The sequence below is a fragment of the Emys orbicularis genome, chromosome 16, assembly GCF_028017835.1.
Source record: "Emys orbicularis isolate rEmyOrb1 chromosome 16, rEmyOrb1.hap1, whole genome shotgun sequence".
NCBI lineage: Eukaryota > Metazoa > Chordata > Testudines > Emydidae > Emys > Emys orbicularis.
The window spans coordinates 33,939,067-34,009,919 of NC_088698.1; the positions used below are offsets into that span (position 1 = coordinate 33,939,067).

Sequence of the window (70,853 nt, forward strand, 5' to 3'; positions counted from 1 at the left end):
CAGGGATGAGGGCAAGAGCTCTGTGTAATGACGGCTCCTGCTTGGCTTTTGCAGCTGCTCTTACAGAGGAATTGTTGTTCAGGAGCCCTAGCCAGAGGAGAAGCTGGCAGAAGTGGATCTGAGCAGCTTGGACATCCTTCTAAGCAGATATGAACAGTCCTCAGCTTTCTGCCTCCCTCATAACTACACTTCACGACTTTTAGCGGCACGGCTGAAGCCTAAGATAAATGCATGGTAGAGGCTGAGTACAGACGGCTGCTTCCCTTTAGGTGAGGCTTGGTTTCTCATAAAAGTTTTCCTCCTTGTTCTGGGTGTGGGAGGAGAATTTACCTATTTTGGGATTAGCTGTGGGATTACGACCAGGGGAAGAGACAATAGTCTCCTCTGCACAGTGACTCTCTTGGGTGCAGGTGCAACGGGCTGCTTAACATTAGAACGTAAGAATGGCAATACTGGGTCAGACCAAAGGTCCATCTAGCCCAGTATCCTGTCTTCCGACTGGCTAATACCAGGTGCTTCAGAGGGAATGAATAGAACAGGTAATCGTGAAGTGATCCATCCTGCGTCGCCCATTCCCAGCTTCTGGCAAACAGAGGATAAGGACACCATCCCTGCCCATCCTGACTAATAGCCATTGATGGACCTATTCTCCATGAATTGACCTAATCCTTTTTTGAACCCTATTATAGTCTTGGCTTTCACAGCATTCTCTGGCCAGCAATTCCAGAGGTTGAGTGTGTGTTGTGTGCTTTTTAATTGTATCTATAAAGGTGTAATGGGACAGGGAGAAGAAGAACATACACCGATGATAACTTTTGTTTTTCCCTCTTGTGTTCTGCTTAGTAGGATGGAGAAAGAAGTCAAGGGTAAGAGCCCCCCCCGTTGTGAGATGGAAGGCGCGCAAGAGCCATGAGACAGTGAGCATTGTTGATGCCAGGCTATGGCGATGCCATCTAGCTGGAAGCGGAGCAGCCGTCACTGTCAGTGAGCTAAGTGTCTGGTTTGGTGAGGAGTCTGGTCACGGCCCACATGGCTCCAGGCAGGGATGCGCCGTTAGCTTGGTCTGTGTTTGTAAGAAAAGGTTCCCGTCTAGCTGTGGCTACGAGGGAGACAAGGTCCCCGTTATCAGGGGCTGCTCATTTTGTCTGGCCAGGAGCGGTGTGTCCACCGCAGCGAAAGATTGCATCTAGGAGGATGACTCTAGCTGGTGAGTTTCTTGCCTTCCTTCCATGTTTCTCTCTCTCTTCTCTAGTGTGTTGTCTGACCCACTTTCTCGGTCTGTCCTTGTCTCTACTTGTTCGGTCTCCTTTCGTTGAACACGGGCAGGCGTGCTAGGTGTGCAGCCCCACTGGCTAGGTCTCGGAAGCCATGTAGAAGTGGGAGGGGACAAAAATCACGCGGGGCAGTGCGCGCGAGAGTGGAGCATCACTGTCAGTGTTGACGCAGTCTCTGTTCATCGAGTGGGGTCGATGTAGACGGGATGGGAGAGGGAGGCAGGGATGAGGGCAAGATTTTGCCCATCAATTGAGTTTTGTGGAGTGATGGCTCCTGCTTGGTTTATTTGTGGCGCTTGCAGAGGAACAGTCGAGCAGCAGCCGAAGGAAAAGCTGGCAGAGGTGGACCTGAGCAGCCTGGACATCCTTGTAAGCGGAGATTAACAGTCCTCCGCTTTCTGCCTTCCGCATAACTGACTGTGAGTAAGCTGTCAGTGCTTGGAATTCCTCATCTGTGCTCGCTCTAGTTTTCTTCACAGGCCGTGAGCTTCCTCACTGGGCACGGGGCTCTGTGGGATTGAGGCTGGGGAGGGGCCAGAGTCTGCTCTGCAGAGTGACTATGTCGGGTGCCGTTGCAAGGGGTGCTTTTTGGTTGTAATGCTAAAGGTGTAACGGGAAGAGGGTTGAGGGCGGATATGCTCAGTCCTCAAGTCTCTTCCTTCTCTATCACTGGGTGAGCTTCCCTGGTCATGCCACTCTAGGTATCCTCTCTGAAGCAGGCAATATTCAGTAGCGGACGTGAGCAGGGGTCTGAGAGTAGCCCTTGGCCTGTGTCTCCAGTCACCAAGTTGCACCACACACGTTATGTGGAGGGTCCAGGGCTCTGCACAGCACTCCGGGCTGACCTGCTCCAGCCTGGGCTCCTGGGTCCTAACCCTCGTGGTTACTGCTCCCCGAGGGCTCTGCTGGCCCTGGAGCCCGACCCCAACCCGAGCGGCTCTTAAGGTCTGTGAGCGGTCGAAGGGCGGCCGGGAACTGAGGAGCAGCCACAGCCCCGGGACCCCACCCAGCACAAGGACAAGAGTGGGGAGCGCTGTGGCTGCCTGCATCATTGCGCCACCTAGCGCAGCAGTCGCCCTACCCTGCCTGGCTCTGGCTTCTGGCCTCTGGGCTGGTGAAGGGCCGGAGCCTTTGAGGGGAGGAGGCGGAACTTGCACTTCAGTGAGGGGTGAGGCCTCGTGGTGGTGGTGGGGATGCAACTGCCACAATTTTCTGTCTACCCCACCTCAGCTCCCCCAATGAGGAAGGGGCTGGTGCTGCCCCTGCTGCCCACAGGCTGTCACTGCTCCTCCAGGGCAGATGCACGCTGCGCTTTCCCCCAACTGGCCACCGGGTGTCACCGCTGCTCCAGGAGAAACACAGTCTGTATGTTACCCTGCCTGGCCACCGGATGGCATTGATGGTCCAAGGCAGACAGCACAGGCATTACCCCGGCTGGCCACCGAGTATCACTGCAGCGCTGTGGGGGGGAAATGGTTTCTGCCATACCCTGAGTGGCCACGTAGTGTCTGTGTTGCTCGACGAGGGAAATTCTTTGTGCTTTGCCGCGAGTGGCCACCAAGTGTCACTGCTGCTGCCTGGGGGACATGCTCTGTGCATTGCCGTGATTGGCCACTGGGTGTCACTGTTGGTCCAGGGCAACTACATTCTGAGAAATACCCCAGGTGGCCTCTAAGATACATGTGTGGTAAAGGCTGAGTACAAACATCTGCTTCCCTTTAGGTGGGGCTCGGTTTGTAATAAAAGTTTTCCTCCTTGTTCTGGGTGCAGAGGGAGAATTTCCCTATCTTGGGAGCAGCTGATCTTCTTGGACAGGGAGGAGCATGTTCACCTGAGCAGAGGCCTGGAACCGGAAAGGTGAGTACAGGTGGTGAGTTTGTCCTTCTTCCTATGTGTCTCTCTTTGAGCTCTCATATGTTGGCCAACATACTCTCTCTCTCTCCCCTTGTCCTGTCTCCTTGCATAGAACATGGGCAATGGTGCATGCTCACAGGCTTGGTCTGGGGCGTCTGCAACCCAATGGGGCATTGGGAGGGGGAAGAGAAGCATGATGGTACTAGATCCTCCATTGGTAGTGGTGGGGGTGACTGTGGGAGTTGACTGTCACTGTTCATCAAGTGGGGCTGATGTACAGTGGATGGGAGAGGGAGGGCAGTATCTCGTACACCAGTAGAACTTTGGGCAGTGATGGCTCCTGCTTGGGTTATATGCTGTGTTTGCAGAGGAATCGCCCAGGAGCCCCAGCCGGAGGAGAAACTGGAAGAAGTGAACCTGAGCAGCCTGGACATCCTTGTAAGCAGAGATGAACAGTCCTCCGCTTTGTCTTCTCCATGACTGGCTGTGAGTGAACAATTATGGCACTCTATTGCTCATCCGTACCACTCTAGTTTTCTTCTACCATTCTCCTGCTGCTCTCTGGCCCTGCTGTATCACGGCACAGTGTCACTGTTGCTCCTTAAGGAAATGCTCTGTGCATTACCCCAGGTGTCCACCCAGTGCCACTGTTGCTCCATGGGGGAAATGCTTTGTGCATTACCTGGATTAGCCACCCAGTGTCACTGTTGCTTTATTTGGGAAATGCTCTGTGCAACTATACAGAGTGTCCACCCGGTGTCAATATTGCTCCATGAAGGAAATGCTCTGTGATTACCCGGGGTAGCCACGCAGTCTCCTTTTTGCTTCATGAGAGACATGTTCTGTGCAATTACACCGAGTGGCCACCTGGTGGCACTGTTACTGCCTAAGGGAAATGCTTTGTGCATTCCCCTGGCAGGCCACCTGGTGTCACTGTTGCTCCACCAGAGAAATGATCACTCAGTTTCTGTTCATCCAGTGGGGCTGATGTAGATGGGATGGGAGAGGGAGGCAGGGATGAGGGCAAGATTTCACACACCAATAGAGATTTGTGTAGTGATGGCTCATGCTTGGCTTTTGAAGCTGCGCTTGCAGAGGAATTGGCCAGGAGCCCCAGCCACAGAAGAAGCTGGCACAAGTGGACCTGAGCAACCTGGACATCCTTCTAAGCAGATATCTGGGAGGCGGAAACCTGAGGACTGTTCATAATTGGCTATGAGTAAGAGGTCAGTGCTTTGAATTCCTCATGTGTGCTCCCTCTAGTTTTCTTCACAGACCGTGTGCTTCCACGTTGGGTAGGGGCTCTGTGGTATCAAGGCTGCGGAGGGGCAAGAGTCTACTCTGCAGAGTGACTATGTCGGGTGCCGTTAAGGGGGCCAATACAGGGAGGAGAAAAGGGAAAGAGACCTGAACCCTGATTACAGGGCAGTCACCCTTTCTTTAGTAAAATACTCCTCCTTTACACAATGGCGGGGGGAGGGGGAGTCCCCAATGTGAAAAGATCTGGAAATGAACAGGTAAGGGAGGGATCCTGCTGAGTGTCCCCTTTCCAATCAATCCTCCATCCCTCAGCGACACCCTTCCCGACTTACCTCCTACCCCACCAAGAAAATGACAACTTTATGCCCCCTACCTTTACCAGAAAAGACCCCTCTTACTTGTGACGCGGTCCTGTTAGTAGGGTTAGGTGCACCCACGTGCCGGCTCTGAATACCACCGCATCTACCTACAACATCTCAACATCCACACATTTCAGAAAGGACCGCCACATGAATCTCTTCGAACGTAGCCCGAGGAATCTCCTCTCTTTATCACCAAAGAGACACAAGGCCTGGAATTCGGACACAACTAACGGAGCTGTCCGAATCCCTACAGTTGACACTCATCAGTCCGACAGTGTTCTTTCTTGTGCACAAGAAAACAAAGGGTGAAAGTTGTGGTTGGTTGAGCGGTGTAAATTGGGCAGGGCAAAAGGACTTGAGGAAGGATTAGACGGAAGTGAGGGTCTGAAAGGAGCCCCCCACCTCACCTGTTCATTTCCAGACTTTGTGACATTTGCTTGGTTGGGCCATTTCTTGGCTTTTTTGAGAAAAGGGGCGAATTATCCACGGCCTCCGCCATCCCCTTACAGCCGCCCCTTCGCCACACCATATTCCATCTGACCGGGATAGGTCCCAAGTAAGCTTTCACTTCAAATCTCAAAAAAGCCAAGTAGAAATCATTCTGTGGGAATTTACTGTGACTAAGAGAAACAGAAGTTCAACCCTTCTCAAGGGGTGTGTGGTCAGGGGGAGTCGCTCAGCCGCAGGCACAGAAAGGCTCCCCTAGCTTAAGCGTGAGAGGTATAAGACCTTACACCCTGGTTACAGGGCGGTCATTTTGCCGGGCTTGTCAAAGTGACCTGTGGCTTAATTTGCATGGCAAAGGAGACCGAAACCCTCCTTACAGGGTGGTCCTTAAGCCAGGGGCGTTCCAATGGGCCAGAGCGAAAAGCGCTGTAAAGGAGAGACCTCCCTTCCCTCAGAAGTGGGTGGTCTCGTTGCCCAGCGAGTGCCAACGGCCCAAGAGGAATTAGAAAGGGGAGACCTGCACCCTTCTGACAGGGAGAGGTCAACGGCACGGGGCATTTTAAAGGCTAGGTCCTAAGGAGCTCAAACCCAGAGAGACCTCAACCCTTTTTAAAGGGGGGTCGCTCAGCCTCAGCTATGGAAGGGACCCATAAAGCATTTTGGTTGGCAAGGAATGGACCTTGATCCTTGTTTACAGGGAGATCCTTTTACCGGGCACCTGAAGGGGGATTAAGCCTGTGCGGAGAAGTGTCGAACCCGAGCCCACGGTACAGGGGTGCGGTGTGTGCGGTGTGTGCAGCCTTTGTCCGTGGCTTTTTCTTCCCTTTTCCTGCAGTTTCTTTGGTGCTTGTGTCGTCTTGTCCATTTTGTCCTTTGAGTTGCTAGAAAGAGAGAGGTGAAGCGGGTTAGGTGTGGCTCAGTAGAGAGCACGTGTACAGTGTACATTCAGATTACATTGGCAAGGTACACGGCCCTGCCGGAAATGACCCCAATACCTACTTTTCGGCACCGATCTCTTTCAGAGCGCAGGAGAGCTTGCGGCAGAACGCGGGTCCAGGTGGATGCAGAGGACGCGGGCTTTGACTTGGCTGAGTGCGTGAGTGAGTGAGGAGGGCACGGGACAGCTAGTAGGACAAACCCTGAACCCTCTCAAGAGGCTGGTTTCTAGAACTACCTTCCAAATGGCAGTGTTACCTTGTGAAAGGCAGGGAAAGACCCACCCCCTAGTTAGAGGGAGCTCACTTTGGACCTTGGCGTGAAGAGGGCCAATGCAGAGAGGAGAAAAGGGAAAGCGACCTGAACCCTGATTACAGGGCAGTCACCCTTTCTTTAGTAAAATACTCCTCCTGTACACAATGGGGCAGGGGGGGAGTCCCCAATGTGAAAAGATCTGGAAATGAACAGGTAAGGGAGGGATCCTGCTGAGTGTCCCCTTTCCAATCAATCCTCCATCCCTCAGCGACACCCTTCCCGATTTACCTCCTACCCCACCAAGAAAATGACAACTTTGTGCCCCCTACCTTTACCAGAAAAGACCTCTCTTACTTGTGACGCGGTCCTGTTAGTAGGGTTAGGTGCACCCACGTGCCGGCTCTGAATACCACCGCATCTACCTACAACATCTCAACATCAACACATTTCAGAAAGGACCGCCACATGAATCTCTTCGAACGTAGCCCGAGGAATCTCCTCTCTTTATCACCAAAGAGACACAAGGCCTGGAATTCGGACACAACTAACGGAGCTGTCCGAATCCCTACAGTAGACACTCATCAGTCCGAGAGTTTTCTTTATTGTGCACAAGAAAACAAAGGGTGAAAGTTGTGGTTGGTAGAGCGGTGTAAATTGGGCAGGGCAAAAGGACTTGAGGAAGGATTACACGGAAGTGAGGGTCTGAAAGGAGCCCCCCACCTCACCTGTTCATTTCCAGACTTTGTGACATTTGCTTGGTTGGGCCATTTCTTGGCTTTTTTGAGAAAAGGGGCGAATTTTCCACGGCCTCCGCCATCCCCTTACAGCCGCCCCTTCGCCACACCATGTTCCATCTGACCGGGATAGGTCCCAAGTAAGATTTCACTTCAAATCTCAAAAAAGCCAAGTAGAAATCATTCTGTGGGAATTTACTGTGACTAAGAGAAACAGAAGTTCAACCCTTCTCAAGGGGTGTGTGGTCAGGGGGAGTCGCTCAGCCACAGGCACAGAAAGGCTCCCCTAGCTTAAGCGTGAGAGGTATAAGACCTTACACCCTGGTTACAGGGCGGTCATTTTGCCGGGCGTGTCAAAGTGACCTGTGGCTTAATTTGCATGGCAAAGGAGACCGAAACCCTCCTTACAGGGTGGTCCTTAAGCCAGGGGCGTTCCAATGGGCCAGAGCGAAAAGCGCTGTAAAGGAGAGACCTCCCTTCCCTCAGAAGTGGGTGGTCTCGTTGCCCAGCGAGTGCCAACGGCCCAAGAGGAATTAGAAAGGGGAGACCTGCACCCTTCTGACAGGGAGAGGTCAACGGCACGGGGCATTTTAAAGGCTAGGTCCTAAGGAGCTCAAACCCAGAGAGACCTCAACCCTTTTTAAAGGGGGGTCGCTCAGCCTCAGCTATGGAAGGGACCCATAAAGCATTTTGGTTGGCAAGGAATGGACCTTGATCCTTATTTACAGGGAGGTCCTTTTACCGGGCACCTGAAGGGGGATTAAGCCTGTGCGGAGAAGTGTCGAACCCGAGCCCACGGTACAGGGGTGCGGTGTGTGCGGTGTGTGCAGCCTTTGTCCGTGGCTTTTTCTTCCCTTTTCCTGCAGTTTCTTTGGTGCTTGTGTCGTCTTGTCCATTTTGTCCTTTGAGTTGCTAGAAAGAGAGAGGTGAAGCGGGTTAGGTGTGGCTCAGTAGAGAGCACGTGTACAGTGTACATTCAGATTACATTGGCAAGGTACACGGCCCTGCCGGAAATGACCCCAATACCTACTTTTCGGCACCGATCTCTTTCAGAGCGCAGGAGAGCTTGCGGCAGAACGCGGGTCCAGGTAGATGCACAGGACGCGGGCTTTGACTTGGCTGAGTGCGTGAGTGAGTGAGGAGGGCACGGGACAGCTAGTAGGACAAACCCTGAACCCTCTCAAGAGGCTGGTTTCTAGAACTACCTTCCAAATGGCAGTGTTACCTTGTGAAAGGCAGGGAAAGACCCACCCCCTAGTTAGAGGGAGCTCACTTTGGACCTTGGCGTGAAGAGGGCCAATGCAGAGAGGAGAAAAGGGAAAGCGACCTGAACCCTGATTACAGGGCAGTCACCCTTTCTTTAGTAAAATACTCCTCCTGTACACAATGGGGCAGGGGGGGAGTCCCCAATGTGAAAAGATCTGGAAATGAACAGGTAAGGGAGGGATCCTGCTGAGTGTCCCCTTTCCAATCAATCCTCCATCCCTCAGCGACACCCTTCCCGACTTACCTCCTACCCCACCAAGAAAATGACAACTTTGTGCCCCCTACCTTTACCAGAAAAGACCTCTCTTACTTGTAACGCGGTCCTGTTAGTAGGGTTAGGTGCACCCACGTGCCGGCTCTGAATACCACCGCATCTACCTACAACATCTCAACATCCACACATTTCAGAAAGGACCGCCACATGAATCTCTTCGAACGTAGCCCGAGGAATCTCCTCTCTTTATCACCAAAGAGACACAAGGCCTGGAATTCGGACACAACTAATGGAGCTGTCCGAATCCCTACAGTTGACACTCATCAGTCCGACAGTGTTCTTTATTGTGCACAGGAAAACAAAGGGTGAAAGTTGTGGTTGGTTGAGCGGTGTAAATTGGGCAGGGCAAAAGGACTAGAGGAAGGATTAGACGGAAGTGAGGGTCTGAAAGGAGCCCCCCACCTCAGCTGTTCATTTCCAGACTTTGTGACATTTGCTTGGTTGGGCCATTTCTTGTCTTTTTTGAGAAAAGGGGCGAATTTTCCACGGCCTCCGCCATCCCCTTACAGCCGCCCCTTCGCCACACCATATTCCATCTGACCGGGATAGGTCCCAAGTAAGCTTTCACTTCAAATCTCAAAAAAGCCAAGTAGAAATCATTCTGTGGGAATTTACTGTGACTAAGAGAAACAGAAGTTCAACCCTTCTCAAGGGGTGTGTGGTCAGGGGGATTCGCTCAGCCACAGGCACAGAAAGGCTCCCCTAGCTTAAGCGTGAGAGGTATAAGACCTTACACCCTGGTTACAGGGCGGTCATTTTGCCGGGCTTGTCAAAGTGACCTGTGGCTTAATTTGCATGGCAAAGGAGACCGAAACCCTCCTTACAGGGTGGTCCTTAAGCCAGGGGCGTTCCAATGGGCCAGAGCGAAAAGCGCTGTAAAGGAGAGACCTCCCTTCCCTCAGAAGTGGGTGGTCTCGTTGCCCAGCGAGTGCCAACGGCCCAAGAGGAATTAGAAAGGGGAGACCTGCACCCTTCTGACAGGGAGAGGTCAACGGCACGGGGCATTTTAAAGGCTAGGTCCTAAGGAGCTCAAACCCAGAGAGACCTCAACCCTTTTTAAAGGGGGGTCGCTCAGCCTCAGCTATGGAAGGGACCCATAAAGCATTTTGGTTGGCAAGGAATGGACCTTGATCCTTATTTACAGGGAGGTCCTTTTACCGGGCACCTGAAGGGGGATTAAGCCTGTGCGGAGAAGTGTCGAACCCGAGCCCACGGTACAGGGGTGCGGTGTGTGCAGCCTTTGGCCGTGGCTTTTTCTTCCCTTTTCCTGCAGTTTCTTTGGTGCTTGTGTCGTCTTGTCCATTTTGTCCTTTGAGTTGCTAGAAAGAGAGAGGTGAAGCGGGTTAGGTGTGGCTCAGTAGAGAGCACGAGTACAAGGTACATTCAGATTACATTGGCAAGGTACACGGCCCTGCCGGAAATGACCCCAATACCTACTTTTCGGCACCGATCTCTTTCAGAGCGCAGGAGAGCTTGCGGCAGAACGCGGGTCCAGGTAGATGCAGAGGACGCGGGCTTTGACTTGGCTGAGTGCGTGAGTGAGTGAGGAGGGCACGGGACAGCTAGTAGGACAAACCCTGAACCCTCTCAAGAGGCTGGTTTCTAGAACTACCTTCCAAATGGCAGTGTTACCTTGTGAAAGGCAGGGAAAGACCCACCCCCTAGTTAGAGGGAGCTCACTTTGGACCTTGGCGTGAAGAGGGCCAATGCAGAGAGGAGAAAAGGGAAAGCGACCTGAACCCTGATTACAGGGCGGTCACCCTTTCTTTAGTAAAATACTCCTCCTGTACACAATGGGGCAGGGGGGGAGTCCCCAATGTGAAAAGATCTGGAAATGAACAGGTAAGGGAGGGATCCTGCTGAGTGTCCCCTTTCCAATCAATCCTCCGTCCCTCAGCGACACCCTTCCCGACTTACCTTCCTACCCCACCAAGAAAATGACAACTTTGTGCCCCCTAACCTTTACCAGAAAAGACCCCTCTTACTTGTGACGCGGTCCTGTTAGTAGGGTTAGGTGCACCCACGTGCCGGCTCTGAAAACCACCGCATCTACCTACAACATCTCAACATCAACACATTTCAGAAAGGACCGCCACATCAATCTCTTCGAACGTAGCCCGAGGAATCTCCTCTCTTTATCACCAAAGAGACACAAGGCCTGGAATTCGGACACAACTAACGGAGCTGTCCGAATCCCTACAGTAGACACTCATCAGTCCGACAGTGTTCTTTCTTGTGCACAAGAAAACAAAGGGTGAAAGTTGTGGTTGGTTGAGCGGTGTAAATTGGGTAGGGCAAAAGGACTTGAGGAAGGATTACACGGAAGTGAGGGTCTGCAAGGAGCCCCCCACCTCACCTGTTCATTTCCAGACTTTGTGACATTTGCTTGGTTGGGCCATTTCTTGGCTTTTTTGAGAAAAGGGGCGAATTTTCCACGGCCTCCGCCATCCCCTTACAGCCGCCCCTTCGCCACACCATGTTCCATCTGACCGGGATAGGTCCCAAGTAAGATTTCACTTCAAATCTCAAAAAAGCCAAGTAGAAATCATTCTGTGGGAATTTACTGTGACTAAGAGAAACAGAAGTTCAACCCTTCTCAAGGGGTGTGTGGTCAGGGGGAGTCGCTCAGCCGCAGGCACAGAAAGGCTCCCCTAGCTTAAGCGTGAGAGGTATAAGACCTTACACCCTGGTTACAGGGCGGTCATTTTGCCGGGCTTGTCAAAGTGACCTGTGGCATAATTTGCATGGCAAAGGAGACCGAAACCCTCCTTACAGGGTGGTCCTTAAGCCAGGGGCGTTCCAATGGGCCAGAGCGAAAAGCACTGTAAAGGAGAGACCTCCCTTCCCTCAGAAGTGGGTGGTCTCGTTGCCCAGCGAGTGCCAACGGCCCAAGAGGAATTAGAAAGGGGAGACCTGCACCCTTCTGACAGGGAGAGGTCAACGGCACGGGGCATTTTAAAGGCTAGGTCCTAAGGAGCTCAAACCCAGAGAGACCTCAACCCTTTTTAAAGGGGGGTCGCTCAGCCTCAGCTATGGAAGGGACCCATAAAGCATTTTGGTTGGCAAGGAATGGACCTTGATCCTTGTTTACAGGGAGGTCCTTATACCGGGCACCTGAAGGGGGATTAAGCCTGTGCGGAGAAGTGTCGAACCCGAGCCCTCGGTGCAGGGGTGCAGTGTGTGCAGCCTTTGGCCGTGGCTTTTTCTTCCCTTTTCCTGCAGTTTCTTTGGTGCTTGTGTCGTCTTGTCCATTTTGTCCTTTGAGTTGCTAGAAAGAGAGAGGTGAAGCGGGTTAGGTGTGGCTCAGTAGAGAGCACGAGTACAAGGTACATTCAGATTACATTGGCAAGGTACTTGCCCGTGCCGGAAATTACCCCAATACCTACTTTTCGGCACCGATCTCTTTCAGAGCGCAGGAGAGCTTGCGGCAGAACGCGGGTCCAGGTGGATGCAGAGGACGCGGGCTTTGACTTGGCTGAGTGCGTGAGTGAGGAGGGCGCGGGACAGCTAGTAGGACAAACCCTGAACCCTCTCAAGAGGCTGGTTTCTAGAACTACCTTCCAAATGGCAGTGTTACCTTGTGAAAGGCAGGGAAAGACCCACCCCCTAGTTAGAGGGAGCTCACTTTGGACCTTGGCGTGAAGAGGGCCAATGCAGAGAGGAGAAAAGGGAAAGCGACCTGAACCCTGATTACAGGGCAGTCACCCTTTCTTTAGTAAAATACTCCTCCTGTACACAATGGGGCGGGGGGGGAAGTCCCCAATGTGAAAAGATCTGGAAATGAACAGGTAAGGGAGGGATCCTGCTGAGTGTCCCCTTTCCAATCAATCCTCCATCCCTCAGCGACACCCTTCCCGACTTACCTCCTACCCCACCAAGAAAATGACAACTTTGTGCCCCCTACCTTTCCCAGAAAAGACCCCTCTTACTTGTGACGCGGTCCTGTTAGTAGGGTTAGGTGCACCCACGTGCCGGCTCTGAATACCACCGCATCTACCTACAACTTCTCAACATCCACACATTTCAGAAAGGACCGCCACATGAATCTCTTCGAACGTAGCCCGAGGAATCTCCTCTCTTTATCACCAAAGAGACACAAGGCCTGGAATTCGGACACAACTAACGGAGCTGTCCGAATCCCTACAGTTGACACTCATCAGTCCGACAGTGTTCTTTATTGTGCACAAGAAAACAAAGGGTGAAAGTTGTGGTTGGTTGAGCGGTGTAAATTGGGCAAGGCAAAAGGACTAGAGGAAGGATTAGACGGAAGTGAGGGTCTGAAAGGAGCCCCCCACCTCAGCTGTTCATTTCCAGACTTTGTGACATTTGCTTGGTTGGGCCATTTCTTGGCTTTTTTGAGAAAAGGGGCGAATTTTCCACGGCCTCCGCCATCCCCTTACAGCCGCCCCTTCGCCACACCATATTCCATCTGACCGGGATAGGTCCCAAGTAAGCTTTCACTTCAAATCTCAAAAAAGCCAAGTAGAAATCATTCTGTGGGAATTTACTGTGACTAAGAGAAACAGAAGTTCAACCCTTCTCAAGGGGTGTGTGGTCAGGGGGATTCGCTCAGCCACAGGCACAGAAAGGCTCCCCTAGCTTAAGCGTGAGAGGTATAAGACCTTACACCCTGGTTACAGGGCGGTCATTTTGCCGGGCTTGTCAAAGTGACCTGTGGCATAATTTGCATGGCAAAGGAGACCGAAACCCTCCTTACAGGGTGGTCCTTAAGCCAGGGGCGTTCCAATGGGCCAGAGCGAAAAGCACTGTAAAGGAGAGACCTCCCTTCCCTCAGAAGTGGGTGGTCTCGTTGCCCAGCGAGTGCCAACGGCCCAAGAGGAATTAGAAAGGGGAGACCTGCACCCTTCTGACAGGGAGAGGTCAACGGCACGGGGCATTTTAAAGGCTAGGTCCTAAGGAGCTCAAACCCAGAGAGACCTCAACCCTTTTTAAAGGGGGGTCGCTCAGCCTCAGCTATGGAAGGGACCCATAAAGCATTTTGGTTGGCAAGGAATGGACCTTGATCCTTGTTTACAGGGAGGTCCTTATACCGGGCACCTGAAGGGGGATTAAGCCTGTGCGGAGAAGTGTCGAACCCGAGCCCTCGGTGCAGGGGTGCAGTGTGTGCAGCCTTTGGCCGTGGCTTTTTCTTCCCTTTTCCTGCAGTTTCTTTGGTGCTTGTGTCGTCTTGTCCATTTTGTCCTTTGAGTTGCTAGAAAGAGAGAGGTGAAGCGGGTTAGGTGTGGCTCAGTAGAGAGCACGAGTACAAGGTACATTCAGATTACATTGGCAAGGTACTTGCCCGTGCCGGAAATTACCCCAATACCTACTTTTCGGCACCGATCTCTTTCAGAGCGCAGGAGAGCTTGCGGCAGAACGCGGGTCCAGGTGGATGCAGAGGACGCGGGCTTTGACTTGGCTGAGTGCGTGAGTGAGTGAGGAGGGCACGGGACAGCTAGTAGGACAAACCCTGAACCCTCTCAAGAGGCTGGTTTCTAGAACTACCTTCCAAATGGCAGTGTTACCTTGTGAAAGGCAGGGAAAGACCCACCCCCTAGTTAGAGGGAGCTCACTTTGGACCTTGGCGTGAAGAGGGCCAATGCAGAGAGGAGAAAAGGGAAAGTGACCTGAACCCTGATTACAGGGCAGTCACCCTTTCTTTAGTAAAATACTCCTCCTTTACACAAGGCGGGGCGGGCGGAGTCCCCAATGTGAAAAGATCTGGAAATGAACAGGTAAGGGAGGGATCCTGCTGAGTGTCCCCTTTCCAATCAATCCTCCGTCCCTCAGCAACACCCTTCCCGACTTACCTTCCTACCCCACCAAGAAAATGACAACTTTGTGCCCCCTAACCTTTACCAGAAAAGAGCCCTCTTACTTGTGACGCGGTCCTGTTAGTAGGGTTAGGTGCACCCACGTGCCGGCTCTGAAAACCACCGCATCTACCTACAACATCTCAACATCAACACATTTCAGAAAGGACCGCCACATCAATCTCTTCGAACATAGCCCGAGGAATCTCCTCTCTTTATCACCAAAGAGACACAAGGCCTGGAATTCGGACACAACTAACGGAGCTGTCCGAATCCCTACAGTAGACACTCATCAGTCCGACAGTGTTCTTTCTTGTGCACAAGAAAACAAAGGGTGAAAGTTGTGGTTGGTTGAGCGGTGTAAATTGGGCAGGGCAAAAGGACTTGAGGAAGGATTACACGGAAGTGAGGGTCTGCAAGGAGCCCCGCACCTCACCTGTTCATTTCCAGACTTTGTGACATTTGCTTGGTTGGGCCATTTCTTGGCTTTTTTGAGAAAAGGGGCGAATTTTCCACGGCCTCCGCCATCCCCTTACAGCCGCCCCTTCGCCACACCATGTTCCATCTGACCGGGATAGGTCCCAAGTAAGATTTCACTTCAAATCTCAAAAACGCCAAGAAGAAATCATTCTGTGGGAATTTACTGTGACTAAGAGAAACAGAAGTTCAACCCTTCTCAAGGGGTGGGGGGTCGGGGGGAGTCGCTCAGCCGCAGGCACAGAAAGGCTCCCCTAGCTTAAGCGTGAGAGGTATAAGACCTTACACCCTGGTTACAGGGCGGTCATTTTGCCGGGCGTGTCAAAGTGACCTGTGGCTTAATTTGCATGGCAAAGGAGACCGAAACCCTCCTTACAGGATGGTCCTTAAGCCAGGGGCGTTCCAATGGGCCAGAGCGAAAAGCGCTGTAAAGGAGAGACCTCCCTTCCCTCAGAAGTGGGTGGTCTCGTTGCCCAGCGAGTGCCAACGGCCCAAGAGGAGTTAGAAAGGGGAGACCTGCACCCTTCTGACAGGGAGAGGTCAACGGCACGGGGCATTTTAAAGGCTAGGTCCTAAGGAGCTCAAATCCACAGAGACCTCAAGCCTTTTTAAAGGGGGGTCGCTCAGCCTCAGCTATGGAAGGGACCCATAAAGCATTTTGGTTGGCAAGGAATGGACCTTGATCCTTGTTTACAGGGAGGTCCTTTTACCGGGCACCTGAAGGGGGATTAAGCCTGTGCGGAGAAGTGTCGAACCCGAGCCCTCGGTGCAGGGGTGCAGTGTGTGCGGTGTGTGCAGCCTTTGGCCGTGTCTTTTTCTTCCCTTTTCCTGCAGTTTCTTTGGTGCTTGTGTCGTCTTGTCCATTTTGTCCTTTGAGTTGCTAGAAAGAGAGAGGTGAAGCGGGTTAGGTGTGGCTCAGTAGAGAGCACGAGTACAAGGTACATTCAGATTACATTGGCAAGGTACTTGCCCGTGCCGGAAATGACCCCAATACCTACTTTTCGGCACCGATCTCTTTCAGAGCGCAGGAGAGCTTGCGGCAGAACGCGGGTCCAGGTGGATGCAGAGGACGCGGGCTTTGACTTGGCTGAGTGCGTGAGTGAGGAGGGCGCGGGACAGCTAGTAGGACAAACCCTGAACCCTCTCAAGAGGCTGGTTTCTAGAACTACCTTCCAAATGGCAGTGTTACCTTGTGAAAGGCAGGGAAAGACCCACCCCCTAGTTAGAGGGAGCTCACTTTGGACCTTGGCGTGAAGAGGGCCAATGCAGAGAGGAGAAAAGGGAAAGCGACCTGAACCCTGATTACAGGGCAGTCACCCTTTCTTTAGTAAAATACTCCTCCTGTACACAATGGGGCAGGGGGGGAGTCCCCAATGTGAAAAGATCTGGAAATGAACAGGTAAGGGAGGGATCCTGCTGAGTGTCCCCTTTCCAATCAATCCTCCATCCCTCAGCGACACCCTTCCCGATTTACCTCCTACCCCACCAAGAAAATGACAACTTTGTGCCCCCTACCTTTACCAGAAAAGACCTCTCTTACTTGTGACGCGGTCCTGTTAGTAGGGTTAGGTGCACCCACGTGCCGGCTCTGAATACCACCGCATCTACCTACAACATCTCAACATCCACACATTTCAGAAAGGACCGCCACATGAATCTCTTCGAACGTAGCCCGAGGAATCTCCTCTCTTTATCACCAAAGAGACACAAGGCCTGGAATTCGGACACAACTAACGGAGCTGTCCGAATCCCTACAGTTGACACTCATCAGTCCGAGAGTTTTCTTTCTTGTGCACAAGAAAACAAAGGGTGAAAGTTGTGGTTGGTAGAGCGGTGTAAATTGGGCAGGGCAAAAGGACTTGAGGAAGGATTAGACGGAAGTGAGGGTCTGAAAGGAGCCCCCCACCTCACCTGTTCATTTCCAGACTTTGTGACATTTGCTTGGTTGGGCCATTTCTTGGCTTTTTTGAGAAAAGGGGCGAATTTTCCACGGCCTCCGCCATCCCCTTACAGCCGCCCCTTCGCCACACCATGTTCCATCTGACCGGGATAGGTCCCAAGTAAGATTTCACTTCAAATCTCAAAAAAGCCAAGTAGAAATCATTCTGTGGGAATTTACTGTGACTAAGAGAAACAGAAGTTCAACCCTTCTTATGGGGGAGGGGAATGGGGAATCTCTCAGCCACAGGCCCAGAAAGGCTCCCCTAGTTTAGGTGTGGCTCATTAGACAGCAGGATTACAAGGTAATCTTCCCGTATGGAAATTAGGGTAATTCCTAGTTTTCAGCACTTGTGTGTTGCAGAAGTTAGGAGTGCTTTCTCGAGAACTCAGCACCTTCTGCCTAGTCAGCACAAACTGCTTTAGGTTTCCTGCTTAGCATCTTTTTTCGGGTAAGCTCAAGCCTGCACACACATTTGCCCCCTAGGGCCATTTGTCTAGTGAGTTCAAGCTGCTTTAGGAGTTTCCTACCCAGTACTTTTTGTAATATCAGTAGTAGAGTCTGTTCCCCTTTCCTTTCCATGTCTCTTCTCCAGTAAGGGTATCATCTACAGGGTTACCTGCCCAGTACCTCCTGCCCACTCCTTGAGGTTGGCTTCCATGGTTTTTGACCCATCACCTTCTGCCCACTGAGATGCCTCAGTGATTTTTCTGCCCAGCACCTCCTGCCCAATCAGCAAAACACACCTCTGGGCTTCCCTCCCAACACCGCCTACCCAGTCAGCGCCAACCCCCTCAGTGACTTTTCCCGCCCAACACCTCCTGCCCTGTCAGCAAAACCCACCTCAGGGCTTTCCCGCTCAGCACCTCCTACCTAGTCAGCATCAGCCCTCTCAGTGATTTTCCAGCCCAACACCTCCCACCCAGTCAGCAAAACCCACCTCTGGGCTTTCCCTCCCAACACCTCTACCCACTCAGCACGAGCCACCTCAGTGATTTTCCCAGTCAGAGACTCCTGCCCAGTCAGTGCCAGCCCCTCAGTGACTTTTCCTGCCCAGCACCACCTACCGAATCAGCACCAGCCGTCTCAGTGACCTTTCCTGCCCAGCGCCTACTACCCAGTCAGCGCGAGCAGCCTTAGTGATCTTCCCACCCAACACCTCTTACCCAGTCTGCGCAACCCACCTCTGGGCTTTCCCTCCCAACTCCTCCTACCCAGTCAGCGCCAACCCCCTCAGTGACTTTTCCCGCCCTGCGCCTCCTACCCTGTCAGCGCGAGCTGCCTCAGTGATTTTCCTGCCCAGCACCTCCTGCCCAATCAGCAAAACCCACCTCAGGGCTTTCCCGCCCAGCGCTTCCTACCTAGTCAGCACCAGTCCCCTCAGTGATTTTCTAGCCCAGCACCTCCCACCCAGTCAGCGAAACCCACCTCTGGGCTTTCCCTCCCAACACCTCCTACCCAGTCAGCGCCAATCCCCTCAGTGACTTTTCCCGCCCTGCGCCTCCTACCCTGTCAGTGCGAGCTGCCTCAGTGATTTTCCTGCCCAGCACCTCCTGCCCAACCAGCAAAACCCACCTCAGGGCTTTCCCGCCCAGCGCTTCCTACCTAGTCAGCACCAGCCCCCTCAGTGATTTTCTAGCCCAGCACCTCCCACCCAGTCAGCGAAACCCACCTCTGGACTTTCCCTCCCAACATCTTCTGCCCAGTCAGCGCCAGCCACCTCAGTGACTTTTCCCGCCCAGCGCCTCCTACCCAATCAGTGCAAGGTGCCTCAGTGATTTCCCCGCCCACCACCTCCTGCCCAATCAGCAAAACCTACCTCTGGGATTTCCCTCCCAACACATCCTGCCCTGTCAGCGCCAGCCCCCTTAGTGATTTTTCCTCCCAACACCTCTTTTATCTGTTTATATTACTTTTGATTACAAATATTTGCATTGTAAAGTGAGCACTGTACACTTTGCATTCTGTGTTGTAACTGAAATCAATATATTTGGAAATGTAGCTCAGCTCTGAATGTTAGGGCCTAGATGACTGAGGGGCAGGAAGCCAGGCAGTGCAGTTTCCTACATTAGTGTGCATTAAAGTGCTGTTGTAGGAGACATTTCTAGTCTAAAAACATGGGCAGGAGCGGATTTTGGCTAAGGAATGTCAGCGGAGAAAGGCTGTACCTGGAGGGTTCGGGGGTGGGTGGGGGTGGGGGTGAATCCACCGGGTCTGATCCTGCTGCCATTGAAACCAATTGGAGCTTTGCTGCTGAGTCCAGCTGGAGCAGGAATGGGCCCAAAGTTCAGGGCTGCCCAGAGGGGGGGGGGGGGGGCAAGTGGGGCAATTTGCCCCGGGCCCCACAGGGGCCCCCACGAGAGTTTTTCGGGGCCCCTGGAGCGGGGTTCTTCACTCGCTCCGGGGGCCCCGGAAAACTCTTGCGGGGCCCGGGCCCCCGAAGCTTCTTCCACTCCGGGACCCGCCGCCGAAGTGCCCTGAAGACCCGCAGCGGGGGGTCCTTCCGCCCCGGGACCCGACGCCGAAGTGCCGGGTCTTCGGCGGCAATTCGGCGGCAGGGACCCCCCGCCGCCGAAGACCCCAGGCCCCCTGAATCCTCTGGGCGGCCCTGCCAAAGTTAGCTGCTTTGCCCAGGCCTGGCTCTTTTGTATGCATATGATCCTCACTGCCATGCTGAGAGCCATGGAATGCAGGAGGGGATGGCTTTGGGGACTGGACCACCTGGTGTGAACTCTCCCGGACTCTTTGGTAAATGACAGCATGGGCCCAGCCCTTCACTTTATTATGGCCTCTAAGCTCCCTGTTGTAGCTATTTCCAGTGAGCCTGCTATTGGCGGCAGATAGCTGGAGAAGCTGAGCTCCATACACCGTACAGTATTCTGTGGGGGGCTTCCAGGTAAGTCCTTAGAGCAGCAGGACCTGCCAGAGATGTTTTTTTCTGCAAGAGGATGGGGTTTTCCTTGGAAGTCCTTAGCGAAATATCCCTTCTCCCAGCCGTCCCTGTTCTACAATCTGCTACTTAGCCAGTCAGCTGTCACCCTGACCCCCAGATGTGGCTGCATTTCAGCGGTGCTCTTTGCGTAGGGTTGGAACGCATTTGGGGATAAAAGGTGCTATAAAAATACAGGAGGAGTTGCAGCTCTGGGCCCAGTGGGGTAAGCCCAGGGACGCTGGGTGACCTTGGCAGTGCAGTTGCCAGCGTTGTATTGATCAAAAACCAGACTTTTGTTATTGTTTTTGCATGGTCAGTTTTGCAGTTGATACGTCTGTATTTTCAGCTCAGTGGGCAATCGGTTTACTGGCTGATGTGGTGCCAAGTTGCTCCGTACATCTTTAGACCACTGCAGGCTGCAATCTGTCAGGGGCTTTTTGGACAAGCATATGCTTTTCTACTTATTATGCTGATCTAGTGCTCTTTAATCCAGTCATCTAACTCCAAGGAGCTGACAAAGTCAGCCCTGCTCAGCCTGATGACCGGTCCTCCTTCCCCTCGAAGGCTAGATTGCACCAGGGCAGAGGCAATGCATTGTCTGCCCTGCAAGAGACCCCCATTCAGCAGCACATTCAGGCAATGGCAGAGCAGGGTGCGAGTTTAGGGGGCACAAATGACAACAGGGCAGGTAAAAGAGGAATTAACCCTTTACAGGGTAAAGAGGGATTTTATGCTACCCTTAGTTGTATGTTTATGACAGGGACATACGCAGACAACAGGGAGAAGCGCCGGACCACTGAACGTTGACTTCTTTGAGGGGGTCAACAAGCACGTGGACCAAGAGGATCCAGTGGCTATAGTGTACTTAGATTTTCAGAAAGCCTTTGACAAGGTCCCTCACCAAAGGCTCTTACGCAAAGTAAGCTGTCATGGGATAAGAGGGAAGGTGCTCTTATGGATTGGTAACTGGTTAAAAGATAGGGTAGAAAATATCATGTTGCCTCTATATAAATCCATGGTACGCCCACATCTTGAATACTGTGTGCAGATGTGGTCACCCCATCTCAAAAAAGATATCCAATTCTAATATAAGATTCAGAAAAGGGCAACAAAAATGATTAGGGGTATGGAACGGCTTCCGTATGAGGAGAGATTAATAAGACTGGGACTTTTCAGCATGGAAAAGAGACGGCTAAGGGGAGATATGATTGAGGTCTATAAAATCATGACTGGTGTAGAGAAAGTAGATAAGGAAGTGTTGTTTACTACTTCTCATAATACAAGAACTAGGGGTCACCAAATGAAATTAATAGGCAGCAGGTTTAAAAGAAATAAAAGCAAGTATTTCTTCACACAATGCACAGTCAGCCTGTGGAACTCCTTGCCAGAGGATGTTGTGAAGGCCAAGACTATAACAGGGTTCAAAAAAGAACTAGATAAGTTCACGGAGGATAAATGCATCGATGGCTATTAGCCAGGAGGGGCAGGGATGGTGTCCCTAACCTCTGTTTGCCAGAAGCTGGGAATGGGCGACAGGGGATGGATCTCTTGATGATTCCCTGTTCTGTTCATTACCTCTGGGGCACCTGGCACTGGCCACTGTGGGAAGACAGGATACTGGGCTAGATGCCCTACCGGGTCAGACCCAGGGTCCCATTCTTAAGTTCTTATGACTTTTATTGGAAGTCCTCAGGAGCAGCTGCTGCTGCCCTGCTCCCATACAAACTGCGCTCTGTGCTCCCAGCCCATCAGAGCGCAAGGTAAGGGGAACACCTGTGAGGGCAGCGCCCCCAGCCCCTGCAGCTGTGCTGTTAACTGAACTACAGGGTTGTTTGGGTGCGTCATGGGACTGGAGAAGCAAGTGTTGCTATTCCCGGGTTGTTCAGAGGAGATACAAAGGCAGGGATTTGGGGCTGTCCCTTACATGGGACATTAGCCAGGAGTTGTTATTGTTAGAGATGGCATAGACTAGGGCAGGGGCAGGGACTGTCTCTTTATTCCCTTTGCGTACAGCGCCTAGCACAATGGGGTCATGGGCCATTTGCTACGATAATTCAGATAATAAATCAATGTTCTGCATTGCAAGGCCCGCGAGCCAGTGGCGGCTCCCATCGACCCTAAGTGTGCTAAATTCCCTCTAAGCTGCGCGGCCGCGCAGCTGGCTATAACTAGCCGTGCAGCAGCTCTAAAGGGCCACGCGGCAGGGACCTGAAGAGGAGAGAGATAGGGGGTGGGCGGGAACTGGGTAGGGGAGCAAGTTGGGGCTTGCAGGGCTGCTGTGGGCCTCTCCCCAGGCCCGGAGCTCCCTGCTGCCGGCAAGGGGGAGAGCGGGCCCTTCTCCGGAGCCCCCTGCTCCCTCCCTGTCGGCCCTCCGGCTGGGGGGAGTGCTCTGGCACCAGCCTTAGGGCAGCCTGCCTGCATCCCAAACTGCTCCTCCCTGGCCCCACCCTAGAGCCTGAACCCCCAGTCAGAGCTCTCCCCTCTCCCCCCGCATCCCAAGCCTCTGCCCCAGCCCTGAGCCCCCTCCTGAACCCCGCATCCCAACCCTCTGCCCCAGCCTTAAGCCCCTCCCACATCCCAAACTCCTCATCCACACCTCCACCCCAGACCCCTCATGAAGGAAATGCTTTGTGCATTACCCCACGTGGCCACACAGTGTCACTGTTGCTCCTTAAAGAAATGCTCTGTGCATTACCTCACGTGGCCACACGGTGTCACTGTTGCTCCATGAAGGAAATGCTCTGTGCATTACCTCGTGTGGCCACACGGTGTCACTGTTGCTCCTTAAAGAAATGCTCTGTGCATTACCCGGCGTGGCCACACGGTGTCACTGTTGCTGCATGCAGAAAATGTTCTGTGCATTACCTTGCGTGGCCACACAGTGTCAGTGTTGCTCCATGCAGGAAATGCTCTGTGCATTACCTAGCGTGGCCACACGGTGTCACTGTTGCTCCATGCAGGAAATGCTCTGTGCATTACCTAGCGTGGCCACACGGTGTCACTGTTGCTTCATGAAGGAAATGCTCTGTGCATTACCTCGCGTGGCCACATGGTGTCACAGTTACTCCATGAAGGAAATGCTGTGTGCATTATCCCGCATGGCCATACGGTGTCACTGTTGCTCCTTAAAGAAATGCTCTGTGCATTACCCGGCGTGGCCACACGGTGTCACTGTTGCTCCATGAAGGAAATGCTCTGTGCATTACCTTCGGTGGCCACACGGTGTCACTGTTGTACGATGAATGAAATGCTCTGTGCATTACCTCGCGTGGCCACACAGTGTCACTGTTGCTCCTTAAAGAAATGCTCTGTGCATTACCCGGCGTGGCCACACGGTGTCACTGTTGCTGCATGCAGAAAATGTTCTGTGCATTACTTCACGTGGCCACACAGTGTCACTGTTGCTCCATGCAGGAAATGCTCTGTGCATTACCTAGCGTGGCCACACGGTGTCACTGTTGCTCCATGAAGGAAATGCTCTGTGCATTACCCCGCGTGGCCACACAGTGTCACTGTTGCTCCATGAAGGAAATGCTGTGTGCATTACCTCGCGTGGCCACATGGTGTCACAGTTACTCCATGAAGGAAATGCTGTGTGCATTATCCCGCATGGCCATACGGTGTCACTGTTGCTCCTTAAAGAAATGCTCTGTGCATTACCCGGCGTGGCCACACGGTGTCACTGTTGCTCCATGAAGGAAATGCTCTGTGCATTACCTTCGGTGGCCACACGGTGTCACTGTTGTACCATGAATGAAATGCTCTGTGCATTACCTCGCGTGGCCACACAGTGTCACTGTTGCTCCATGAAGGAAATGCTCTGTGCATTACCTCGCGTGGCCACACAGTGTCACTGTTGCTCCTTAAAGAAATGCTCTGTGCATTACCTCACGTGGCCACACAGTGTCACCGTTGCTCCATGAAGGAAATGCTCTGTGCATTACCTCGTGTGGCCACATGGTGTCACTGTTGCTCCTTAAAGAAATGCTCTGTGCATTACCCGGCGTGGACACACGGTGTCACTGTTGCTGCATGCAGAAAATGTTCTGTGCATTACCTTGCGTGGCCACACAGTGTCACTGTTGCTGCATGCAGAAAATGTTCTGTGCATTACTTCACGTGGCCACACAGTGTCACTGTTGCTCCATGCAGGAAATGCTCTGTGCATTACCTAGCGTGGCCACACGGTGTCACTGTTGCTCCTTAAATAAATGCTCTGTGCATTACCCGGCGTGGCCACACGGTGTCACTGTTGCTGCATGCAGAAAACGTTCTCTGCATTACTTCACGTGGCCACACAGTGTCACTGTTGCTCCATGCAGGAAATGCTCTGTGCATTACCTAGCGTGGCCACACGGTGTCACTGTTGCTCCATGCAGGAAATGCTCTGTGCATTACCCCGCGTGGCCACACGGTGTCACTGTTGCTCCATGCAGGAAATGCTCTGTGCATAACCTAGCGTGGCCACACGGTGTCACTGTTGCTCCATGCAGGAAATGCTCTGTGCATTACCCCGCGTGGCCACACAGTGTCACTGTTGCTGCATGCAGAAAATGTTCTGTGCATTACTTCACGTGGCCACACAGTGTCACTGTTGCTCCATGCAGGAAATGCTCTGTGCATTACCCCGCGTGGCCACACGGTGTCACTGTTGCTCCATGCAGGAAATGCTCTGTGCATTACCCCGCGTGGCCACACGGTGTCACTGTTGCTCCTTAAAGAAATGCTCTGTGCATTACCCGGCCTGGCCACACGGTGTCACTGTTGCTGCATGCAGAAAATGTTCTGTGCATTACTTCACGTGGCCACACAGTGTCACTGTTGCTCCATGCAGGAAATGCTCTGTGCATTACCTAGCGTGGCCACACGGTGTCACTGTTGCTCCATGCAGGAAATGCTCTGTGCATTACCCCGCGTGGCCACACAGTGTCACTGTTGCTCCATGAAGGAAATGCTGTGTATTACCTCGCGTGGCCACATGGTGTCACAGTTACTCCATGAAGGAAATGCTCTGTGCTTTACCTCGCGTGGCCACACAGTGTCACTGTTGCTCCATGTAGAAAATGGTTTGTGCATTACCCCGCATGGCCACACAGTGTCACTGTTGCTCCATGCAGGAAATGCTCTGTGCATTACCCCACATGGCCATACGGTGTCACTGTTGCTCCATGAATGAAATGCTCTGTGCATTATCCCGCGTGGCCACACAGTGTCACTGTTGCTCCTTAGGGAAATGTTCTGTGCATTACCTCGCGTGGCCACACAGTGTCACTGTTGCTCCTTAAGGAAATGCTCTGTGCATTACCTTCGGTGGCCACACGGTGTCACTGTTGCTCCATGAATGAAATGCTCTGTGCATTACCTTCGGTGGCCACACGGTGTCACTGTTGCTCCATGAAGGAAATGCTCTGTGCATTACCTCGCGTGGCCACACAGTGTCACTGTTGCTCCTTAAAGAAATGCTCTGTGCATTACCTCACGTGGCCACACAGTGTCACTGTTGCTCCATGAAGGAAATGCTCTGTGCATTACCTCGTGTGGCCACATGGTGTCACTGTTGCTCCTTAAAGAAATGCTCTGTGCATTACCCGGCGTGGCCACACGGTGTCACTGTTGCTGCATGCAGAAAATGTTCTGTGCATTACCTTGCGTGGCCACACAGTGTCACTGTTGCTGCATGCAGAAAATGTTCTGTGCATTACTTCACGTGGCCACACAGTGTCACTGTTGCTCCATGCAGGAAATGCTCTGTGCATTACCTAGCGTGGCCACACGGTGTCACTGTTGCTCCATGCAGGAAATGCTCTGTGCATTACCCCGCGTGGCCACACAGTGTCACTGTTGCTCCATGAAGGAAATGCTGTGTGCATTATCCCGCATGGCCATACGGTGTCACTGTTGCTCCTTAAAGAAATGCTCTGTGCATTACCCGGCGTGGCCACGCGGTGTCACTGTTGCTCCATGAAGGAAATGCTCTGTGCATTACCTTCGGTGGCTACACGGTGTCACTGTTGTACCATGAATGAAATGCTCTGTGCATTACCTCGCGTGGCCACACAGTGTCACTGTTGCTCCATGAAGGAAATGCTCTGTGCATTACCTCGCGTGGCCACACAGTGTCACTGTTGCTCCTTAAAGAAATGCTCTGTGCATTACCTCACGTGGCCACACGGTGTCACTGTTGCTCCATGAAGGAAATGCTCTGTGCATTACCTCGTGTGGCCACATGGTGTCACTGTTGCTCCTTAAAGAAATGCTCTGTGCATTACCCGGCGTGGCCACACGGTGTCACTGTTGCTGCATGCAGAAAATGTTCTGTGCATTACCTTGCGTGGCCACACAGTGTCAGTGTTGCTGCATGCAGAAAATGCTCTGTGCATTACTTCACGTGGCCACACAGTGTCACTGTTGCTCCATGCAGGAAATGCTCTGTGCATTACTTCACGTGGCCACACGGTGTCACTGTTGCTCCATGCAGGAAATGCTCTGTGCATTACCTTCGGTGGCCACACGGTGTCACTGTTGTACCATGAATGAAATGCTCTGTGCATTACCTCGCGTGGCCACACAGTGTCACTGTTGCTCCTTAAGGAAATGCTCTCTGCATTATCCTGCGTGGCCACACAGTGTCACTGTTGCTCCATGCAGGAAATGCTCTGTGCATTACCTCGTGTGGCCACACGGTGTCACTGTTGCTCCTTAAAGAAATGCTCTGTGCATTACCCGGCGTGGCCACACGGTGTCACTGTTGCTGCATGCAGAAAATGGTCTGTGCATTACTTCACGTGGCCACACAGTGTCACTGTTGCTCCATGCAGGAAATGCTCTGTGCATTACCTAGCGTGGCCACACGGTGTCACTGTTGCTCCATGCAGGAAATGCTCTGTGCATTACCCCGCGTGGCCACACGGTGTCACTGTTGCTCCTTAAAGAAATGCTCTGTGCATTACCCGGCGTGGCCACACGGTGTCACTGTTGCTGCATGCAGAAAATGTTCTGTGCATTACTTCACGTGGCCACACGGTGTCACTGTTGCTCCATGCAGGAAATGCTCTGTGCATTACTTCACGTGGCCACACAGTGTCACTGTTGCTCCATGCAGGAAATGCTCTGTGCATTACTTCACGTGGCCACACGGTGTCACTGTTGCTCCATGCAGGAAATGCTCTGTGCATTACCTTCGGTGGCCACACGGTGTCACTGTTGTACCATGAATGAAATGCTCTGTGCATTACCTCGCGTGGCCACACAGTGTCACTGTTGCTCCTTAAGGAAATGCTCTCTGCATTATCCCGCGTGGCCACACAGTGTCACTGTTGCTCCATGAAGGAAATGCTCTGTGCATTACCTCGCGTGGCCACACAGTGTCACTGTTGCTCCTTAAGGAAATGCTCTCTGCATTATCCCGCGTGGCCACACAGTGTCACTGTTGCTCCATGAAGGAAATGCTCTGTGCATTACCTCGTGTGGCCACACGGTGTCACTGTTGCTCCTTAAAGAAATGCTCTGTGCATTACCCGGCGTGGCCACACGGTGTCACTGTTGCTGCATGCAGAAAATGTTCTGTGCATTACTTCACGTGGCCACACAGTGTCACTGTTGCTCCATGCAGGAAATGCTCTGTGCATTACCTAGCGTGGCCACACGGTGTCACTGTTGCTCCATGCAGGAAATGCTCTGTGCATTACCCCGCGTGGCCACACAGTGTCACTGTTGCTCCATGAAGGAAATGCTGTGTGCATTACCTCGCGTGGCCACATGGTGTCACAGTTACTCCATGAAGGAAATGCTGTGTGCATTATCCCGCATGGCCATACGGTGTCACTGTTGCTCCTTAAAGAAATGCTCTGTGCATTACCCGGCGTGGCCACACGGTGTCACTGTTGCTCCATGAAGGAAATGCTCTGTGCATTACCTTCGGTGGCCACACGGTGTCACTGTTGTACCATGAATGAAATGCTCTGTGCATTACCTCGCGTGGCCACACAGTGTCACTGTTGCTCCTTAAAGAAATGCTCTGTGCATTACCTCACGTGGCCACACAGTGTCACTGTTGCTCCATGAAGGAAATGCTCTGTGCATTACCTCGTGTGGCCACATGGTGTCACTGTTGCTGCATGCAGAAAATGTTCTGTGCATTACCTTGCGTGGCCACACAGTGTCAGTGTTGCTGCATGCAGAAAATGCTCTGTGCATTACTTCACGTGGCCACACAGTGTCACTGTTGCTCCATGCAGGAAATGCTCTGTGCATTACCTTCGGTGGCCACACGGTGTCACTGTTGTACCATGAATGAAATGCTCTGTGCATTACCTCGCGTGGCCACACAGTGTCACTGTTGCTCCTTAAGGAAATGCTCTCTGCATTATCCCACGTGGCCACACAGTGTCACTGTTGCTCCATGAAGGAAATGCTCTGTGCATCACCTCGCGTGGCCACACAGTGTCACTGTTGCTCCTTAAGGAAATGCTCTCTGCATTATCCCGCGTGGCCACACGGTGTCACTGTTGCTCCATGAAGGAAATGCTCTGTGCATTACCTCGTGTGGCCACATGGTGTCGCTGTTGCTCCATGAAGGAAATGCTTTGTGGATTACCTTCGGTGGCCACAAAGTGTCACTGTTGCTCCATGCAGTGAATGCATGCGGGCAGTGGTCTCCATGCGTCCCCCGGCTCCTCCCTCGCTGCGCTTAGGCTTTTTGGCTCCCGGGAGTGTGAGCTGCCACCATTGCTGCCGCTCCAAGAGCAGGCTCAGGGCCCCGCGCCCCGGCAGTGGCTCACATGCCCGGGAGCCGCAGACCCCGAGCACAGCGAGGGGGGACCTGGGGGACACACGGGGGCCTCTGCCCGCATGCATCTGCTGCAGCCTGCAGGAACCCCCGGGGGGGCGCCTGTCCGCAACCTGGGCAGGAGGGGCAAGGGGCACGGCTGCTACCCGCTAGCGGCGCTGCCGCCTTTGCAGGGCTGCTGCCCCCCTGCGCCGCGCTGGTTCCTCCATGGCTGGGGCTCGCCGCCCCCGCAAGCCGACGTTCTGGCTCTCTGGGGTCTCCGGAAGGCAGTTCTTCCCTGCCGAGCAAGGGCACCGCTTTTTGGCTCCCCTAGGGCCATCCTTAGGATTTATGGGGCCCTATGCAGTATTATTAAACTGGTGCCCCTATGCCTGACGGCAGCCTGAGCTTGCAGCCCGGCGGGGGCGGAGGGACAAAGCAGAAAGAATAACAAGATGCCCGGCCCGCCTCACGGTGGCTTAGAGTCACAGTTCCCCACAGAGATCCCTGTATCCTCTCCCTCACGTGGAATGGACATGCAGAAGGTACCTAATTAAAAGCACTAAACTTGGGAATAAAAAATGTCAGTCACAGGTTTTTTGATATGCCCTGAAGTTTGTCAGACATTTATTTGCAAAAACTTTGTATTCAGAAAGACAGCTTACTCACCCTTACTACAACATTAAATATTATGGAATACATGATGCAGCTCTTCTCTGTTTTACATTTTCTTAATCAGTATTTCTAAGCTGATTTTATATTTTAAATGTACTCTTAAACCTTCATAAAGTTATCATTCCAGATTACTACATATTTAACTCACTGAAACAGACAATATTTTAAATTAATCAGTTACAGAGGTTTAGTGTGTTCATAACAATGTTCATTGCTTTTAGAAAAAGGGAACACTAATTTTCTGTGTGTGATCTCCATAACAATACACATGTTTATGAAATTTCACCAACTTTAAAAAATATGTTTCCAAAGATTTTAGGCATAACAAAGGATTTTATATCTTACTAAGGTACTGATTTTGCTTAAAACTAGTTCATCAAAAGATAGCTGGACAAAGAGTTTCCCTTTCTTTACTTCTGACTATCTGGAAGCAAAGGGCTGTTGTCCATTTAAGGGCTCTCTTCAATGGGGGTTGGGGGAGAGGGGGTGAAGGGAGAAATGGATGAGCAGAAAGGACTGGAAGACTTTACTATAGTAAAAAAACTTACTTCCAATTAAAATGTGTATTTTAGATAAGGGAGGTCTTTTGAAGGATTTATTTAAAAAATCATATGTCTGAAGATCCAAGCATTTAAGGCTAAAGATGATTGTGCATCTAAAAATCTATGCAAGGATTTTTTAGAGATGTGATTTTATAATCTTCACCAACTCACTAATGAAATATTTTTAAAGCAAATTTTAAACTAAGATCCTGTAGACTGACATGTCCTGAGTAAATATGACCGTCATGCACAACTGTTTTTGTCAGTACATTCAGAAACTGACAGTATATACCTGGGGGTTGGCAACTGCCTGTTCAGTGGCTTCATTACCCCTTGAATGGCTCTTTAACAATTTCAGTGTTGTGCTAATAGGTCTGGCAGGCTGGAGGCTTTTTCTCTTTTAACTACTAGATCCCCTTCCCAGGAAGACTCCGAGCCTGCAGGAAGGGTCAGAAAAGGGATAGGAAAACCAGAAGGGTGGACACTAAGACCCAGTGGGCGCCCCCAACCACTTGGCGCCCTAGGCGACCGCCTAGTTCGCCTAGTGGTTGCACCGGCCCTGCATATGACTAAGCCACTGATGCCTACTGAACTTATCCATAGACCAGCCCCATGGACTCTTTCTGTCCTCTCCTCTCATTTTGCCGTCTCCCTTCATAGGACAAGGGCAGGTGTGGTAGGTGTGCGTCCCCACAGGCTAGGTCTCGAGAGCCATGGAGAAGTAGGAGGGGACGAAAATCATGCAGGGCAGTGGGTGCGAGAGTGGAGCGGTGACTGTCGGTGTTAACTCGGTCTCTGTTCATTGAGGGGGGCAGATGTAGATAGGATGGAAGAGGGAGGCAGGGATGAGGGCAAGAGCTCTGTGTAATGACGGCTCCTGCTTGGCTTTTGCAGCTGCTCTTACAGAGGAATTGTTGTTCAGGAGCCCTAGCCAGAGGAGAAGCTGGCAGAAGTGGATCTGAGCAGCTTGGACATCCTTCTAAGCAGATATGAACAGTCCTCAGCTTTCTGCCTCCCTCATAACTACACTTCACGACTTTTAGCGGCACGGCTGAAGCCTAAGATAAATGCATGGTAGAGGCTGAGTACAGACGGCTGCTTCCCTTTAGGTGAGGCTTGGTTTCTCATAAAAGTTTTCCTCCTTGTTCTGGGTGTGGGAGGAGAATTTACCTATTTTGGGATTAGCTGTGGGATTACGACCAGGGGAAGAGACAATAGTCTCCTCTGCACAGTGACTCTCTTGGGTGCAGGTGCAACGGGCTGCTTAACATTAGAACGTAAGAATGGCAATACTGGGTCAGACCAAAGGTCCATCTAGCCCAGTATCCTGTCTTCCGACTGGCTAATACCAGGTGCTTCAGAGGGAATGAATAGAACAGGTAATCGTGAAGTGATCCATCCTGCGTCGCCCATTCCCAGCTTCTGGCAAACAGAGGATAAGGACACCATCCCTGCCCATCCTGACTAATAGCCATTGATGGACCTATTCTCCATGAATTGACCTAATCCTTTTTTGAACCCTATTATAGTCTTGGCTTTCACAGCATTCTCTGGCCAGCAATTCCAGAGGTTGAGTGTGTGTTGTGTGCTTTTTAATTGTATCGATAAAGGTGTAATGGGACAGGGAGAAGAAGAACATACACCGATGATAACTTTTGTTTTTCCCTCTTGTGTTCTGCTTAGTAGGATGGAGAAAGAAGTCAAGGGTAAGAGCCCACCCCCGTTGTGAGATGGAAGGTGCGCAAGAGCCATGAGACAGTGAGCATTGTTGATGCCAGGCTATGGCGATGCCATCTAGCTGGAAGCGGAGCAGCCGTCACTGTCAGTGAGCTAAGTGTCTGGTTTGGTGAGGAGTCTGGTCACGGCCCACATGGCTCCAGGCAGGGATGCGCCGTTAGCTTGGTCTGTGTTTGTAAGAAAAGGTTCCCGTCTAGCTGTGGCTACGAGGGAGACAAGGTCCCCGTTATCAGGGGCTGCTCATTTTGTCTGGCCAGGAGCGGTGTGTCCACCGCAGCGAAAGATTGCATCTAGGAGGATGACTCTAGCTGGTGAGTTTCTTGCCTTCCTTCCATGTTTCTCTCTCTCTTCTCTAGTGTGTTGTCTGACCCACTTTCTCGGTCTGTCCTTGTCTCTACTTGTTCGGTCTCCTTTCGTTGAACACGGGCAGGCGTGCTAGGTGTGCAGCCCCACTGGCTAGGTCTCGGAAGCCATGTAGAAGTGGGAGGGGACAAAAATCACGCGGGGCAGTGCGCGCGAGAGTGGAGCATCACTGTCAGTGTTGACGCAGTCTCTGTTCATCGAGTGGGGTCGATGTAGACGGGATGGGAGAGGGAGGCAGGGATGAGGGCAAGATTTTGCCCATCAATTGAGTTTTGTGGAGTGATGGCTCCTGCTTGGTTTATTTGTGGCGCTTGCAGAGGAACAGTCGAGCAGCAGCCGAAGGAAAAGCTGGCAGAGGTGGACCTGAGCAGCCTGGACATCCTTGTAAGCGGAGATTAACAGTCCTCCGCTTTCTGCCTTCCGCATAACTGACTGTGAGTAAGCTGTCAGTGCTTGGAATTCCTCATCTGTGCTCGCTCTAGTTTTCTTCACAGGCCGTGAGCTTCCTCACTGGGCACGGGGCTCTGTGGGATTGAGGCTGGGGAGGGGCCAGAGTCTGCTCTGCAGAGTGACTATGTCGGGTGCCGTTGCAAGGGGTGCTTTTTGGTTGTAATGCTAAAGGTGTAACGGGAAGAGGGTTGAGGGCGGATATGCTCAGTCCTCAAGTCTCTTCCTTCTCTATCACTGGGTGAGCTTCCCTGGTCATGCCACTCTAGGTATCCTCTCTGAAGCAGGCAATATTCAGTAGCGGACGTGAGCAGGGGTCTGAGAGTAGCCCTTGGCCTGTGTCTCCAGTCACCAAGTTGCACCACACACGTTATGTGGAGGGTCCAGGGCTCTGCACAGCACTCCGGGCTGACCTGCTCCAGCCTGGGCTCCTGGGTCCTAACCCTCGTGGTTACTGCTCCCCGAGGGCTCTGCTGGCCCTGGAGCCCGACCCCAACCCGAGCGGCTCTTAAGGTCTGTGAGCGGTCGAAGGGCGGCCGGGAACTGAGGAGCAGCCACAGCCCCGGGACCCCACCCAGCACAAGGACAAGAGTGGGGAGCGCTGTGGCTGCCTGCATCATTGCGCCACCTAGCGCAGCAGTCGCCCTACCCTGCCTGGCTCTGGCTTCTGGCCTCTGGGCTGGTGAAGGGCCGGAGCCTTTGAGGGGAGGAGGCGGAACTTGCACTTCAGTGAGGGGTGAGGCCTCGTGGTGGTGGTGGGGATGCAACTGCCACAATTTTCTGTCTACCCCACCTCAGCTCCCCCAATGAGGAAGGGGCTGGTGCTGCCCCTGCTGCCCACAGGCTGTCACTGCTCCTCCAGGGCAGATGCACGCTGCGCTTTCCCCCAACTGGCCACCGGGTGTCACCGCTGCTCCAGGAGAAACACAGTCTGTATGTTACCCTGCCTGGCCACCGGATGGCATTGATGGTCCAAGGCAGACAGCACAGGCATTACCCCGGCTGGCCACCGAGTATCACTGCAGCGCTGTGGGGGGGAAATGGTTTCTGCCATACCCTGAGTGGCCACGTAGTGTCTGTGTTGCTCGACGAGGGAAATTCTTTGTGCTTTGCCGCGAGTGGCCACCAAGTGTCACTGCTGCTGCCTGGGGGACATGCTCTGTGCATTGCCGTGATTGGCCACTGGGTGTCACTGTTGGTCCAGGGCAACTACATTCTGAGAAATACCCCAGGTGGCCTCTAAGATACATGTGTGGTAAAGGCTGAGTACAAACATCTGCTTCCCTTTAGGTGGGGCTCGGTTTGTAATAAAAGTTTTCCTCCTTGTTCTGGGTGCAGAGGGAGAATTTCCCTATCTTGGGAGCAGCTGATCTTCTTGGACAGGGAGGAGCATGTTCACCTGAGCAGAGGCCTGGAACCGGAAAGGTGAGTACAGGTGGTGAGTTTGTCCTTCTTCCTATGTGTCTCTCTTTGAGCTCTCATATGTTGGCCAACATACTCTCTCTCTCTCCCCTTGTCCTGTCTCCTTGCATAGAACATGGGCAATGGTGCATGCTCACAGGCTTGGTCTGGGGCGTCTGCAACCCAATGGGGCATTGGGAGGGGGAAGAGAAGCATGATGGTACTAGATCCTCCATTGGTAGTGGTGGGGGTGACTGTGGGAGTTGACTGTCACTGTTCATCAAGTGGGGCTGATGTACAGTGGATGGGAGAGGGAGGGCAGTATCTCGTACACCAGTAGAACTTTGGGCAGTGATGGCTCCTGCTTGGGTTATATGCTGTGTTTGCAGAGGAATCGCCCAGGAGCCCCAGCCGGAGGAGAAACTGGAAGAAGTGAACCTGAGCAGCCTGGACATCCTTGTAAGCAGAGATGAACAGTCCTCCGCTTTGTCTTCTCCATGACTGGCTGTGAGTGAACAATTATGGCACTCTATTGCTCATCCGTACCACTCTAGTTTTCTTCTACCATTCTCCTGCTGCTCTCTGGCCCTGCTGTATCACGGCACAGTGTCACTGTTGCTCCTTAAGGAAATGCTCTGTGCATTACCCCAGGTGTCCACCCAGTGCCACTGTTGCTCCATGGGGGAAATGCTTTGTGCATTACCTGGATTAGCCACCCAGTGTCACTGTTGCTTTATTTGGGAAATGCTCTGTGCAACTATACAGAGTGTCCACCCGGTGTCAATATTGCTCCATGAAGGAAATGCTCTGTGATTACCCGGGGTAGCCACGCAGTCTCCTTTTTGCTTCATGAGAGACATGTTCTGTGCAATTACACCGAGTGGCCACCTGGTGGCACTGTTACTGCCTAAGGGAAATGCTTTGTGCATTCCCCTGGCAGGCCACCTGGTGTCACTGTTGCTCCACCAGAGAAATGATCACTCAGTTTCTGTTCATCCAGTGGGGCTGATGTAGATGGGATGGGAGAGGGAGGCAGGGATGAGGGCAAGATTTCACACACCAATAGAGATTTGTGTAGTGATGGCTCATGCTTGGCTTTTGAAGCTGCGCTTGCAGAGGAATTGGCCAGGAGCCCCAGCCACAGAAGAAGCTGGCACAAGTGGACCTGAGCAACCTGGACATCCTTCTAAGCAGATATCTGGGAGGCGGAAACCTGAGGACTGTTCATAATTGGCTATGAGTAAGAGGTCAGTGCTTTGAATTCCTCATGTGTGCTCCCTCTAGTTTTCTTCACAGACCGTGTGCTTCCACGTTGGGTAGGGGCTCTGTGGTATCAAGGCTGCGGAGGGGCAAGAGTCTACTCTGCAGAGTGACTATGTCGGGTGCCGTTAAGGGGGCCAATACAGGGAGGAGAAAAGGGAAAGAGACCTGAACCCTGATTACAGGGCAGTCACCCTTTCTTTAGTAAAATACTCCTCCTTTACACAATGGCGGGGGGAGGGGGAGTCCCCAATGTGAAAAGATCTGGAAATGAACAGGTAAGGGAGGGATCCTGCTGAGTGTCCCCTTTCCAATCAATCCTCCATCCCTCAGCGACACCCTTCCCGACTTACCTCCTACCCCACCAAGAAAATGACAACTTTATGCCCCCTACCTTTACCAGAAAAGACCCCTCTTACTTGTGACGCGGTCCTGTTAGTAGGGTTAGGTGCACCCACGTGCCGGCTCTGAATACCACCGCATCTACCTACAACATCTCAACATCCACACATTTCAGAAAGGACCGCCACATGAATCTCTTCGAACGTAGCCCGAGGAATCTCCTCTCTTTATCACCAAAGAGACACAAGGCCTGGAATTCGGACACAACTAACGGAGCTGTCCGAATCCCTACAGTTGACACTCATCAGTCCGACAGTGTTCTTTCTTGTGCACAAGAAAACAAAGGGTGAAAGTTGTGGTTGGTTGAGCGGTGTAAATTGGGCAGGGCAAAAGGACTTGAGGAAGGATTAGACGGAAGTGAGGGTCTGAAAGGAGCCCCCCACCTCACCTGTTCATTTCCAGACTTTGTGACATTTGCTTGGTTGGGCCATTTCTTGGCTTTTTTGAGAAAAGGGGCGAATTATCCACGGCCTCCGCCATCCCCTTACAGCCGCCCCTTCGCCACACCATATTCCATCTGACCGGGATAGGTCCCAAGTAAGCTTTCACTTCAAATCTCAAAAAAGCCAAGTAGAAATCATTCTGTGGGAATTTACTGTGACTAAGAGAAACAGAAGTTCAACCCTTCTCAAGGGGTGTGTGGTCAGGGGGAGTCGCTCAGCCGCAGGCACAGAAAGGCTCCCCTAGCTTAAGCGTGAGAGGTATAAGACCTTACACCCTGGTTACAGGGCGGTCATTTTGCCGGGCTTGTCAAAGTGACCTGTGGCTTAATTTGCATGGCAAAGGAGACCGAAACCCTCCTTACAGGGTGGTCCTTAAGCCAGGGGCGTTCCAATGGGCCAGAGCGAAAAGCGCTGTAAAGGAGAGACCTCCCTTCCCTCAGAAGTGGGTGGTCTCGTTGCCCAGCGAGTGCCAACGGCCCAAGAGGAATTAGAAAGGGGAGACCTGCACCCTTCTGACAGGGAGAGGTCAACGGCACGGGGCATTTTAAAGGCTAGGTCCTAAGGAGCTCAAACCCAGAGAGACCTCAACCCTTTTTAAAGGGGGGTCGCTCAGCCTCAGCTATGGAAGGGACCCATAAAGCATTTTGGTTGGCAAGGAATGGACCTTGATCCTTGTTTACAGGGAGATCCTTTTACCGGGCACCTGAAGGGGGATTAAGCCTGTGCGGAGAAGTGTCGAACCCGAGCCCACGGTACAGGGGTGCGGTGTGTGCGGTGTGTGCAGCCTTTGTCCGTGGCTTTTTCTTCCCTTTTCCTGCAGTTTCTTTGGTGCTTGTGTCGTCTTGTCCATTTTGTCCTTTGAGTTGCTAGAAAGAGAGAGGTGAAGCGGGTTAGGTGTGGCTCAGTAGAGAGCACGTGTACAGTGTACATTCAGATTACATTGGCAAGGTACACGGCCCTGCCGGAAATGACCCCAATACCTACTTTTCGGCACCGATCTCTTTCAGAGCGCAGGAGAGCTTGCGGCAGAACGCGGGTCCAGGTGGATGCAGAGGACGCGGGCTTTGACTTGGCTGAGTGCGTGAGTGAGTGAGGAGGGCACGGGACAGCTAGTAGGACAAACCCTGAACCCTCTCAAGAGGCTGGTTTCTAGAACTACCTTCCAAATGGCAGTGTTACCTTGTGAAAGGCAGGGAAAGACCCACCCCCTAGTTAGAGGGAGCTCACTTTGGACCTTGGCGTGAAGAGGGCCAATGCAGAGAGGAGAAAAGGGAAAGCGACCTGAACCCTGATTACAGGGCAGTCACCCTTTCTTTAGTAAAATACTCCTCCTGTACACAATGGGGCAGGGGGGGAGTCCCCAATGTGAAAAGATCTGGAAATGAACAGGTAAGGGAGGGATCCTGCTGAGTGTCCCCTTTCCAATCAATCCTCCATCCCTCAGCGACACCCTTCCCGATTTACCTCCTACCCCACCAAGAAAATGACAACTTTGTGCCCCCTACCTTTACCAGAAAAGACCTCTCTTACTTGTGACGCGGTCCTGTTAGTAGGGTTAGGTGCACCCACGTGCCGGCTCTGAATACCACCGCATCTACCTACAACATCTCAACATCAACACATTTCAGAAAGGACCGCCACATGAATCTCTTCGAACGTAGCCCGAGGAATCTCCTCTCTTTATCACCAAAGAGACACAAGGCCTGGAATTCGGACACAACTAACGGAGCTGTCCGAATCCCTACAGTAGACACTCATCAGTCCGAGAGTTTTCTTTATTGTGCACAAGAAAACAAAGGGTGAAAGTTGTGGTTGGTAGAGCGGTGTAAATTGGGCAGGGCAAAAGGACTTGAGGAAGGATTACACGGAAGTGAGGGTCTGAAAGGAGCCCCCCACCTCACCTGTTCATTTCCAGACTTTGTGACATTTGCTTGGTTGGGCCATTTCTTGGCTTTTTTGAGAAAAGGGGCGAATTTTCCACGGCCTCCGCCATCCCCTTACAGCCGCCCCTTCGCCACACCATGTTCCATCTGACCGGGATAGGTCCCAAGTAAGCTTTCACTTCAAATCTCAAAAAAGCCAAGTAGAAATCATTCTGTGGGAATTTACTGTGACTAAGAGAAACAGAAGTTCAACCCTTCTCAAGGGGTGTGTGGTCAGGGGGAGTCGCTCAGCCACAGGCACAGAAAGGCTCCCCTAGCTTAAGCGTGAGAGGTATAAGACCTTACACCCTGGTTACAGGGCGGTCATTTTGCCGGGCTTGTCAAAGTGACCTGTGGCTTAATTTGCATGGCAAAGGAGACCGAAACCCTCCTTACAGGGTGGTCCTTAAGCCAGGGGCGTTCCAATGGGCCAGAGCGAAAAGCGCTGTAAAGGAGAGACCTCCCTTCCCTCAGAAGTGGGTGGTCTCGTTGCCCAGCGAGTGCCAACGGCCCAAGAGGAATTAGAAAGGGGAGACCTGCACCCTTCTGACAGGGAGAGGTCAACGGCACGGGGCATTTTAAAGGCTAGGTCCTAAGGAGCTCAAACCCAGAGAGACCTCAACCCTTTTTAAAGGGGGGTCGCTCAGCCTCAGCTATGGAAGGGACCCATAAAGCATTTTGGTTGGCAAGGAATGGACCTTGATCCTTATTTACAGGGAGGTCCTTTTACCGGGCACCTGAAGGGGGATTAAGCCTGTGCGGAGAAGTGTCGAACCCGAGCCCTCGGTGCAGGGGTGCAGTGTGTGCGGTGTGTGCAGCCTTTGTCCGTGGCTTTTTCTTCCCTTTTCCTGCAGTTTCTTTGGTGCTTGTGTCGTCTTGTCCATTTTGTCCTTTGAGTTGCTAGAAAGAGAGAGGTGAAGCGGGTTAGGTGTGGCTCAGTAGAGAGCACGAGTACAAGGTACATTCAGATTACATTGGCAAGGTACTTGCCCGTGCCGGAAATTACCCCAATACCTACTTTTCGGCACCGATCTCTTTCAGAGCGCAGGAGAGCTTGCGGCAGAACGCGGGTCCAGGTGGATGCAGAGGACGCGGGCTTTGACTTGGCTGAGTGCGTGAGTGAGTGAGGAGGGCACGGGACAGCTAGTAGGACAAACCCTGAACCCTCTCAAGAGGCTGGTTTCTAGAACTACCTTCCAAATGGCAGTGTTACCTTGTGAAAGGCAGGGAAAGACCCACCCCCTAGTTAGAGGGAGCTCACTTTGGACCTTGGCGTGAAGAGGGCCAATGCAGAGAGGAGAAAAGGGAAAGCGACCTGAACCCTGATTACAGGGCAGTCACCCTTTCTTTAGTAAAATACTCCTCCTGTACACAATGGGGCAGGGGGGGAGTCCCCAATGTGAAAAGATCTGGAAATGAACAGGTAAGGGAGGGATCCTGCTGAGTGTCCCCTTTCCAATCAATCCTCCATCCCTCAGCGACACCCTTCCCGATTTACCTCCTACCCCACCAAGAAAATGACAACTTTGTGCCCCCTACCTTTACCAGAAAAGACCTCTCTTACTTGTGACGCGGTCCTGTTAGTAGGGTTAGGTGCACCCACGTGCCGGCTCTGAAAACCACCGCATCTACCTACAACATCTCAACATCAACACATTTCAGAAAGGACCGCCACATGAATCTCTTCGAACGTAGCCCGAGGAATCTCCTCTCTTTATCACCAAAGAGACACAAGGCCTGGAATTCGGACACAACTAACGGAGCTGTCCGAATCCCTACAATAGACACTCATCAGTCCGACAGTGTTCTTTCTTGTGCACAAGAAAACAAAGGGTGAAAGTTGTGGTTGGTTGAGCGGTGTAAATTGGGCAGGGCAAAAGGACTTGAGGAAGGATTAGACGGAAGTGAGGGTCTGCAAGGAGCCCCGCACCTCACCTGTTCATTTCCAGACTTTGTGACATTTGCTTGGTTGGGCCATTTCTTGGCTTTTTTGAGAAAAGGGGCGAATTTTCCACGGCCTCCGCCATCCCCTTACAGCCGCCCCTTCGCCACACCATGTTCCATCTGACCGGGATAGGTCCCAAGTAAGATTTCACTTCTAATCTCAAAAAAGCCAAGTAGAAATCATTCTGTGGGAATTTACTGTGACTAAGAGAAACAGAAGTTCAACCCTTCTCAAGGGGTGTGTGGTCAGGGGGAGTCGCTCAGCCACAGGCACAGAAAGGCTCCCCTAGCTTAAGCGTGAGAGGTATAAGACCTTACACCCTGGTTACAGGGCGGTCCTTTTGCCGGGCTTGTCAAAGTGACCTGTGGCTTAATTTGCATGGCAAAGGAGACCGAAACCCTCCTTACAGGGTGGTCCTTAAGCCAGGGGCGTTCCAATGGGCCAGAGCGAAAAGCGCTGTAAAGGAGAGACCTCCCTTCCCTCAGAAGTGGGTGGTCTCATTGCCCAGCGAGTGCCAACGGCCCAAGAGGAATTAGAAAGGGGAGACCTGCACCCTTCTGACAGGGAGAGGTCAACGGCACGGGGCATTTTAAAGGCTAGGTCCTAAGGAGCTCAAACCCAGAGAGACCTCAAGCCTTTTTAAAGGGGGGTCGCTCAGCCTCAGCTATGGAAGGGACCCATAAAGCATTTTGGTTGGCAAGGAATGGACCTTGATCCTTATTTACAGGGAGGTCCTTTTACCGGGCACCTGAAGGGGGATTAAGCCTGTGCGGAGAAGTGTCGAACCCGAGCCCTCGGTGCAGGGGTGCAGTGTGTGCGGTGTGTGCAGCCTTTGTCCGTGGCTTTTTCTTCCCTTTTCCTGCAGTTTCTTTGGTGCTTGTGTCGTCTTGTCCATTTTGTCCTTTGAGTTGCTAGAAAGAGAGAGGTGAAGCGGGTTAGGTGTGGCTCAGTAGAGAGCACGAGTACAAGGTACATTCAGATTACATTGGCAAGGTACTTGCCCGTGCCGGAAATGACCCCAATACCTACTTTTCGGCACCGATCTCTTTCAGAGCGCAGGAGAGCTTGCGGCAGAACGCGGGTCCAGGTGGATGCAGAGGACGCGGGCTTTGACTTGGCTGAGTGCGTGAGTGAGGAGGGCGCGGGACAGCTAGTAGGACAAACCCTGAACCCTCTCAAGAGGCTGGTTTCTAGAACTACCTTCCAAATGGCAGTGTTACCTTGTGAAAGGCAGGGAAAGACCCACCCCCTAGTTAGAGGGAGCTCACTTTGGACCTTGGCGTGAAGAGGGCCAATGCAGAGAGGAGAAAAGGGAAAGCGACCTGAACCCTGATTACAGGGCAGTCACCCTTTCTTTAGTAAAATACTCCTCCTGTACACAATGGGGCAGGGGGGGAGTCCCCAATGTGAAAAGATCTGGAAATGAACAGGTAAGGGAGGGATCCTGCTGAGTGTCCCCTTTCCAATCAATCCTCCATCCCTCAGCGACACCCTTCCCGATTTACCTCCTACCCCACCAAGAAAATGACAACTTTGTGCCCCCTACCTTTACCAGAAAAGACCTCTCTTACTTGTGACGCGGTCCTGTTAGTAGGGTTAGGTGCACCCACGTGCCGGCTCTGAATACCACCGCATCTACCTACAACATCTCAACATCAACACATTTCAGAAAGGACCGCCACATGAATCTCTTCGAACGTAGCCCGAGGAATCTCCTCTCTTTATCACCAAAGAGACACAAGGCCTGGAATTCGGACACAACTAACGGAGCTGTCCGAATCCCTACAGTAGACACTCATCAGTCCGAGAGTTTTCTTTATTGTGCACAAGAAAACAAAGGGTGAAAGTTGTGGTTGGTAGAGCGGTGTAAATTGGGCAGGGCAAAAGGACTTGAGGAAGGATTAGACGGAAGTGAGGGTCTGCAAGGAGCCCCCCACCTCACCTGTTCATTTCCAGACTTTGTGACATTTGCTTGGTTGGGCCATTTCTTGGCTTTTTTGAGAAAAGGGGCGAATTTTCCACGGCCTCCGCCATCCCCTTACAGCCGCCCCTTCGCCACACCATGTTCCATCTGACCGGGATAGGTCCCAAGTAAGCTTTCACTTCAAATCTCAAAAAAGCCAAGTAGAAATCATTCTGTGGGAATTTACTGTGACTAAGAGAAACAGAAGTTCAACCCTTCTCAAGGGGTGTGTGGTCAGGGGGAGTCGCTCAGCCACAGGCACAGAAAGGCTCCCCTAGCTTAAGCGTGAGAGGTATAAGACCTTACACCCTGGTTACAGGGCGGTCATTTTGCCGGGCTTGTCAAAGTGACCTGTGGCTTAATTTGCATGGCAAAGGAGACCGAAACTCTCCTTACAGGGTGGTCCTTAAGCCAGGGGCGTTCCAATGGGCCAGAGCGAAAAGCGCTGTAAAGGAGAGACCTCCCTTCCCTCAGAAGTGGGTGGTCTCGTTGCCCAGCGAGTGCCAACGGCCCAAGAGGAATTAGAAAGGGGAGACCTGCACCCTTCTGACAGGGAGAGGTCAACGGCACGGGGCATTTTAAAGGCTAGGTCCTAAGGAGCTCAAACCCAGAGAGACCTCAACCCTTTTTAAAGGGGGGTCGCTCAGCCTCAGCTATGGAAGGGACCCATAAAGCATTTTGGTTGGCAAGGAATGGACCTTGATCCTTATTTACAGGGAGGTCCTTTTACCGGGCACCTGAAGGGGGATTAAGCCTGTGCGGAGAAGTGTCGAACCCGAGCCCTCGGTGCAGGGGTGCAGTGTGTGCGGTGTGTGCAGCCTTTGTCCGTGGCTTTTTCTTCCCTTTTCCTGCAGTTTCTTTGGTGCTTGTGTCGTCTTGTCCATTTTGTCCTTTGAGTTGCTAGAAAGAGAGAGGTGAAGCGGGTTAGGTGTGGCTCAGTAGAGAGCACGAGTACAAGGTACATTCAGATTACATTGGCAAGGTACTTGCCCGTGCCGGAAATTACCCCAATACCTACTTTTCGGCACCGATCTCTTTCAGAGCGCAGGAGAGCTTGCGGCAGAACGCGGGTCCAGGTGGATGCAGAGGACGCGGGCTTTGACTTGGCTGAGTGCGTGAGTGAGGAGGGCACGGGACAGCTAGTAGGACAAACCCTGAACCCTCTCAAGAGGCTGGTTTCTAGAACTACCTTCCAAATGGCAGTGTTACCTTGTGAAAGGCAGGGAAAGACCCACCCCCTAGTTAGAGGGAGCTCACTTTGGACCTTGGCGTGAAGAGGGCCAATGCAGAGAGGAGAAAAGGGAAAGCGACCTGAACCCTGATTACAGGGCAGTCACCCTTTCTTTAGTAAAATACTCCTCCTGTACACAATGGGGCAGGGGGGGAGTCCCCAATGTGAAAAGATCTGGAAATGAACAGGTAAGGGAGGGATCCTGCTGAGTGTCCCCTTTCCAATCAATCCTCCGTCCCTCAGCGACACCCTTCCCGACTTACCTTCCTACCCCACCAAGAAAATGACAACTTTGTGCCCCCTAACCTTTACCAGAAAAGACCCCTCTTACTTGTGACGCGGTCCTGTTAGTAGGGTTAGGTGCACCCACGTGCCGGCTCTGAAAACCACCGCATCTACCTACAACATCTCAACATCAACACATTTCAGAAAGGACCGCCACATCAATCTCTTCGAACGTAGCCCGAGGAATCTCCTCTCTTTATCACCAAAGAGACACAAGGCCTGGAATTCGGACACAACTAACGGAGCTGTCCGAATCCCTACAGTAGACACTCATCAGTCCGACAGTGTTCTTTCTTGTGCACAAGAAAACAAAGGGTGAAAGTTGTGGTTGGTTGAGCGGTGTAAATTGGGCAGGGCAAAAGGACTTGAGGAAGGATTACACGGAAGTGAGGGTCTGCAAGGAGCCCCCCACCTCACCTGTTCATTTCCAGACTTTGTGACATTTGCTTGGTTGGGCCATTTCTTGGCTTTTTTGAGAAAAGGGGCGAATTTTCCACGGCCTCCGCCATCCCCTTACAGCCGCCCCTTCGCCACACCATGTTCCATCTGACCGGGATAGGTCCCAAGTAAGATTTCACTTCAAATCTCAAAAACGCCAAGAAGAAATCATTCTGTGGGAATTTAAAGTGACTAAGAGAAACAGAAGTTCAACCCTTCTCAAGGGGTGGGGGGTCGGGGGGAGTCGCTCAGCCGCAGGCACAGAAAGGCTCCCCTAGCTTAAGCGTGAGAGGTATAAGACCTTACACCCTGGTTACAGGGCGGTCATTTTGCCGGGCGTGTCAAAGTGACCTGTGGCTTAATTTGCATGGCAAAGGAGACCGAAACCCTCCTTACAGGATGGTCCTTAAGCCAGGGGCGTTCCAATGGGCCAGAGCGAAAAGCGCTGTAAAGGAGAGACCTCCCTTCCCTCAGAAGTGGGTGGTCTCGTTGCCCAGCGAGTGCCAACGGCCCAAGAGGAGTTAGAAAGGGGAGACCTGCACCCTTCTGACAGGGAGAGGTCAACGGCACGGGGCATTTTAAAGGCTAGGTCCTAAGGAGCTCAAATCCACAGAGACCTCAAGCCTTTTTAAAGGGGGGTCGCTCAGCCTCAGCTATGGAAGGGACCCATAAAGCATTTTGGTTGGCAAGGAATGGACCTTGATCCTTGTTTACAGGGAGGTCCTTTTACCGGGCACCTGAAGGGGGATTAAGCCTGTGCGGAGAAGTGTCGAACCCGAGCCCTCGGTGCAGGGGTGCGGTGTGTGCGGTGTGTGCAGCCTTTGTCCGTGGCTTTTTCTTCCCTTTTCCTGCAGTTTCTTTGGTGCTTGTGTCGTCTTGTCCATTTTGTCCTTTGAGTTGCTAGAAAGAGAGAGGTGAAGCGGGTTAGGTGTGGCTCAGTAGAGAGCACGAGTACAAGGTACATTCAGATTACATTGGCAAGGTACTTGCCCGTGCCGGAAATTACCCCAATACCTACTTTTCGGCACCGATCTCTTTCAGAGCGCAGGAGAGCTTGCGGCAGAACGCGGGTCCAGGTGGATGCAGAGGACGCGGGCTTTGACTTGGCTGAGTGCGTGAGTGAGTGAGGAGGGCACGGGACAGCTAGTAGGACAAACCCTGAACCCTCTCAAGAGGCTGGTTTCTAGAACTACCTTCCAAATGGCAGTGTTACCTTGTGAAAGGCAGGGAAAGACCCACCCCCTAGTTAGAGGGAGCTCACTTTGGACCTTGGCGTGAAGAGGGCCAATGCAGAGAGGAGAAAAGGGAAAGCGACCTGAACCCTGATTACAGGGCAGTCACCCTTTCTTTAGTAAAATACTCCTCCTGTACACAATGGAGCAGGGGGGGAGTCCCCAATGTGAAAAGATCTGGAAATGAACAGGTAAGGGAGGGATCCTGCTGAGTGTCCCCTTTCCAATCAATCCTCCGTCCCTCAGCGACACCCTTCCCGACTTACCTTCCTACCCCACCAAGAAAATGACAACTTTGTGCCCCCTAACCTTTACCAGAAAAGACCCCTCTTACTTGTGACGCGGTCCTGTTAGTAGGGTTAGGTGCACCCACGTGCCGGCTCTGAAAACCACCGCATCTACCTACAACATCTCAACATCAACACATTTCAGAAAGGACCGCCACATCAATCTCTTCGAACGTAGCCCGAGGAATCTCCTCTCTTTATCACCAAAGAGACACAAGGCCTGGAATTCGGACACAACTAACGGAGCTGTCCGAATCCCTACAGTAGACACTCATCAGTCCGACAGTGTTCTTTCTTGTGCACAAGAAAACAAAGGGTGAAAGTTGTGGTTGGTTGAGCGGTGTAAATTGGGCAGGGCAAAAGGACTTGAGGAAGGATTAGACGGAAGTGAGGGTCTGCAAGGAGCCCCGCACCTCACCTGTTCATTTCCAGACTTTGTGACATTTGCTTGGTTGGGCCATTTCTTGGCTTTTTTGAGAAAAGGGGCGAATTTTCCACGGCCTCCGCCATCCCCTTACAGCCGCCCCTTCGCCACACCATGTTCCATCTGACCGGGATAGGTCCCAAGTAAGATTTCACTTCAAATCTCAAAAACGCCAAGAAGAAATCATTCTGTGGGAATTTAAAGTGACTAAGAGAAACAGAAGTTCAACCCTTCTCAAGGGGTGGGGGGTCGGGGGGAGTCGCTCAGCCGCAGGCACAGAAAGGCTCCCCTAGCTTAAGCGTGAGAGGTATAAGACCTTACACCCTGGTTACAGGGCGGTCATTTTGCCGGGCGTGTCAAAGTGACCTGTGGCTTAATTTGCATGGCAAAGGAGACCGAAACCCTCCTTACAGGATGGTCCTTAAGCCAGGGGCGTTCCAATGGGCCAGAGCGAAAAGCGCTGTAAAGGAGAGACCTCCCTTCCCTCAGAAGTGGGTGGTCTCGTTGCCCAGCGAGTGCCAACGGCCCAAGAGGAGTTAGAAAGGGGAGACCTGCACCCTTCTGACAGGGAGAGGTCAACGGCACGGGGCATTTTAAAGGCTAGGTCCTAAGGAGCTCAAATCCACAGAGACCTCAAGCCTTTTTAAAGGGGGGTCGCTCAGCCTCAGCTATGGAAGGGACCCATAAAGCATTTTGGTTGGCAAGGAATGGACCTTGATCCTTGTTTACAGGGAGGTCCTTTTACCGGGCACCTGAAGGGGGATTAAGCCTGTGCGGAGAAGTGTCGAACCCGAGCCCTCGGTGCAGGGGTGCGGTGTGTGCGGTGTGTGCAGCCTTTGTCCGTGGCTTTTTCTTCCCTTTTCCTGCAGTTTCTTTGGTGCTTGTGTCGTCTTGTCCATTTTGTCCTTTCAGTTGCTAGAAAGAGAGAGGTGAAGCGGGTTAGGTGTGGCTCAGTAGAGAGCACGAGTACAAGGTACATTCAGATTACATTGGCAAGGTACTTGCCCGTGCCGGAAATGACCCCAATACCTACTTTTCGGCACCGATCTCTTTCAGAGCGCAGGAGAGCTTGCGGCAGAACGCGGGTCCAGGTGGATGCAGAGGACGCGGGCTTTGACTTGGCTGAGTGCGTGAGTGAGTGAGGAGGGCACGGGACAGCTAGTAGGACAAACCCTGAACCCTCTCAAGAGGCTGGTTTCTAGAACTACCTTCCAAATGGCAGTGTTACCTTGTGAAAGGCAGGGAAAGACCCACCCCCTAGTTAGAGGGAGCTCACTTTGGACCTTGGCGTGAAGAGGGCCAATGCAGAGAGGAGAAAAGGGAAAGCGACCTGAACCCTGATTACAGGGCAGTCACCCTTTCTTTAGTAAAATACTCCTCCTGTACACAATGGAGCAGGGGGGGAGTCCCCAATGTGAAAAGATCTGGAAATGAACAGGTAAGGGAGGGATCCTGCTGAGTGTCCCCTTTCCAATCAATCCTCCGTCCCTCAGCGACACCCTTCCCGACTTACCTTCCTACCCCACCAAGAAAATGACACCTTTGTGCCCCCTAACCTTTACCAGAAAAGACCCCTCTTACTTGTGACGCGGTCCTGTTAGTAGGGTTAGGTGCACCCACGTGCCGGCTCTGAAAACCACCGCATCTACCTACAACATCTCAACATCAACACATTTCAGAAAGGACCGCCACATCAATCTCTTCGAACGTAGCCCGAGGAATCTCCTCTCTTTATCACCAAAGAGACACAAGGCCTGGAATTCGGACACAACTAACGGAGCTGTCCGAATCCCTACAATAGACACTCATCAGTCCGACAGTGTTCTTTCTTGTGCACAAGAAAACAAAGGGTGAAAGTTGTGGTTGGTTGAGCGGTGTAAATTGGGCAGGGCAAAAGGACTTGAGGAAGGATTAGACGGAAGTGAGGGTCTGCAAGGAGCCCCGCACCTCACCTGTTCATTTCCAGACTTTGTGACATTTGCTTGGTTGGGCCATTTCTTGTCTTTTTTGAGAAAAGGGGCGAATTTTCCACGGCCTCCGCCATCCCCTTACAGCCGCCCCTTCGCCACACCATGTTCCATCTGACCGGGATAGGTCCCAAGTAAGATTTCACTTCAAATCTCAAAAAAGCCAAGTAGAAATCATTCTGTGGGAATTTACTGTGACTAAGAGAAACAGAAGTTCAACCCTTCTCAAGGGGTGTGTGGTCAGGGGGAGTCGCTCAGCCACAGGCACAGAAAGGCTCCCCTAGCTTAAGCGTGAGAGGTATAAGACCTTACACCCTGGTTACAGGGCGGTCATTTTGCCGGGCGTGTCAAAGTGACCTGTGGCTTAATTTGCATGGCAAAGGAGACCGAAACCCTCCTTACAGGGTGGTCCTTAAGCCAGGGGCGTTCCAATGGGCCAGAGCGAAAAGCGCTGTAAAGGAGAGACCTCCCTTCCCTCAGAAGTGGGTGGTCTCGTTGCCCAGCGAGTGCCAACGGCCCAAGAGGAATTAGAAAGGGGAGACCTGCACCCTTCTGACAGGGAGAGGTCAACGGCACGGGGCATTTTAAAGGCTAGGTCCTAAGGAGCTCAAACCCAGAGAGACCTCAACCCTTTTTAAAGGGGGGTCGCTCAGCCTCAGCTATGGAAGGGACCCATAAAGCATTTTGGTTGGCAAGGAATGGACCTTGATCCTTATTTACAGGGAGGTCCTTTTACCGGGCACCTGAAGGGGGATTAAGCCTGTGCGGAGAAGTGTCGAACCCGAGCCCACGGTACAGGGGTGCGGTGTGTGCGGTGTGTGCAGCCTTTGGCCGTGGCTTTTTCTTCCCTTTTCCTGCAGTTTCTTTGGTGCTTGTGTCGTCTTGTCCATTTTGTCCTTTGAGTTGCTAGAAAGAGAGAGGTGAAGCGGGTTAGGTGTGGCTCAGTAGAGAGCACGTGTACAGTGTACATTCAGATTACATTGGCAAGGTACACGGCCCTGCCGGAAATGACCCCAATACCTACTTTTCGGCACCGATCTCTTTCAGAGCGCAGGAGAGCTTGCGGCAGAACGCGGGTCCAGGTAGATGCACAGGACGCGGGCTTTGACTTGGCTGAGTGCGTGAGTGAGTGAGGAGGGCACGGGACAGCTAGTAGGACAAACCCTGAACCCTCTCAAGAGGCTGGTTTCTAGAACTACCTTCCAAATGGCAGTGTTACCTTGTGAAAGGCAGGGAAAGACCCACCCCCTAGTTAGAGGGAGCTCACTTTGGACCTTGGCGTGAAGAGGGCCAATGCAGAGAGGAGAAAAGGGAAAGCGACCTGAACCCTGATTACAGGGCAGTCACCCTTTCTTTAGTAAAATACTCCTCCTGTACACAATGGGGCAGGGGGGGAGTCCCCAATGTGAAAAGATCTGGAAATGAACAGGTAAGGGAGGGATCCTGCTGAGTGTCCCCTTTCCAATCAATCCTCCATCCCTCAGCGACACCCTTCCCGACTTACCTCCTACCCCACCAAGAAAATGACAACTTTGTGCCCCCTACCTTTACCAGAAAAGACCTCTCTTACTTGTAACGCGGTCCTGTTAGTAGGGTTAGGTGCACCCACGTGCCGGCTCTGAATACCACCGCATCTACCTACAACATCTCAACATCCACACATTTCAGAAAGGACCGCCACATGAATCTCTTCGAACGTAGCCCGAGGAATCTCCTCTCTTTATCACCAAAGAGACACAAGGCCTGGAATTCGGACACAACTAATGGAGCTGTCCGAATCCCTACAGTTGACACTCATCAGTCCGACAGTGTTCTTTATTGTGCACAGGAAAACAAAGGGTGAAAGTTGTGGTTGGTTGAGCGGTGTAAATTGGGCAGGGCAAAAGGACTAGAGGAAGGATTAGACGGAAGTGAGGGTCTGAAAGGAGCCCCCCACCTCAGCTGTTCATTTCCAGACTTTGTGACATTTGCTTGGTTGGGCCATTTCTTGTCTTTTTTGAGAAAAGGGGCGAATTTTCCACGGCCTCCGCCATCCCCTTACAGCCGCCCCTTCGCCACACCATATTCCATCTGACCGGGATAGGTCCCAAGTAAGCTTTCACTTCAAATCTCAAAAAAGCCAAGTAGAAATCATTCTGTGGGAATTTACTGTGACTAAGAGAAACAGAAGTTCAACCCTTCTCAAGGGGTGTGTGGTCAGGGGGATTCGCTCAGCCACAGGCACAGAAAGGCTCCCCTAGCTTAAGCGTGAGAGGTATAAGACCTTACACCTTGGTTACAGGGCGGTCATTTTGCCGGGCTTGTCAAAGTGACCTGTGGCTTAATTTGCATGGCAAAGGAGACCGAAACCCTCCTTACAGGGTGGTCCTTAAGCCAGGGGCGTTCCAATGGGCCAGAGCGAAAAGCGCTGTAAAGGAGAGACCTCCCTTCCCTCAGAAGTGGGTGGTCTCGTTGCCCAGCGAGTGCCAACGGCCCAAGAGGAATTAGAAAGGGGAGACCTGCACCCTTCTGACAGGGAGAGGTCAACGGCACGGGGCATTTTAAAGGCTAGGTCCTAAGGAGCTCAAACCCAGAGAGACCTCAAGCCTTTTTAAAGGGGGGTCGCTCAGCCTCAGCTATGGAAGGGACCCATAAAGCATTTTGGTTGGCAAGGAATGGACCTTGATCCTTATTTACAGGGAGGTCCTTTTACCGGGCACCTGAAGGGGGATTAAGCCTGTGCGGAGAAGTGTCGAACCCGAGCCCACGGTACAGGGGTGCGGTGTGTGCAGCCTTTGGCCGTGGCTTTTTCTTCCCTTTTCCTGCAGTTTCTTTGGTGCTTGTGTCGTCTTGTCCATTTTGTCCTTTGAGTTGCTAGAAAGAGAGAGGTGAAGCGGGTTAGGTGTGGCTCAGTAGAGAGCACGAGTACAAGGTACATTCAGATTACATTGGCAAGGTACACGGCCCTGCCGGAAATGACCCCAATACCTACTTTTCGGCACCGATCTCTTTCAGAGCGCAGGAGAGCTTGCGGCAGAACGCGGGTCCAGGTAGATGCAGAGGACGCGGGCTTTGACTTGGCTGAGTGCGTGAGTGAGTGAGGAGGGCACGGGACAGCTAGTAGGACAAACCCTGAACCCTCTCAAGAGGCTGGTTTCTAGAACTACCTTCCAAATGGCAGTGTTACCTTGTGAAAGGCAGGGAAAGACCCACCCCCTAGTTAGAGGGAGCTCACTTTGGACCTTGGCGTGAAGAGGGCCAATGCAGAGAGGAGAAAAGGGAAAGCGACCTGAACCCTGATTACAGGGCGGTCACCCTTTCTTTAGTAAAATACTCCTCCTGTACACAATGGGGCAGGGGGGGAGTCCCCAATGTGAAAAGATCTGGAAATGAACAGGTAAGGGAGGGATCCTGCTGAGTGTCCCCTTTCCAATCAATCCTCCGTCCCTCAGCGACACCCTTCCCGACTTACCTTCCTACCCCACCAAGAAAATGACAACTTTGTGCCCCCTAACCTTTACCAGAAAAGACTCCTCTTACTTGTGACGCGGTCCTGTTAGTAGGGTTAGGTGCACCCACGTGCCGGCTCTGAAAACCACCGCATCTACCTACAACATCTCAACATCAACACATTTCAGAAAGGACCGCCACATCAATCTCTTCGAACGTAGCCCGAGGAATCTCCTCTCTTTATCACCAAAGAGACACAAGGCCTGGAATTCGGACACAACTAACGGAGCTGTCCGAATCCCTACAGTAGACACTCATCAGTCCGACAGTGTTCTTTCTTGTGCACAAGAAAACAAAGGGTGAAAGTTGTGGTTGGTTGAGCGGTGTAAATTGGGTAGGGCAAAAGGACTTGAGGAAGGATTACACGGAAGTGAGGGTCTGCAAGGAGCCCCCCACCTCACCTGTTCATTTCCAGACTTTGTGACATTTGCTTGGTTGGGCCATTTCTTGGCTTTTTTGAGAAAAGGGGCGAATTTTCCACGGCCTCCGCCATCCCCTTACAGCCGCCCCTTCGCCACACCATGTTCCATCTGACCGGGATAGGTCCCAAGTAAGATTTCACTTCAAATCTCAAAAAAGCCAAGTAGAAATCATTCTGTGGGAATTTACTGTGACTAAGAGAAACAGAAGTTCAACCCTTCTCAAGGGGTGTGTGGTCAGGGGGAGTCGCTCAGCCGCAGGCACAGAAAGGCTCCCCTAGCTTAAGCGTGAGAGGTATAAGACCTTACACCCTGGTTACAGGGCGGTCATTTTGCCGGGCTTGTCAAAGTGACCTGTGGCATAATTTGCATGGCAAAGGAGACCGAAAACCCTCCTTACAGGGTGGTCCTTAAGCCAGGGGCGTTCCAATGGGCCAGAGCGAAAAGCACTGTAAAGGAGAGACCTCCCTTCCCTCAGAAGTGGGTGGTCTCGTTGCCCAGCGAGTGCCAACGGCCCAAGAGGAATTAGAAAGGGGAGACCTGCACCCTTCTGACAGGGAGAGGTCAACGGCACGGGGCATTTTAAAGGCTAGGTCCTAAGGAGCTCAAACCCAGAGAGACCTCAACCCTTTTTAAAGGGGGGTCGCTCAGCCTCAGCTATGGAAGGGACCCATAAAGCATTTTGGTTGGCAAGGAATGGACCTTGATCCTTGTTTACAGGGAGGTCCTTATACCTGGCACCTGAAGGGGGATTAAGCCTGTGCGGAGAAGTGTCGAACCCGAGCCCTCGGTGCAGGGGTGCAGTGTGTGCAGCCTTTGGCCGTGGCTTTTTCTTCCCTTTTCCTGCAGTTTCTTTGGTGCTTGTGTCGTCTTGTCCATTTTGTCCTTTGAGTTGCTAGAAAGAGAGAGGTGAAGCGGGTTAGGTGTGGCTCAGTAGAGAGCACGAGTACAAGGTACATTCAGATTACATTGGCAAGGTACTTGCCCGTGCCGGAAATTACCCCCAATACCTACTTTTCGGCACCGATCTCTTTCAGAGCGCAGGAGAGCTTGCGGCAGAACGCGGGTCCAGGTGGATGCAGAGGACGCGGGCTTTGACTTGGCTGAGTGCGTGAGTGAGGAGGGCGCGGGACAGCTAGTAGGACAAACCCTGAACCCTCTCAAGAGGCTGGTTTCTAGAACTACCTTCCAAATGGCAGTGTTACCTTGTGAAAGGCAGGGAAAGACCCACCCCCTAGTTAGAGGGAGCTCACTTTGGACCTTGGCGTGAAGAGGGCCAATGCAGAGAGGAGAAAAGGGAAAGCGACCTGAACCCTGATTACAGGGCAGTCACCCTTTCTTTAGTAAAATACTCCTCCTGTACACAATGGGGCGGGGGGGGAAGTCCCCAATGTGAAAAGATCTGGAAATGAACAGGTAAGGGAGGGATCCTGCTGAGTGTCCCCTTTCCAATCAATCCTCCATCCCTCAGCGACACCCTTCCCGACTTACCTCCTACCCCACCAAGAAAATGACAACTTTGTGCCCCCTACCTTTCCCAGAAAAGACCCCTCTTACTTGTGACGCGGTCCTGTTAGTAGGGTTAGGTGCACCCACGTGCCGGCTCTGAATACCACCGCATCTACCTACAACTTCTCAACATCCACACATTTCAGAAAGGACCGCCACATGAATCTCTTCGAACGTAGCCCGAGGAATCTCCTCTCTTTATCACCAAAGAGACACAAGGCCTGGAATTCGGACACAACTAACGGAGCTGTCCGAATCCCTACAGTTGACACTCATCAGTCCGACAGTGTTCTTTATTGTGCACAAGAAAACAAAGGGTGAAAGTTGTGGTTGGTTGAGCGGTGTAAATTGGGCAAGGCAAAAGGACTAGAGGAAGGATTAGACGGAAGTGAGGGTCTGAAAGGAGCCCCCCACCTCAGCTGTTCATTTCCAGACTTTGTGACATTTGCTTGGTTGGGCCATTTCTTGGCTTTTTTGAGAAAAGGGGCGAATTTTCCACGGCCTCCGCCATCCCCTTACAGCCGCCCCTTCGCCACACCATATTCCATCTGACCGGGATAGGTCCCAAGTAAGCTTTCACTTCAAATCTCAAAAAAGCCAAGTAGAAATCATTCTGTGGGAATTTACTGTGACTAAGAGAAACAGAAGTTCAACCCTTCTCAAGGGGTGTGTGGTCAGGGGGATTCGCTCAGCCACAGGCACAGAAAGGCTCCCCTAGCTTAAGCGTGAGAGGTATAAGACCTTACACCCTGGTTACAGGGCGGTCATTTTGCCGGGCTTGTCAAAGTGACCTGTGGCATAATTTGCATGGCAAAGGAGACCGAAACCCTCCTTACAGGGTGGTCCTTAAGCCAGGGGCGTTCCAATGGGCCAGAGCGAAAAGCACTGTAAAGGAGAGACCTCCCTTCCCTCAGAAGTGGGTGGTCTCGTTGCCCAGCGAGTGCCAACGGCCCAAGAGGAATTAGAAAGGGGAGACCTGCACCCTTCTGACAGGGAGAGGTCAACGGCACGGGGCATTTTAAAGGCTAGGTCCTAAGGAGCTCAAACCTAGAGAGACCTCAACCCTTTTTAAAGGGGGGTCGCTCAGCCTCAGCTATGGAAGGGACCCATAAAGCATTTTGGTTGGCAAGGAATGGACCTTGATCCTTGTTTACAGGGAGGTCCTTATACCGGGCACCTGAAGGGGGATTAAGCCTGTGCGGAGAAGTGTCGAACCCGAGCCCTCGGTGCAGGGGTGCAGTGTGTGCAGCCTTTGGCCGTGGCTTTTTCTTCCCTTTTCCTGCAGTTTCTTTGGTGCTTGTGTCGTCTTGTCCATTTTGTCCTTTGAGTTGCTAGAAAGAGAGAGGTGAAGCGGGTTAGGTGTGGCTCAGTAGAGAGCACGAGTACAAGGTACATTCAGATTACATTGGCAAGGTACTTGCCCGTGCCGGAAATTACCCCAATACCTACTTTTCGGCACCGATCTCTTTCAGAGCGCAGGAGAGCTTGCGGCAGAACGCGGGTCCAGGTGGATGCAGAGGACGCGGGCTTTGACTTGGCTGAGTGCGTGAGTGAGTGAGGAGGGCACGGGACAGCTAGTAGGACAAACCCTGAACCCTCTCAAGAGGCTGGTTTCTAGAACTACCTTCCAAATGGCAGTGTTACCTTGTGAAAGGCAGGGAAAGACCCACCCCCTAGTTAGAGGGAGCTCACTTTGGACCTTGGCGTGAAGAGGGCCAATGCAGAGAGGAGAAAAGGGAAAGTGACCTGAACCCTGATTACAGGGCAGTCACCCTTTCTTTAGTAAAATACTCCTCCTTTACACAAGGCGGGGCGGGCGGAGTCCCCAATGTGAAAAGATCTGGAAATGAACAGGTAAGGGAGGGATCCTGCTGAGTGTCCCCTTTCCAATCAATCCTCCGTCCCTCAGCAACACCCTTCCCGACTTACCTTCCTACCCCACCAAGAAAATGACAACTTTGTGCCCCCTAACCTTTACCAGAAAAGAGCCCTCTTACTTGTGACGCGGTCCTGTTAGTAGGGTTAGGTGCACCCACGTGCCGGCTCTGAAAACCACCGCATCTACCTACAACATCTCAACATCAACACATTTCAGAAAGGACCGCCACATCAATCTCTTCGAACATAGCCCGAGGAATCTCCTCTCTTTATCACCAAAGAGACACAAGGCCTGGAATTCGGACACAACTAACGGAGCTGTCCGAATCCCTACAGTAGACACTCATCAGTCCGACAGTGTTCTTTCTTGTGCACAAGAAAACAAAGGGTGAAAGTTGTGGTTGGTTGAGCGGTGTAAATTGGGCAGGGCAAAAGGACTTGAGGAAGGATTACACGGAAGTGAGGGTCTGCAAGGAGCCCCGCACCTCACCTGTTCATTTCCAGACTTTGTGACATTTGCTTGGTTGGGCCATTTCTTGGCTTTTTTGAGAAAAGGGGCGAATTTTCCACGGCCTCCGCCATCCCCTTACAGCCGCCCCTTCGCCACACCATGTTCCATCTGACCGGGATAGGTCCCAAGTAAGATTTCACTTCAAATCTCAAAAACGCCAAGAAGAAATCATTCTGTGGGAATTTACTGTGACTAAGAGAAACAGAAGTTCAACCCTTCTCAAGGGGTGGGGGGTCGGGGGGAGTCGCTCAGCCGCAGGCACAGAAAGGCTCCCCTAGCTTAAGCGTGAGAGGTATAAGACCTTACACCCTGGTTACAGGGCGGTCATTTTGCCGGGCGTGTCAAAGTGACCTGTGGCTTAATTTGCATGGCAAAGGAGACCGAAACCCTCCTTACAGGATGGTCCTTAAGCCAGGGGCGTTCCAATGGGCCAGAGCGAAAAGCGCTGTAAAGGAGAGACCTCCCTTCCCTCAGAAGTGGGTGGTCTCGTTGCCCAGCGAGTGCCAACGGCCCAAGAGGAGTTAGAAAGGGGAGACCTGCACCCTTCTGACAGGGAGAGGTCAACGGCACGGGGCATTTTAAAGGCTAGGTCCTAAGGAGCTCAAATCCACAGAGACCTCAAGCCTTTTTAAAGGGGGGTCGCTCAGCCTCAGCTATGGAAGGGACCCATAAAGCATTTTGGTTGGCAAGGAATGGACCTTGATCCTTGTTTACAGGGAGGTCCTTTTACCGGGCACCTGAAGGGGGATTAAGCCTGTGCGGAGAAGTGTCGAACCCGAGCCCTCGGTGCAGGGGTGCAGTGTGTGCGGTGTGTGCAGCCTTTGGCCGTGTCTTTTTCTTCCCTTTTCCTGCAGTTTCTTTGGTGCTTGTGTCGTCTTGTCCATTTTGTCCTTTGAGTTGCTAGAAAGAGAGAGGTGAAGCGGGTTAGGTGTGGCTCAGTAGAGAGCACGAGTACAAGGTACATTCAGATTCCATTGGCAAGGTACTTGCCCGTGCCGGAAATGACCCCAATACCTACTTTTCGGCACCGATCTCTTTCAGAGCGCAGGAGAGCTTGCGGCAGAACGCGGGTCCAGGTGGATGCAGAGGACGCGGGCTTTGACTTGGCTGAGTGCGTGAGTGAGGAGGGCGCGGGACAGCTAGTAGGACAAACCCTGAACCCTCTCAAGAGGCTGGTTTCTAGAACTACCTTCCAAATGGCAGTGTTACCTTGTGAAAGGCAGGGAAAGACCCACCCCCTAGTTAGAGGGAGCTCACTTTGGACCTTGGCGTGAAGAGGGCCAATGCAGAGAGGAGAAAAGGGAAAGCGACCTGAACCCTGATTACAGGGCAGTCACCCTTTCTTTAGTAAAATACTCCTCCTGTACACAATGGGGCAGGGGGGGAGTCCCCAATGTGAAAAGATCTGGAAATGAACAGGTAAGGGAGGGATCCTGCTGAGTGTCCCCTTTCCAATCAATCCTCCATCCCTCAGCGACACCCTTCCCGATTTACCTCCTACCCCACCAAGAAAATGACAACTTTGTGCCCCCTACCTTTACCAGAAAAGACCTCTCTTACTTGTGACGCGGTCCTGTTAGTAGGGTTAGGTGCACCCACGTGCCGGCTCTGAATACCACCGCATCTACCTACAACATCTCAACATCCACACATTTCAGAAAGGACCGCCACATGAATCTCTTCGAACGTAGCCCGAGGAATCTCCTCTCTTTATCACCAAAGAGACACAAGGCCTGGAATTCGGACACAACTAACGGAGCTGTCCGAATCCCTACAGTTGACACTCATCAGTCCGAGAGTTTTCTTTCTTGTGCACAAGAAAACAAAGGGTGAAAGTTGTGGTTGGTTGAGCGGTGTAAATTGGGCAGGGCAAAAGGACTTGAGGAAGGATTAGACGGAAGTGAGGGTCTGAAAGGAGCCCCCCACCTCACCTGTTCATTTCCAGACTTTGTGACATTTGCTTGGTTGGGCCATTTCTTGGCTTTTTTGAGAAAAGGGGCGAATTTTCCACGGCCTCCGCCATCCCCTTACAGCCGCCCCTTCGCCACACCATATTCCATCTGACCGGGATAGGTCCCAAGTAAGCTTTCACTTCAAATCTCAAAAAAGCCAAGTAGAAATCATTCTGTGGGAATTTACTGTGACTAAGAGAAACAGAAGTTCAACCCTTCTCAAGGGGTGTGTGGTCAGGGGGATTCGCTCAGCCACAGGCACAGAAAGGCTCCCCTAGCTTAAGCGTGAGAGGTATAAGACCTTACACCCTGGTTACAGGGCGGTCATTTTGCCGGGCTTGTCAAAGTGACCTGTGGCATAATTTGCATGGCAAAGGAGACCGAAACCCTCCTTACAGGGTGGTCCTTAAGCCAGGGGCGTTCCAATGGGCCAGAGCGAAAAGCACTGTAAAGGAGAGACCTCCCTTCCCTCAGAAGTGGGTGGTCTCGTTGCCCAGCGAGTGCCAACGGCCCAAGAGGAATTAGAAAGGGGAGACCTGCACCCTTCTGACAGGGAGAGGTCAACGGCACGGGGCATTTTAAAGGCTAGGTCCTAAGGAGCTCAAACCTAGAGAGACCTCAACCCTTTTTAAAGGGGGGTCGCTCAGCCTCAGCTATGGAAGGGACCCATAAAGCATTTTGGTTGGCAAGGAATGGACCTTGATCCTTGTTTACAGGGAGGTCCTTATACCGGGCACCTGAAGGGGGATTAAGCCTGTGCGGAGAAGTGTCGAACCCGAGCCCTCGGTGCAGGGGTGCAGTGTGTGCAGCCTTTGGCCGTGGCTTTTTCTTCCCTTTTCCTGCAGTTTCTTTGGTGCTTGTGTCGTCTTGTCCATTTTGTCCTTTGAGTTGCTAGAAAGAGAGAGGTGAAGCGGGTTAGGTGTGGCTCAGTAGAGAGCACGAGTACAAGGTACATTCAGATTACATTGGCAAGGTACTTGCCCGTGCCGGAAATTACCCCAATACCTACTTTTCGGCACCGATCTCTTTCAGAGCGCAGGAGAGCTTGCGGCAGAACGCGGGTCCAGGTGGATGCAGAGGACGCGGGCTTTGACTTGGCTGAGTGCGTGAGTGAGTGAGGAGGGCACGGGACAGCTAGTAGGACAAACCCTGAACCCTCTCAAGAGGCTGGTTTCTAGAACTACCTTCCAAATGGCAGTGTTACCTTGTGAAAGGCAGGGAAAGACCCACCCCCTAGTTAGAGGGAGCTCACTTTGGACCTTGGCGTGAAGAGGGCCAATGCAGAGAGGAGAAAAGGGAAAGTGACCTGAACCCTGATTACAGGGCAGTCACCCTTTCTTTAGTAAAATACTCCTCCTTTACACAAGGCGGGGCGGGCGGAGTCCCCAATGTGAAAAGATCTGGAAATGAACAGGTAAGGGAGGGATCCTGCTGAGTGTCCCCTTTCCAATCAATCCTCCGTCCCTCAGCAACACCCTTCCCGACTTACCTTCCTACCCCACCAAGAAAATGACAACTTTGTGCCCCCTAACCTTTACCAGAAAAGAGCCCTCTTACTTGTGACGCGGTCCTGTTAGTAGGGTTAGGTGCACCCACGTGCCGGCTCTGAAAACCACCGCATCTACCTACAACATCTCAACATCAACACATTTCAGAAAGGACCGCCACATCAATCTCTTCGAACATAGCCCGAGGAATCTCCTCTCTTTATCACCAAAGAGACACAAGGCCTGGAATTCGGACACAACTAACGGAGCTGTCCGAATCCCTACAGTAGACACTCATCAGTCCGACAGTGTTCTTTCTTGTGCACAAGAAAACAAAGGGTGAAAGTTGTGGTTGGTTGAGCGGTGTAAATTGGGCAGGGCAAAAGGACTTGAGGAAGGATTACACGGAAGTGAGGGTCTGCAAGGAGCCCCGCACCTCACCTGTTCATTTCCAGACTTTGTGACATTTGCTTGGTTGGGCCATTTCTTGGCTTTTTTGAGAAAAGGGGCGAATTTTCCACGGCCTCCGCCATCCCCTTACAGCCGCCCCTTCGCCACACCATGTTCCATCTGACCGGGATAGGTCCCAAGTAAGATTTCACTTCAAATCTCAAAAACGCCAAGAAGAAATCATTCTGTGGGAATTTACTGTGACTAAGAGAAACAGAAGTTCAACCCTTCTCAAGGGGTGGGGGGTCGGGGGGAGTCGCTCAGCCGCAGGCACAGAAAGGCTCCCCTAGCTTAAGCGTGAGAGGTATAAGACCTTACACCCTGGTTACAGGGCGGTCATTTTGCCGGGCGTGTCAAAGTGACCTGTGGCTTAATTTGCATGGCAAAGGAGACCGAAACCCTCCTTACAGGATGGTCCTTAAGCCAGGGGCGTTCCAATGGGCCAGAGCGAAAAGCGCTGTAAAGGAGAGACCTCCCTTCCCTCAGAAGTGGGTGGTCTCGTTGCCCAGCGAGTGCCAACGGCCCAAGAGGAGTTAGAAAGGGGAGACCTGCACCCTTCTGACAGGGAGAGGTCAACGGCACGGGGCATTTTAAAGGCTAGGTCCTAAGGAGCTCAAATCCACAGAGACCTCAAGCCTTTTTAAAGGGGGGTCGCTCAGCCTCAGCTATGGAAGGGACCCATAAAGCATTTTGGTTGGCAAGGAATGGACCTTGATCCTTGTTTACAGGGAGGTCCTTTTACCGGGCACCTGAAGGGGGATTAAGCCTGTGCGGAGAAGTGTCGAACCCGAGCCCTCGGTGCAGGGGTGCAGTGTGTGCGGTGTGTGCAGCCTTTGGCCGTGTCTTTTTCTTCCCTTTTCCTGCAGTTTCTTTGGTGCTTGTGTCGTCTTGTCCATTTTGTCCTTTGAGTTGCTAGAAAGAGAGAGGTGAAGCGGGTTAGGTGTGGCTCAGTAGAGAGCACGAGTACAAGGTACATTCAGATTCCATTGGCAAGGTACTTGCCCGTGCCGGAAATGACCCCAATACCTACTTTTCGGCACCGATCTCTTTCAGAGCGCAGGAGAGCTTGCGGCAGAACGCGGGTCCAGGTGGATGCAGAGGACGCGGGCTTTGACTTGGCTGAGTGCGTGAGTGAGGAGGGCGCGGGACAGCTAGTAGGACAAACCCTGAACCCTCTCAAGAGGCTGGTTTCTAGAACTACCTTCCAAATGGCAGTGTTACCTTGTGAAAGGCAGGGAAAGACCCACCCCCTAGTTAGAGGGAGCTCACTTTGGACCTTGGCGTGAAGAGGGCCAATGCAGAGAGGAGAAAAGGGAAAGCGACCTGAACCCTGATTACAGGGCAGTCACCCTTTCTTTAGTAAAATACTCCTCCTGTACACAATGGGGCAGGGGGGGAGTCCCCAATGTGAAAAGATCTGGAAATGAACAGGTAAGGGAGGGATCCTGCTGAGTGTCCCCTTTCCAATCAATCCTCCATCCCTCAGCGACACCCTTCCCGATTTACCTCCTACCCCACCAAGAAAATGACAACTTTGTGCCCCCTACCTTTACCAGAAAAGACCTCTCTTACTTGTGACGCGGTCCTGTTAGTAGGGTTAGGTGCACCCACGTGCCGGCTCTGAATACCACCGCATCTACCTACAACATCTCAACATCCACACATTTCAGAAAGGACCGCCACATGAATCTCTTCGAACGTAGCCCGAGGAATCTCCTCTCTTTATCACCAAAGAGACACAAGGCCTGGAATTCGGACACAACTAACGGAGCTGTCCGAATCCCTACAGTTGACACTCATCAGTCCGAGAGTTTTCTTTCTTGTGCACAAGAAAACAAAGGGTGAAAGTTGTGGTTGGTAGAGCGGTGTAAATTGGGCAGGGCAAAAGGACTTGAGGAAGGATTAGACGGAAGTGAGGGTCTGAAAGGAGCCCCCCACCTCACCTGTTCATTTCCAGACTTTGTGACATTTGCTTGGTTGGGCCATTTCTTGGCTTTTTTGAGAAAAGGGGCGAATTTTCCACGGCCTCCGCCATCCCCTTACAGCCGCCCCTTCGCCACACCATGTTCCATCTGACCGGGATAGGTCCCAAGTAAGATTTCACTTCAAATCTCAAAAAAGCCAAGTAGAAATCATTCTGTGGGAATTTACTGTGACTAAGAGAAACAGAAGTTCAACCCTTCTTATGGGGGAGGGGAATGGGGAATCTCTCAGCCACAGGCCCAGAAAGGCTCCCCTAGTTTAGGTGTGGCTCATTAGACAGCAGGATTACAAGGTAATCTTCCCGTATGGAAATTAGGGTAATTCCTAGTTTTCAGCACTTGTGTGTTGCAGAAGTTAGGAGTGCTTTCTCGAGAACTCAGCACCTTCTGCCTAGTCAGCACAAACTGCTTTAGGTTTCCTGCTTAGCATCTTTTTTCGGGTAAGCTCAAGCCTGCACACACATTTGCCCCCTAGGGCCATTTGTCTAGTGAGTTCAAGCTGCTTTAGGAGTTTCCTACCCAGTACTTTTTGTAATATCAGTAGTAGAGTCTGTTCCCCTTTCCTTTCCATGTCTCTTCTCCAGTAAGGGTATCATCTACAGGGTTACCTGCCCAGTACCTCCTGCCCACTCCTTGAGGTTGGCTTCCATGGTTTTTGACCCATCACCTTCTGCCCACTGAGATGCCTCAGTGATTTTTCTGCCCAGCACCTCCTGCCCAATCAGCAAAACACACCTCTGGGCTTCCCTCCCAACACCGCCTACCCAGTCAGCGCCAACCCCCTCAGTGACTTTTCCCGCCCAACACCTCCTGCCCTGTCAGCAAAACCCACCTCAGGGCTTTCCCGCTCAGCACCTCCTACCTAGTCAGCATCAGCCCTCTCAGTGATTTTCCAGCCCAACACCTCCCACCCAGTCAGCAAAACCCACCTCTGGGCTTTCCCTCCCAACACCTCTACCCACTCAGCACGAGCCACCTCAGTGATTTTCCCAGTCAGAGACTCCTGCCCAGTCAGTGCCAGCCCCTCAGTGACTTTTCCTGCCCAGCACCACCTACCGAATCAGCACCAGCCGTCTCAGTGACCTTTCCTGCCCAGCGCCTACTACCCAGTCAGCGCGAGCAGCCTTAGTGATCTTCCCACCCAACACCTCTTACCCAGTCTGCGCAACCCACCTCTGGGCTTTCCCTCCCAACTCCTCCTACCCAGTCAGCGCCAACCCCCTCAGTGACTTTTCCCGCCCTGCGCCTCCTACCCTGTCAGCGCGAGCTGCCTCAGTGATTTTCCTGCCCAGCACCTCCTGCCCAATCAGCAAAACCCACCTCAGGGCTTTCCCGCCCAGCGCTTCCTACCTAGTCAGCACCAGTCCCCTCAGTGATTTTCTAGCCCAGCACCTCCCACCCAGTCAGCGAAACCCACCTCTGGGCTTTCCCTCCCAACACCTCCTACCCAGTCAGCGCCAATCCCCTCAGTGACTTTTCCCGCCCTGCGCCTCCTACCCTGTCAGTGCGAGCTGCCTCAGTGATTTTCCTGCCCAGCACCTCCTGCCCAACCAGCAAAACCCACCTCAGGGCTTTCCCGCCCAGCGCTTCCTACCTAGTCAGCACCAGCCCCCTCAGTGATTTTCTAGCCCAGCACCTCCCACCCAGTCAGCGAAACCCACCTCTGGACTTTCCCTCCCAACATCTTCTGCCCAGTCAGCGCCAGCCACCTCAGTGACTTTTCCCGCCCAGCGCCTCCTACCCAATCAGTGCAAGGTGCCTCAGTGATTTCCCCGCCCACCACCTCCTGCCCAATCAGCAAAACCTACCTCTGGGATTTCCCTCCCAACACATCCTGCCCTGTCAGCGCCAGCCCCCTTAGTGATTTTTCCTCCCAACACCTCTTTTATCTGTTTATATTACTTTTGATTACAAATATTTGCATTGTAAAGTGAGCACTGTACACTTTGCATTCTGTGTTGTAACTGAAATCAATATATTTGGAAATGTAGCTCAGCTCTGAATGTTAGGGCCTAGATGACTGAGGGGCAGGAAGCCAGGCAGTGCAGTTTCCTACATTAGTGTGCATTAAAGTGCTGTTGTAGGAGACATTTCTAGGCTAAAAACATGGGCAGGAGCGGATTTTGGCTAAGGAATGTCAGCGGAGAAAGGCTGTACCTGGAGGGTTCGGGGGTGGGTGGGGGTGGGGGTGAATCCACCGGGTCTGATCCTGCTGCCATTGAAACCAATTGGAGCTTTGCTGCTGAGTCCAGCTGGAGCAGGAATGGGCCCAAAGTTCAGGGCTGCCCAGAGGGGGGGGGGGGGGGCAAGTGGGGCAATTTGCCCCGGGCCCCACAGGGGCCCCCACGAGAGTTTTTCGGGGCCCCTGGAGCGGGGTTCTTCACTCGCTCCGGGGGCCCCGGAAAACTCTTGCGGGGCCCGGGCCCCCGAAGCTTCTTCCACTCCGGGACCCGCCGCCGAAGTGCCCTGAAGACCCGCAGCGGGGGGTCCTTCCGCCCCGGGACCCGACGCCGAAGTGCCGGGTCTTCGGCGGCAATTCGGCGGCAGGGACCCCCCGCCGCCGAAGACCCCAGGCCCCCTGAATCCTCTGGGCGGCCCTGCCAAAGTTAGCTGCTTTGCCCAGGCCTGGCTCTTTTGTATGCATATGATCCTCACTGCCATGCTGAGAGCCATGGAATGCAGGAGGGGATGGCTTTGGGGACTGGACCACCTGGTGTGAACTCTCCAGGACTCTTTGGTAAATGACAGCATGGGCCCAGCCCTTCACTTTATTATGGCCTCTAAGCTCCCTGTTGTAGCTATTTCCAGTGAGCCTGCTATTGGCGGCAGATAGCTGGAGAAGCTGAGCTCCATACACCGTACAGTATTCTGTGGGGGGCTTCCAGGTAAGTCCTTAGAGCAGCAGGACCTGCCAGAGATGTTTTTTTCTGCAAGAGGATGGGGTTTTCCTTGGAAGTCCTTAGCGAAATATCCCTTCTCCCAGCCGTCCCTGTTCTACAATCTGCTACTTAGCCAGTCAGCTGTCACCCTGACCCCCAGATGTGGCTGCATTTCAGCGGTGCTCTTTGCGTAGGGTTGGAACGCATTTGGGGATAAAAGGTGCTATAAAAATACAGGAGGAGTTGCAGCTCTGGGCCCAGTGGGGTAAGCCCAGGGACGCTGGGTGACCTTGGCAGTGCAGTTGCCAGCGTTGTATTGATCAAAAACCAGACTTTTGTTATTGTTTTTGCATGGTCAGTTTTGCAGTTGATACGTCTGTATTTTCAGCTCAGTGGGCAATCGGTTTACTGGCTGATGTGGTGCCAAGTTGCTCCGTACATCTTTAGACCACTGCAGGCTGCAATCTGTCAGGGGCTTTTTGGACAAGCATATGCTTTTCTACTTATTATGCTGATCTAGTGCTCTTTAATCCAGTCATCTAACTCCAAGGAGCTGACAAAGTCAGCCCTGCTCAGCCTGATGACCGGTCCTCCTTCCCCTCGAAGGCTAGATTGCACCAGGGCAGAGGCAATGCATTGTCTGCCCTGCAAGAGACCCCCATTCAGCAGCACATTCAGGCAATGGCAGAGCAGGGTGCGAGTTTAGGGGGCACAAATGACAACAGGGCAGGTAAAAGAGGAATTAACCCTTTACAGGGTAAAGAGGGATTTTATGCTACCCTTAGTTGTATGTTTATGACAGGGACATACGCAGACAACAGGGAGAAGCGCCGGACCACTGAACGTTGACTTCTTTGAGGGGGTCAACAAGCACGTGGACCAAGAGGATCCAGTGGCTATAGTGTACTTAGATTTTCAGAAAGCCTTTGACAAGGTCCCTCACCAAAGGCTCTTACGCAAAGTAAGCTGTCATGGGATAAGAGGGAAGGTGCTCTTATGGATTGGTAACTGGTTAAAAGATAGGGTAGAAAATATCATGTTGCCTCTATATAAATCCATGGTACGCCCACATCTTGAATACTGTGTGCAGATGTGGTCACCCCATCTCAAAAAAGATATCCAATTCTAATATAAGATTCAGAAGAGGGCAACAAAAATGATTAGGGGTATGGAACGGCTTCCGTATGAGGAGAGATTAATAAGACTGGGACTTTTCAGCATGGAAAAGAGACGGCTAAGGGGAGATATGATTGAGGTCTATAAAATCATGACTGGTGTAGAGAAAGTAGATAAGGAAGTGTTGTTTACTACTTCTCATAATACAAGAACTAGGGGTCACCAAATGAAATTAATAGGCAGCAGGTTTAAAAGAAATAAAAGCAAGTATTTCTTCACACAATGCACAGTCAGCCTGTGGAACTCCTTGCCAGAGGATGTTGTGAAGGCCAAGACTATAACAGGGTTCAAAAAAGAACTAGATAAGTTCACGGAGGATAAATGCATCGATGGCTATTAGCCAGGAGGGGCAGGGATGGTGTCCCTAACCTCTGTTTGCCAGAAGCTGGGAATGGGCGACAGGGGATGGATCTCTTGATGATTCCCTGTTCTGTTCATTACCTCTGGGGCACCTGGCACTGGCCACTGTGGGAAGACAGGATACTGGGCTAGATGCCCTACCGGGTCAGACCCAGGGTCCCATTCTTAAGTTCTTATGACTTTTATTGGAAGTCCTCAGGAGCAGCTGCTGCTGCCCTGCTCCCATACAAACTGCGCTCTGTGCTCCCAGCCCATCAGAGCGCAAGGTAAGGGGAACACCTGTGAGGGCAGCGCCCCCAGCCCCTGCAGCTGTGCTGTTAACTGAACTACAGGGTTGTTTGGGTGCGTCATGGGACTGGAGAAGCAAGTGTTGCTATTCCCGGGTTGTTCAGAGGAGATACAAAGGCAGGGATTTGGGGCTGTCCCTTACATGGGACATTAGCCAGGAGTTGTTATTGTTAGAGATGGCATAGACTAGGGCAGGGGCAGGGACTGTCTCTTTATTCCCTTTGCGTACAGCGCCTAGCACAATGGGGTCATGGGCCATTTGCTACGATAATTCAGATAATAAATCAATGTTCTGCATTGCAAGGCCCGCGAGCCAGTGGCGGCTCCCATCGACCCTAAGTGTGCTAAATTCCCTCTAAGCTGCGCGGCCGCGCAGCTGGCTATAACTAGCCGTGCAGCAGCTCTAAAGGGCCACGCGGCAGGGACCTGAAGAGGAGAGAGATAGGGGGTGGGCGGGAACTGGGTAGGGGAGCAAGTTGGGGCTTGCAGGGCTGCTGTGGGCCTCTCCCCAGGCCCGGAGCTCCCTGCTGCCGGCAAGGGGGAGAGCGGGCCCTTCTCCGGAGCCCCCTGCTCCCTCCCTGTCGGCCCTCCGGCTGGGGGGAGTGCTCTGGCACCAGCCTTAGGGCAGCCTGCCTGCATCCCAAACTGCTCCTCCCTGGCCCCACCCTAGAGCCTGAACCCCCAGTCAGAGCTCTCCCCTCTCCCCCCGCATCCCAAGCCTCTGCCCCAGCCCTGAGCCCCCTCCTGAACCCCGCATCCCAACCCTCTGCCCCAGCCTTAAGCCCCTCCCACATCCCAAACTCCTCATCCACACCTCCACCCCAGACCCCTCATGAAGGAAATGCTTTGTGCATTACCCCACGTGGCCACACGGTGTCACTGTTGCTCCATGAAGGAAATGCTCTGTGCATTACCTCGTGTGGCCACACGGTGTCACTGTTGCTCCATGAAGGAAATGCTCTGTGCATTACCTCGTGTGGCCACACGGTGTCACTGTTGCTCCTTAAAGAAATGCTCTGTGCATTACCCGGCGTGGCCACACGGTGTCACTGTTGCTGCATGCAGAAAATGTTCTGTGCATTACCTTGCGTGGCCACACAGTGTCAGTGTTGCTCCATGCAGGAAATGCTCTGTGCATTACCTAGCGTGGCCACACGGTGTCACTGTTGCTCCATGCAGGAAATGCTCTGTGCATTACCTAGCGTGGCCACACGGTGTCACTGTTGCTTCATGAAGGAAATGCTCTGTGCATTACCTCGCGTGGCCACATGGTGTCACAGTTACTCCATGAAGGAAATGCTGTGTGCATTATCCCGCATGGCCATACGGTGTCACTGTTGCTCCTTAAAGAAATGCTCTGTGCATTACCCGGCGTGGCCACACGGTGTCACTGTTGCTCCATGAAGGAAATGCTCTGTGCATTACCTTCGGTGGCCACACGGTGTCACTGTTGTACGATGAATGAAATGCTCTGTGCATTACCTCGCGTGGCCACACAGTGTCACTGTTGCTCCTTAAAGAAATGCTCTGTGCATTACCCGGCGTGGCCACACGGTGTCACTGTTGCTGCAAGCAGAAAATGTTCTGTGCATTACTTCACGTGGCCACACAGTGTCACTGTTGCTCCATGCAGGAAATGCTCTGTGCATTACCTAGCGTGGCCACACGGTGTCACTGTTGCTCCATGCAGGAAATGCTCTGTGCATTACCCCGCGTGGCCACACAGTGTCACTGTTGCTCCATGAAGGAAATGCTGTGTGCATTACCTCGCGTGGCCACATGGTGTCACAGTTACTCCATGAAGGAAATGCTGTGTGCATTATCCCGCATGGCCATACGGTGTCACTGTTGCTCCTTAAAGAAATGCTCTGTGCATTACCCGGCGTGGCCACACGGTGTCACTGTTGCTCCATGAAGGAAATGCTCTGTGCATTACCTTCGGTGGCCACACGGTGTCACTGTTGTACCATGAATGAAATGCTCTGTGCATTACCTCGCGTGGCCACACAGTGTCACTGTTGCTCCTTAAAGAAATGCTCTGTGCATTACCTCACGTGGCCACACAGTGTCACTGTTGCTCCATGAAGGAAATGCTCTGTGCATTACCTCGTGTGGCCACATGGTGTCACTGTTGCTGCATGCAGAAAATGTTCTGTGCATTACCTTGCGTGGCCACACAGTGTCAGTGTTGCTGCATGCAGAAAATGCTCTGTGCATTACTTCACGTGGCCACACAGTGTCACTGTTGCTCCATGCAGGAAATGCTCTGTGCATTACTTCACGTGGCCACACGGTGTCACTGTTGCTCCATGCAGGAAATGCTCTGTGCATTACCTTCGGTGGCCACACGGTGTCACTGTTGTACCATGAATGAAATGCTCTGTGCATTACCTCGCGTGGCCACACAGTGTCACTGTTGCTCCTTAAGGAAATGCTCTCTGCATTATCCCACGTGGCCACACAGTGTCACTGTTGCTCCATGAAGGAAATGCTCTGTGCATTACCTCGCGTGGCCACACAGTGTCACTGTTGCTCCTTAAGGAAATGCTCTCTGCATTATCCCGCGTGGCCACACGGTGTCACTGTTGCTCCATGAAGGAAATGCTCTGTGCATTACCTCGTGTGGCCACATGGTGTCGCTGTTGCTCCATGAAGGAAATGCTTTGTGGATTACCTTCGGTGGCCACAAAGTGTCACTGTTGCTCCATGCAGTGAATGCATGCGGGCAGTGGTCTCCATGCGTCCCCCGGCTCCTCCCTCGCTGCGCTTAGGCTTTTTGGCTCCCGGGAGTGTGAGCTGCCACCATTGCTGCCGCTCCAAGAGCAGGCTCAGGGCCCCGCGCCCCGGCAGTGGCTCACATGCCCGGGAGCCGCAGACCCCGAGCACAGCGAGGGGGGGACCTGGGGGACACACGGGGGCCTCTGCCCGCATGCATCTGCTGCAGCCTGCAGGAACCCCCGGGGGGGCGCCTGTCCGCAACCTGGGCAGGAGGGGCAAGGGGCACGGCTGCTACCCGCTAGCGGCGCTGCCGCCTTTGCAGGGCTGCTGCCCCCCTGCGCCGCGCTGGTTCCTCCATGGCTGGGGCTCGCCGCCCCCGCAAGCCGACGTTCTGGCTCTCTGGGGTCTCCGGAAGGCAGTTCTTCCCTGCCGAGCAAGGGCACCGCTTTTTGGCTCCCCTAGGGCCATCCTTAGGATTTATGGGGCCCTATGCAGTATTATTAAACTGGTGCCCCTATGCCTGACGGCAGCCTGAGCTTGCAGCCCGGCGGGGGCGGAGGGACAAAGCAGAAAGAATAACAAGATGCCCGGCCCGCCTCACGGTGGCTTAGAGTCACAGTTCCCCACAGAGATCCCTGTATCCTCTCCCTCACGTGGAATGGACATGCAGAAGGTACCTAATTAAAAGCACTAAACTTGGGAATAAAAAATGTCAGTCACAGGTTTTTTGATATGCCCTGAAGTTTGTCAGACATTTATTTGCAAAAACTTTGTATTCAGAAAGACAGCTTACTCACCCTTACTACAACATTAAATATTATGGAATACATGATGCAGCTCTTCTCTGTTTTACATTTTCTTAATCAGTATTTCTAAGCTGATTTTATATTTTAAATGTACTCTTAAACCTTCATAAAGTTATCATTCCAGATTACTACATATTTAACTCACTGAAACAGACAATATTTTAAATTAATCAGTTACAGAGGTTTAGTGTGTTCATAACAATGTTCATTGCTTTTAGAAAAAGGGAACACTAATTTTCTGTGTGTGATCTCCATAACAATACACATGTTTATGAAATTTCACCAACTTTAAAAAATATGTTTCCAAAGATTTTAGGCATAACAAAGGATTTTATATCTTACTAAGGTACTGATTTTGCTTAAAACTAGTTCATCAAAAGATAGCTGGACAAAGAGTTTCCCTTTCTTTACTTCTGACTATCTGGAAGCAAAGGGCTGTTGTCCATTTAAGGGCTCTCTTCAATGGGGGTTGGGGGAGAGGGGGTGAAGGGAGAAATGGATGAGCAGAAAGGACTGGAAGACTTTACTATAGTAAAAAAACTTACTTCCAATTAAAATGTGTATTTTAGATAAGGGAGGTCTTTTGAAGGATTTATTTAAAAAATCATATGTCTGAAGATCCAAGCATTTAAGGCTAAAGATGATTGTGCATCTAAAAATCTATGCAAGGATTTTTTAGAGATGTGATTTTATAATCTTCACCAACTCACTAATGAAATATTTTTAAAGCAAATTTTAAACTAAGATCCTGTAGACTGACATGTCCTGAGTAAATATGACCGTCATGCACAACTGTTTTTGTCAGTACATTCAGAAACTGACAGTATATACCTGGGGGTTGGCAACTGCCTGTTCAGTGGCTTCATTACCCCTTGAATGGCTCTTTAACAATTTCAGTGTTGTGCTAATAGGTCTGGCAGGCTGGAGGCTTTTTCTCTTTTAACTACTAGATCCCCTTCCCAGGAAGACTCCGAGCCTGCAGGAAGGGTCAGAAAAGGGATAGGAAAACCAGAAGGGTGGACACTAAGACCCAGTGGGCGCCCCCAACCACTTGGCGCCCTAGGCGACCGCCTAGTTCGCCTAGTGGTTGCACCGGCCCTGCATATGACTAAGCCACTGATGCCTACTGAACTTATCCATAGACCAGCCCCATGGACTCTTTCTGTCCTCTCCTCTCATTTTGCCGTCTCCCTTCATAGGACAAGGGCAGGTGTGGTAGGTGTGCGTCCCCACAGGCTAGGTCTCGAGAGCCATGGAGAAGTAGGAGGGGACGAAAATCATGCAGGGCAGTGGGTGCGAGAGTGGAGCGGTGACTGTCGGTGTTAACTCGGTCTCTGTTCATTGAGGGGGGCAGATGTAGATAGGATGGAAGAGGGAGGCAGGGATGAGGGCAAG

General features: G+C 52.3%; 2 long non-coding RNA genes across 2 annotated transcripts; both read left to right on the forward strand.

Moving 5' to 3' along the window:
- Positions 1 to 3,050: 3,050 nt before the first annotated feature.
- LOC135890243 (uncharacterized) lies at positions 3,051 to 4,293 on the forward strand. Its single transcript, XR_010562202.1, has 3 exons — positions 3,051 to 3,131; positions 3,497 to 3,614; positions 4,212 to 4,293. It is a non-coding gene; the product is annotated as an uncharacterized LOC135890243 (long non-coding RNA).
- A 29,405-nt stretch (positions 4,294 to 33,698) lies between these two features.
- Positions 33,699 to 34,941, forward strand: LOC135890242 (uncharacterized). The gene is made up of 3 exons (XR_010562201.1): positions 33,699 to 33,779; positions 34,145 to 34,262; positions 34,860 to 34,941. It is a non-coding gene; the product is annotated as an uncharacterized LOC135890242 (long non-coding RNA).
- Positions 34,942 to 70,853: the final 35,912 nt, after the last annotated feature.